Raw genomic sequence first — 60,948 nt, forward strand, 5'->3', positions numbered from 1 at the left:
AAGGTTTAGCCGATGAAGGGAATCATAAGATTCGGGAAGAAGGGCAAGTTGAGCCCAAGGCTTATAGGCCCATTTGAGGTGTTGAGACGAGCTGGGGTCCAAGAATAACCAGTTGCCATTGTTGATAAACAGGTTCACTAGTTGAGGTCCAAGAGGAGTTTTGCAGTAAAAGTCCAGTGGAGGGGCCAACCAATCAAGTAAGCAACTTGGGAGGCCGAGGAAAATATGCGGAGCAGATATCCACTCTTATTCAGCACTCCAGGTACAATTCTAAACCCGTTCGAGGACGAACGTTTGTTTAAGAGGTGGAGAATGTAATGACCAATCGGTCATTTTGACTTTTAGAACCCCGTTCACCTAAATAAAACTTCCCTAATGTGCTTTTAATAATTTATGACTTGCGGGGATGGTTGGTTCGGGATTTGGGAGTGTTCGGGTTGAAATCGGAACACTTGGCTCCTTAGTTTGGCTTTAAAAGGCCAAGTTTGACTTCGATCAATATTTTGAGAAAATGACCCCAGAATCGGGATTTGATGGTTCCAATAGTTTCGTATGATGATTTCGGACTTGGGCGTATGTTCGAATTGGGTTTTGGATAACCCGGGAGCATTTTAGCGCTTAATAGTGAAAATCAACTATTTCAAGGTTTAAAGTTCTTTAAATTTGGTTTGAATAGGTTTTGGAGTAATTGAGGTCCGTTTGAAATTCCGAGTTTGGAAATAGCTCAGTATAGTGATTTAAGACTTGCACGCAAAATTTGGTGTCATTCCGAGTAGTATAAATATATTTTGGTGCATTTGGAGTAAGTTTGAAGAATTTGAAGTTTCTAAGTTGAATCAATTTGGTTTGGAGTATGTTTCTTAGATTTAATGTTGTTTTACACATTCCGAGAGTTTGAGCGAGCCCGCTTTATGATTTCAAACCTGTTGGTATGTTCGGGCGGGGCCCCGAGTGTTAACCAGGTGAGGCTCGGATCAATTTTGGAATTTTGAAGAAGAGCTGAAGCTTCCAGCTTCTGGTATGATTGCACTTGCGCATGGGCAGCCGCAGGTGCGAGCCACCAGTCGCAGGTGCGAAGTTGAGGAGCAAGTCTGCCACCGTAGGTGCGGTACTTTTGGCGCACCTACGAACGCGCAGGTGCGAGGCATGGTGCGCATATGCGAAGCTGGTCCAAGCGAGTGAAACTCGCACCTGTGAGGAACTTCCGCAGATGCAGTCACTCCTTCGCAGGTGCAAAAAACCTGCTTGGACAGAACCTTAAAACGGACGAAGCTCAGTCCATGTTTGTCCATTTTTCCTCCATTTTCGGGCGATTTCAGAGCTTTTACGAGAGGATTTCAACTAACAACTTGGAGGTAAGTTAATTCTACACACCTTGAGTTAAATACATAAATTATGGATAGATTATAACCGGTAAATCTTAGAAATCAAGGGTTTAGATGAAAAACCTAGATTTGTATAAAAATGAGATTTTAACCACGAAAATGGTTATGGAATTGGATAGAAATTATATATTTGAGTTCTTGAGATTATGGGTAACATTTTCATCCGAAAATTTCCGGAATCCGGGCACGTTGGTCCGGGGTAAATTTTAGGATTTTTACCATTTTGGATAGGGTAATTTATTTAATAAATGAATTTCGAATTATTGAACATGTATTAATTATTTTATATAACTTTTGGATAGTTTCGGATTTTTCGACACCGAATTGAGGTTTTTACGCGACATTTTAACCGAAAAGCGGACTTTGAGACAAGGTAAGTCTCATGTTGTAACCACCCGGTCGGTCGTTTTGAGAGTTAGAGCCCCAAACCCCTATTAACTGCTTTTCCCATATCTATTTCTGTTATTGTGACCTGCCGGGATGATTGGTTTTGAGTTTCGGAGTGTTTTGGGACACTTAATCCCTAAATGAGAACTTAAGTCTTAGAATTTGGACCGTAGTCGGAAATGTGTGAAGACGGTCCCAGAATGGAATTTTTGTCAGTTCCGTTAGCTCCGTTAGGTGATTTTGGACTTAGGGGCGTGTCTGGATTGTGTTTTGGAGGTCCGTAACTTATTTAGGCTTGAATTGGCGAAAGTCGAATTTTTGGAGTTTTGGACCGGTAGTGGAAATTTTGATATCGGGGTCGAAATCCGATTCCAGAAGTTGGAGTAGGTCCGTAATGTTTAATATAACTTGTGTGAAAAATGTGGGGTCAATCGGACGTGGTTTGGTTGGTTTCGACATCGGTTGTCGAATTTAGAAGTTTCAAGTTCTTTAAGTTTGAATCGGAGGATGAATTGTGATTTTAGCGTTGTTTGATGTGGTTTGAATGCTCGACTAAGTTAGTATGGTATTTTAGGATTGGTTGGTATGCTTGGTTGAGGTCCCGAGGGCCTCGGGTGTGTTTCGAATAGTGAACGGGTGAGTTTAGCTGTTAGAAAGATCTGCTAGTGTTCAGGTATGGGTCTCTGAAGTTTGGAACGTGGACCGCGGCAGAATTCCGCAGATAGCGGTGGAATTTTGCGGAGGTGGAATAATTTCGCGGTCAGCGAAATACCCTTCACGGCCGCTGTGGGAATTCCGCAAACCGCAGAATGAGGTTCGCTGCCGCGGTGGAGTTTCGCAGACCGCGGTGAGGTTCGCAGGGGGCGGTGAGAATTTTGCGGTCAGCGAAATTGGAATCTGAGGGTGCACTATAATTACGAGATTTGGGGTTTTATTTTCATATTTGGATCTAGAGAGCTCGGGTTTTGACGATGTTTCGAGGGATTTTCAAGAAAACCAACGAGGTAAGTGATTCTAATTCAATTTTGGCTAAAATACATGATTATATCATTGATTTCATCATTTGATTCGTACTTTGGGGTGAAAATTGGAGAAAATAGTAAAAACTTCATAAAATGGGTTTGGAGAGTTGAATGTCGATTCGAAGTCGGATTTTGACAATTTTGGTATGGTTGGACTCGTGAGTGAATGGGTGTTCGTAATTTGTGATTTTTACCCGATTCTGACACGTGGGCTCGGGCCAACTTTTTAGGGCGAATTTTGAAATATTTATTGTTAAAATGTTGATTTCATTAATTAGATGAGTCTATTATGGTTGTATTTATGATTTGTAATTGCTTTTGGCTAGATTTGGGCCATTCGGAGCCGGATATTCGTGGGAAAGGCATTGTGACCAATTAGTTGAGCTTGACTCGAGGTAAATGGCTTGCCTAACCTTGTGGGGGGGGGAGGGAAATCCCCTTAAGATTTGAAACTATTGTGATATGTGAGTGTCTTGTACGTGAGGTGATGAGTACGTACACGGGCTAGTTGTGGTAAAACCCGATTTTCTTACTAAGCAGCAACATGTTTTCCTGTTATTTTGAGTTATACCATTTTAATGAGTACAAATCTATTTTCATTCTTAATTGAGTTATTCCAATATGTGTAGCTATCATGTTTAGTCTAATACAACATGTCTACGTGTCTTAATTGTTTATGTGAATTCTGTGCAGCATGCTTAGTGAATTTCCTGCTCCTTCCCTGACAGGTACCTAGCCTAAATTGTAAGAATTTCGTGATGTAGTTGTATTTCTATCGTTTGCGCTGCATATTTACTTTGGGACTACGAAACGGTATTCCGGGAGATCCCCCTGTCTTGTATATTTAAATTGGGACTACGGACGTATTTCGGGAGATCCCCCTGTATTGCATATTTACTTTGGAACTACGGACGTATTCCGGGAGATCCCTTTATACTGCATATTTACTTTGGGACTACGAACGTATTCCGGGAGATCCTCATGTACTGCATATTTACTTTGGGACTACAGACGTATTTTGAGAAATCCCCCTATACTGCATATTCATTCGGGACTACGGGACGGTATCCTGGGAGATTCCACATTGTGTATACCTTGTTCTGAGTCGAGGGTTCCCTTGACTGTTAATGTTTTTTGAAAATTTTCTTTAACTATTTACCATAAAACTTACTTATATCTTTTACTGTTTAATTTATTATATTTACTCCGGTAGGGCCTTGACCTGACCTCGTCACTACCCGACCGAGGTTAGGCTTGGCACTTACTGGGTACCATTGTGGTGTACTCATGCTACTCTCTGCACATGTTTTTTGTGTGCAGATCTAGATGCACCTTATCAGCTGTACTATCAGTAAGCCGGGACAGCTTTGGAGACTTCAAGGTATATCTGCCATGTCCGCAGACCTCGGAGTCCCCTTCTACTCTTCCTCATGTCCATTATTTTCTGTATCTTCCTTGTTAGATTCTGATGTATAGAGACACTAGACTTTTCCTTCTATAGTTTATGATTCACGATGTTCTGGGTTTTTGGGATTGTTGTGTATTTCTGAATAGTTGGTTAAATTTTTATTTTTATTTCATTAATCCGCAAAGTGTTAGGCTTACCTAGTCGTAGAGGCTAGGTGCCGTCACGACATCACACGGAGGGGAAATTGGGTCGTGACAAGTTGGTATCATAGCTCTAGGTTCACAGGTGTCGTGAGTCACAAACCGGTTTAGTAGAGTCTCGCGGACCGGTACGGAGACATCTGTACTTATCTTCGGGAGGCTATGGAACTATTAGAAAAATTTCACTACTTGATTCCTTGTCGTGCAAAAATTGTTAACTTCAAAAAAAATATTCTAAACTTTTGTATTCTATTCTCTCACAGATGGCGAGGGCACGTACAAGCAGATCTGACGAACAGGCACCCGTGCCCCCTGCTAGAGCCGCGAGAGGCCGGGGCCGGGGTAGAGGCCGAGGACGTCCACGTGGTGCAGCCAGAGCACCCGCACGAGCTATTATAGAGGAGCCCCAAGTAGCTCTAGCTGGAGGGCAAACACCAGAGGTACCTGCTTCTGCACCAGCCCTCCAGGAGACTCTAGCCCAGTTTCTGAGCATGTTCAGTACTTTAGCTCAGGCTGGATTGATTCCACTTGCTCCTGCCACATCTTAGGCCGGGGGAGGGGCACAAACTCCCATCGCCGGTACTCCAGAGCAGCGGGTTCAGGTCGATCTGGTTCCAGAGATTATACCAATACAGCTGATAGTTCCAGCTCAGCCCGAGGTTAGGGCAGCAGCTTCTGAGGCGGAGCAGCTCATACTTGAAAGGTTCAAGAAGTACCACCTACCTACTTTTAGCGGATTGGCTACAGATGATGCTCAAAGTTTTCTGGAGGAGTGTCATCTTATTCTCTGTACTATGGGCGTAGCGGAGACGAGTGGGGTTTCTTTTACTACATTCCCTCTTAGAGGAGCAGCCTATCAGTGGTGGCGTGTTTATGAGTTGAGTAGTCCGGCTGAGGCAGCTTCACTTATATGGACTCAGTTCTCGGACATGTTTTCGAGAGAGTATATCCCTTAGAGCCTCAGGGACTCATGGCGCGCGGAGTTTGAGCAGCTGCACCAGGGATCTATGACTATGTTAAAGTATGCAGTCTATTTCAGTGACTTGGCCCGACATGCACCGGCCTTGGTTTCCACAGTTTGAGAGAGAGTTCGACGGTTTATTGAGGGACTCCATCCCAACATCCGGATTAGTATGGCCAGGGAGTTGGAGATGAATATTTCTTATCAGCAGGTTGTGAGTATTGCCAGGAGATTGGAGGGCATGCTTGCCCAAGATAGAGAGGATAGGGAGACCAAGAGGTCTCGAGAAACTGGTTATTATTCTGGAGCTCGTGTCCCAGCAGCTCGCCATGGTAGGGGTTATGTGAGTCACCCCATTCATTCAGCTCTTCCAGCCGCCAGCGGTATTCTAGCTCCTTCTAGGCCCCAGGAGCCTTATTATGCACCGCCAGTATCTAGTGTGCCTCCTGCACGGGGTGTTCCTAGTGGCCAGTCCAGCAGACCTGGCCCGAGCCAGTCACAACAGCCACTCCCTCCCAAAGCTTGTTTTGCGTGTGGTGACACTCACCATGTGGTGAGAATTGCCCCAGGATTAGGAGGGGTGCACCTCCACAGACTTCACAGCCACAGCGTGCTCCACCGGGTCCTCAGGCTATGATTATAGCACCAGCTGCCACCCCACCTGCTCAGCCAGCTCGAGGTGAAGGTCGGGGAGGTAGAGGTCGCCCTAGAGGGAGAGGCCAGGCCAGATATTATGCACTTCCTTCTTGTACAGAGGTAGTTGCTTCTGATTCTGTCATTACAGGTATTGTTCCAGTTTGTCTAGAGATGTGTCAGTATTATTTGACCAAGGCTCTACATATTCTTATGTATCCTCTTATTTTGCCCCGTATTTAGGCGTATCTCGGGATTCTTTGAGTTTCCCTATTTATGTGTCTACTCCTGTGGGAGATTCTCTTCTTGTGGACCGCGTGTATTGGTCGTGTTTGATTGCTCTTAGTGATTTTGAGACCAGAGCCGATTTATTATTTCTCAGCATGGTGGACTTTGATATTATTTTGGGCATGGACTGGTTGTCGCCCTATTATGCTATTCTTGATTGTCACGCTAAGACCGTGACGCTGGCTAAGCCAGGTTTACCGCGATTAGAGTGGAGAAGTACCTTAGAGTATACTCCCAACAAAGTTATTTCTTTTCTTAAAGCTCAACAAATGGTTGAGAAGGGGTGTGACGCGTATCTAGCTTATGTGAGAGATGTCAGTATTGATACTCCTACAGTTGAGTCAGTTCCAGTAGTGAGGGACTTTCCAGATGTGTTTCTAGCTGATCTTTTGGGCATGTCGCCCGACAGAGATATTGATTTTGGCATCGATCTGATGTCGGGCACTCAGCCCATATCTATTCCTCCATATCGTATGGCTCCTCCTGAGTTAAAGGAGTTGAAGGAGCAGTTACAGGAATTGCTTAATAAGGGCTTCATTCGGCCAGTATGTCACCTTGGGGTGCTCCTGTCTTATTTGTGAAGAAGAAGGATGGTTCTATGAGGATGTGTATTAATTACTGCCGGTTGAACAAAGTCACAGTGAAGAACATGTATCCATTGCCTCGTATTGATGACTTATTTGATCAATTACAGGGTGCCAGAGTATTTTCCAAGATTGACTTACATTCAGGTTATCATCAGTTGAAGATTCAGGATCCAGATATCCCGAAGACTACTTTCAGGACCAGATATGGTCACTATGAGTTTCTTGTTATGTCCTTTGGGCTGACTAATGCCCCAGAAGCTTTTATGCACTTGATGCACAGTGTGTTCTATACTTATCTTGACTCATTCATCATCGTGTTTATTGACGACATTCTGGTATACTCCTGGAGTAGGGAAGATCATGAGCAGCACCTGGGGACTGCACTTCAGACTTTGAGATAAAAGAAGTTATATGCAAAAATTTTAAAGTGTGAGTTTTGGCTAGACTCACTAGCATTCTTGGATCATATAGTATCGAGTGAGGGGATCCAGGTGGATCCAAAAAAGATTGAAGCAGTGCAGAGTTGGCCCAGACCATCCTCAGCTACATAGATCCGGAGTTTTCTTGGTTTGGCGGGGTATTACCACCGATTTGTAGAGGGTTTCTCATCTATTGAAGCACCTATGACCAGGTTGACCCAGAAGGGTGCTCCATTCAGGTGGACAGAGGAGTGTGAGGAGAGCTTTCAGAAGCTCAAGACAGCTTTGACTACAGCCTCGGTATTGGTATTGCCTTCAGGTTCAGGGTCTTATACAGTTTATTGTGATGCGTCGCGAGTTGGCCTCGGCGCAGTGTTAATGCAGGACCGTAGGGTGATTTCCTATGTGTCCAGACAGATGAAGGTGCATGAAAAGAACTATCTTGTCCACGACCTTGAGCTAGCAGCTATTGTTTATGCCTTGAATATTTGGAGGCATTATTTGTACGGAGTTCCTTGTGAGATTTACACTGATCACCAGAGTTTGCAGCTATTGTTCAGGCAGAAGGGCCTTAATTTGCGTCAGCGGAGGTGTTTGGAGCTACTTAAAGACTATGACATCATTATATTGTACCACCCGGGGAAGGCCAATGTAGTGGCCAATGCCCTGAGTCGCCGGGCAGAGAGTTTGGGGAGTTTGGCATATCTTCCAGCAACCGAGAGGCCCTTAGCCTTGGATGTTCAGGCCTTAGCCAGCCAGTTCATGAGATTGGATATTTCATAGCCTAGCCGGGTATTAGCTTGTGTGGTTGCTCGGTCTTCTCTTTATGACCGTATCAGAGAGCGCCAGTATGATGATCCTCATCTTCTAGTTCTTCAAGATAGGGTTCGGCGAGGTGATGCCAGATATGTGACTATTGGTGATGACGGTGTGATAAGGATGCAGGGCCGGATCTGTGTGCCTACTGTAGATGGGCTTCATGAGTTGATTCTCGAGGAGGCCCACAGTTCGCGATACTCCATTCATCCCGGTGCCGCGAAGATGTCCTAGGATTTGAGATAGCACTATTGGTGGAGAAGAATGAAAAAGGATATAGTTGGGTTTGTGGCCAAGTGTTTCAACTATCAGCAAGTTAAATATGAGCATCAGAGACCGGGTGGATTACTTCAGAGGTTAGAAATCCCAGAATGGAAGTGGGAGCGGATCACCATGGACTTTGAAGTTGGACTTCCACGGACTTTGAGAAAGTTTGATGCTATTTAGGTGATCGTGGATCGGCTGACCAAGTCAGCTCATTTTATTCTAGTGCTGACCACATATTCTTCTGAGAGGTTGGTTGAGATTTATATCAGAGAGATTATCCACCTCCATGGTATTCCAGTATCCATCATTTCAGACAGCGGTACGCAGTTCACATCACAATTTTGGAGAGCAGTACAGCAGGAGTTGGGTACTAGGGTGGAGCTGAGCACAGCCTTTCACCCTCAGACTAACGGGCAGTCCGAGTGCATGATTCAGACTCTTGAGGATATGCTCTGTGCCTGTGTGATTGAGTTTGGAGGGTCATGGGACCAATACTTGCCACTTGCAGAGTTTGCTTACAACAATAGTTACCAGTCCAGCATTCAGATGGCACCGTATGAGGCTTTGTATGGTAGGCGGTGTCGGTCCCCAGTGGGATGGTTTGAGCCGGGTGAGGCCCGATTGTTGGGTACAGATTTGGTCCAGGATGCCTTGGATAAGGTGAAGGTGATTTAGGAGAGACTTCACACAGCCCAGTCCAGGCAGAAGAGTTATGCGGGCCGAAAGGTTCGTGATTTGGCATTTATGGTTGGTGAGCGGGTCTTGCTTCGGGTATCGCCTATGAAGGGCGTCATGAGATTCGGGAAGAAGGGAAAGCTGAGCTCGAGGTTCATTGGTCCTTTTGATATATTTCGGCGAGTTGGGGAGGTTGCTTATGAGCTTGCCTTGCCTCCCAACCTAGCAGGAGTTCACCCGGTATTTCACGTGTCTATGCTCCAGAAGTATCACGGTGATCCGACTCATGTATTGGATTTCACCTCAGTCCAGTTGGACAAGGATCTATCTTATGTTGAGTAGCCAGTATCCATTTTGGGCAGGCAGGTCAGAAAGCTCAGGTCAAAGAATATTGCTTCAGTACTGGTCCAGTGGAGGGGTCAGTCGGTCGAGGAGGCGACTTGGGAGACCAAGCAGGATATGCGCAGCCAGTACCCTCATCTTTTCACAGTTTCAGGTATGTCTTTATACTCGTTTGAGGACGAACAATTATTTTAATAGGGGGAGGATGTAACGACTCGGCCGGTCGTTTTGAGAGTTAGAGCCTTGAACCCCTATTAACTGCTTTCCCCATATCTATTTTTGTTATTGTGACCTGCCGGAATGATTGGTTTTAAGTTTCGGAGTGTTTTGGGACACTTAGTTCCTAAATGAGAACTTAAGTCTTAGAATTTAGACCACAGATGGAACTGTGTGAAGACGGTCCCGGAATAGAATTTTCGTCGATTCCGTTAGCTTCGTTAGGTGATTTTGGACTTATGGGCGTGTCCGGATTGTGTTTTGGAGGTCCGTAGCTTATTTAGGCTTGAACTGGCAAAAGTTAAATTTTTGGAGTTTTGGACCGGTAGTGAAAATTTTGATATCGGGGTCGTAATCCGATTCTAGAAGTTGGAGTAGGTCCGTAATGTTTAATATAACTTGTGTGCAAAATTTGGGGTCAATCGGACGTAGTTTGATTGGTTTCGGCATCGGTTGTCGAATTTAGAAGTTTCAAGTTCTTTAAGTTTGAATCGGAGGATGAATTGTGATTTTAGCGTTGTTTGATGTGGTTTGAATGCTCAACTAAGTTAGTATGGTATTTTAGGATTGGTTGGTATGCTTGGTTGAGGTCCCGAGGGCCTCGTGTGTGTTTCGAATAGTGAACGGGTGAGTTTAGCTGTTAGAAAGATCTGCTGGTGTTCAGGTATGGGTCTCTGAAGTTTGGAACGTGGACCGCGGCAGAATTTTGTGGACAGCGGTGGAATTTTGCGGAGGTGGAATTATTCCGCGGTCAGCGAAATGCCCTTCGCAGCCGCTGTGGGAATTCCGCAAATCGCATAATGAGGTTCACTGCCGTGGTGGAGTTTCCCGGACCGCGGTGAGGTTCGCGGGGGGCGGCGAGAATTTCGCGGTCAGCGAAATTGGAATCTGAGGGTGCACTATAATTACGAGATTTGGGGTTTTATTTTCATATTTTGATCTAGAGAGCTCGGGTTTTGACGATTTTTCGAGGGATTTTCAAGAAAACCAACGGGGTAAGTGATTCTAATTCAGTTTTGGCTAAAATACATGATTATATCACTAATTTCATCATTTGATTCGTACTTTGGGGTGGAAAATTGGAGAAAAAAGTAGAAACTTCATAAAATGGGTTGTGAGAGTTGAACGTCGATTCGAAGTCGGATTTTGACAATTTTGGTATGGTTGGACTCGTGAGTGAATGGGTGTTCGTAATTTGTGATTTTTACCCAATTGCGATACGTGGGCTGGGCTGACTTTTTAGGGCGAATTTTGAAATATTTTTTGTTAAAATGTTGATTTCATTAATTAGATAAGTCTATTATGGTTGTATTTATGATTTGTAATTGCTTTTGGCTAGATTTGGGCCATTCGGAGCCGGATATTCATTGGAAAGGCATTATGACCGATTAATTGAGCTTGACTCGAGGTAAATGACTTGCCTAACCTTGTGTGGGGGAAATCCCCTTAAGATTTGAAACTATTGTGATATGTGAGTGTCCTGTTCGTGAGGTGATGAGTACGTACACGGGCTAGTTGTGGTAAAACCCGATTTTCTTACTGAGCAGCAATATGTTTTCCTGTTATTTTGAGTTATACCATTTTAATGAGTACAAATCTATTTTCATTCTTAATTGAGTTATTCCAAAATATGTAGCTATCATGTTTAGTCTAATACAACATGTCTACGTGTCTTAATTGTTTATGTGAATTCTGTGCAGCATGCTTAGTGAATTTCCTTCTCCTTCCCTGACTGGTACCTAGCCTAAATTGTAAGAATTTCATGATATAGTTGTATTTTTATCGTACGCGCTGCATATTTACTTTGGGACTACGGAACGGTATTCCGGGAGATCCCCTTTGTCTTGCATTATTTAAATTGGGACTACGGATGTATTCCGGGAGATCCCCCTGTACTGCATATTTACTTTGGGACTACGGACATATTCCGGGAGATTCCCTTGTACTGCATATTTACTTTGGGACTACGGACGTATTCCAGGAGATCCCTCTGTACTGTACATTTACTTTGGGACTACGGACGTATTCTGAGAGATCCCCCTTGTACTGCATATTCATTCGGGACTACAGGACGGTATCCCGGGAGATTCCACATTGTGTATACCTTGTTCTGAGCCAAGGGTTCCCTTGACTGTTAATTCTTTTTGAAAATTTTCTTTAACTGTTTACCGTAAAACTTACTTATATCTTTTACTGTTTAATTTATTATATTTACTCCGGTAGGGCCTTGACCTGACCTCGTCACTACTCGATCAAGGTTAGGCTTGGCACTTACTAGGTACCATTGTGGTGTACTCATGCTACTCTCTGTACATGTTTTTTGTGTGCAGATCTAGGTACACCTTATCAGCTGCACTATCAGTGAGCCGGGACAGCTTTGGAGACTTCAAGGTATATCTGTCGCGTCCGCAGACCTCGGAGTCCCCTTCTACTCTTCCTCATGTCCATTATTTTCTATATCTTCCTTGTTAGATTCTGATGTATAGAGACACTAGACTTTTCCTTCTGTAGTTTGTGATTCACGATGTTCCGGTTTTTGGGGATTGTTGTGTATTTTTTAATAGTAGGTTAAATTTTTATTTTTATTTCATTAATCCGCAAAGTGTTAGGCTTACCTAGTCGTAGAGACTAGGTGCCGTAATGACGTTACACGGAGGGGAAATTGGGTCGTGACACTTGTCTAATCTTGTGAGGGGGAATTTACCCCATAGGTGATTTAAATTAATAATTGTTGCTAAATGTAGGGGCTACGTACGCACGATATGACGAGAGTCCGTACGTAGCTACTATTTATGCTAAAGTCGGATAGTTTAGGACTCAAATCATGTATTTCGTGTATAAATTGTATTCTTTACTTAGTTAAATTATTTGAAATATATTCTGAATTGTTAGGGAAATATAGTAAAACATGGAAATCTTATATACTTAATTTTCTGTTTAAATTAATTAATTGTTAAAAGAAATTGTTCATCCTCTCGAATTAATCTTTTAATAAATATACTCTCATTCCGGAGGTACATAAGAAAATGTCCTCCTTTCTTGTGGAGCGGGCCGAACACCTCGGCAGTATAGATGCATCTATGGATCGCGCCGCACTTCCCTCGGCAGTGTACACGACACTCTGGAATGGGCCGTACGACCTCGGCAGAAATCGTGCCTAATAATAATTATTATTATACGATACCTTGGCATTTCAATTGCAGCTTGTGAATTTAATTAATAGTTTGGAAATTATTGCATTTGAAGGAATTTAATTATTTCTGCTGGTTAAATAAATTATTGTTAACTCTATGAATCATGTTGATTTAGATATTCTAGTTTTATTTCAATTATTATTATTGACCCATAGTGAGTGTCAAAGTCGACCATCTCGTCTCTATCTCTTGGAGATTAGGCTTGATACTTACTGGGTACATGTTGTTTACGTACTCATGCTACACTTGCTGCACCTTTTGTGCATGACCTAATACAGGTGCTATAGTTGGACCTATCGATGCGCACCCTCGATATCCAGAGACTTAGTGGTGAGCTGCCCTTCTGAGCCATTCTGCAGCAACCAGTGCCTCTTCCTGAATTTTTATTTTGTCTATTCTATTTCAGACAATATTTGAATTTTTGTATAATCTACTAGATGCTCATACACTTGTGAAACCAGGTCTTGGCACATCCGCTAGAAAAATATTTGGATTTGAATTTTATTCTTGGTTGTTTTAATTTACTAAATTCCTGCAAGTAAGAAGAGTTTAATTACTCGGTTAATTTTAAAAGAATTGAATATGGGTTTAAATTACTAGTTGGCTTGCCTAGTTGTAGTGTTGGGAGCCATCGCGACCTATAGGTGAAATTGGGTCGTTACAGTAGCTCTCTAAATCATTCTGAAATAAATTAGGGGTAGGGGTCAGACCTGATTAGGCTCTTGACCCCTCGATTCCTGAGAAACTCGGTGATCTCAAAATTTTTCGAAACTTGGTCATAGTACGATTGGTTGCAACTATGCTACTATTGGCACCCAAACTAAAAACTACAACTGAAAATCCAACTTTAGGATCGCAATTCCATCTAGTCTCACATCAACTTTGCTCTTCTCATACTAATTAGACTTATAGCACATGAATGTACTCAATTTTACATCTACTTATTGTCACGACCCAAAATCCCACTACAAGCGTCGTGATGGCACTTAATCTCTAAGACTAGGTAAGCCGATAACAATTACAATTCAAGCCATATTTGTTTATAATCGAAACCAACAGCGGAAATAATTATAACACCTTTCCAAGACTGGTAATACTGAGTCACGAACTCTAACTAAATACATGCAATGATCTCAAAGATCGAATATACAATATTGTTCGAATAACGGTTGACAGTACAATAAAATGAAAAGACTCCAAGGGACTGCGACGACCAAGCAGCTCTACCTTGAATCCTTGTGATCAACACACTAACTCTGCCCGAGTTCGACATCTCCAATACCTGGCTCTGCACATAAATGTGCAAAAGTGTAGTATGAGTACACCACAGTTGGTACCCAGTAAGTATCAAGACTAACCTCGGTGGAGTACTGACGAGGTACAGTCAAGACACTCACTAGTCAAATAACCTGTGTAATATAGCAGTATACAATAGTACTGAAAAATAACTAGCAATGATAACAACAAAATCAACCAGTGATATAACAGCAATGCAACAAGAACATCATAATTATTGCTCAGACGAATAAGGAACACAAGTACAACCAATTAATCAAGTCCTTCAAATATAAATTCTTTCGCTTATATATTTTTCAAATAATAATCTTTAGGATATAATACTTTCCAATAAATATATTTTCAAGTAAAAGTCATCATGTACCTCATTTCACAATCATAAAAATTATGGGTCTCAGCCCACTTTCATATTTTCTATGGCACCCCGTGCCCATATTTCTATCGCAACCACACGGACAACTCACATGTCAATAATAAAATTATCATATTTTTCCCGGCACCTCTTGCCCATATTATTTTTCGTAACCGCACGGACAACTTACGTACCAAAATATCAATGTATATAAGATCCGTAGGATTAATTTATTTTCAATAAAGTAAGTTTATAATTTTTAAACCAAGTAAGAAATCATCAAACAAATGAGTTTATTTTTTTTTTGAACTCGTTTGGGTGAAGAAAATGACATTTTAATTAAAATGAAGCATCCGATGACTACTAATTTGGATGTAAAATTTATTAAATTAAAATATAATAGCAATTTCTTTTATTCGAAACAACTCAAATATCAAAAACAAATAGTAAAAACCATGAACACAAATCCTCAAAGTCTTGTACAAAGAGCCAAAGCCAACACAATAAAACAAGGAATACAAAACACATAATAAAATCAAATAATATATCACGGAATAACACAAGAATTTACATATCACAGAAAAATAACATAACCAAAGGCAAGTGCAACCATAGAAAAATATCAACAAAGGACACTCCCGAGGTGTCACGGCCCAATTTCACCTATAGGTCGTGATGGCGCCCAACACTACAGCTAGGCAAGCCAACTTAATAAATTAAGCATATATTGACAAAATTTAAAACCAAAAAAATAATAAAACCCAAATTCTACTAATGTGTGTGCCAAGACCTGGTATCATAAGTGTATGAACATCTAGTAGATTATACAAAACCTCAAACATTGTCTGAAATAAAAATAGACAGAATGAAAAATACAAGGAGAGACACTAGTAGCTGCAGAACGGATCAAAAAGAGAGCTCACCACTATGCCCCTGGATAACGTGGGTGTAAGACGATAGGTCCCCCACTAGTACTTGCCTCAGGTCCTGCACAAAAAGTGCAGCAAGTGTAGCATGAGTACGTAAACAACGTGTACCCAGTAAGTATCAAGCCTAATCTCGAAGTGGTAGAGACAAGATGGCCGACTTTGGCACTCACTATGGGTCAATAATAATAATTGAAATACAACTAGGATATTTAAGTCAGTATAATTTACAGAATTTAAAATAATTTATTTAATCAGCAGAAATAATTAAATTCCTTCAAATGCAACAATTCTCAATATATTAATTAAATTCCTTCAATTCAAATAATTTCCAATTTATCAATTAAATATCATTTACAGGAATAACAATTAATTCTTTAACAAGCAAGAATAATAAGTCATTAAATTCCAAGGATTTTTCAATTTATCAATTAGCTTCGCAAGCTGAAATAAACTATTAAAGTATCGTGTAATTATTATTATTAAGCACGATTTCTGCCAAGGACGTACGGCCCGATCTAGAGTGTCGTGTACACTGCCGAGAGACGTGCAGAGCGATCCATAGATGCATCTAATCCTGTCGAGGCGTTCGGCCCGCTCCACAAGAAAGGAGGACATTTTCTTATGTATCTTCGGAAGGAGAGTATATTTATTATAGGATAAATTCGGGAGGAAGAACAATTTCTGTTAACAATTAATTAATTTAAACAAAAAATCAAGCATATGAGATTTCCATTCTTTAATATCTTTATCTAATCTCATATGCTTGATTTTTTGTTTAAATTAATTAATTGTTAACAGAAATTGTTCTTCCTCCCGATCGCAAACATTAACCCTACGCGATCGCATCAAGTCCCACGCGATCGCGAATGCACCAGGTTTCGACTCTACGCGATCGCACCCCTCTTCACGCGATCGCGTAGAACAACGCGTGGCCCAGCTTCCTCTCAAGTTTCCCCTACGCGATCGCAAACACTGACACGCGACCGCGATACACACTGGCCAACCCTACGCGGTCGCGGACGTACCCATGCGATCGCAGTGAACAAATTCCTAGCTGCCCAAATTAACCCTACGCGATCGCGTAGAACAAATCCACCTCTGCCTAAAATACTCTACGCGATCGTAGACCAACTTACGCGATCGCGTATAAGGATACCAGAAGAAAATACCAGCAGTTATCAGCAGTGTTCCAAAGGCCAAAAATGATCCGTTAGCCGTTCGAAACTCACCCGAGCCCCTCGGGACCTCTACAAATTATGCCAACAAGTCTTGAAACATCATACGAACTTAGTCGAAACCTTAAATCACATCAAACAACGCTAAAACCACGAATCATCCTCCAGTTCAAGCTTAATGAAACTTAAAATTTCTAACTTTTTCATTCGGTACTGAAACCTATCAAATCAAGTCCGATTGACCTCAAATTTTGCACACAAGTCATAAATGACATAACTGAGCTATAAAAAATTTCAGAACTGGATTCCAACTCAGATATCAAAAAGTCAACTCCCCGGTCAAACTTCCAAACTTAAATTCCTATTTTAGTCATTTCAAGCCTAATTTAACTACGGACTTCCAAATAAAATTCCGAACACGCTCCTAAGTCCAAAATCACCATACGGAGCTGTTGGAATCGTCAAAATTCTATTTTGGGGTCGTTTTCTCAAAAATATTGACCGAAGTCAAACTTAGCACTTTAAGGCCAACTTAAGGAACCAAGTGTTCCGGTTTCAACCCAAACACTTCCAAATCCCGAACCAACCTCCCTACAAGTCATAAATCATTAAAAGCACATACAGGAAGTTCTATTTTAGGGAAGGGGGTTCTAAAAGTTAAAATGACTGGTTAGGTTATTACATTCTCCACCTCTTAAACAAACGTTCATCCTCGAACGAGTTTAGAATTATACCTGGAGTGTTGAATAGGTGTGGATATCTGCTCCGCATGTCTTCTTCATCCTCCCAAGTCGCTTCCTCGAATGGTTGGCCTATCCATTGGACCTTTACTGTAAAAATCCTCTTGGACCTCAACTGGCGAACTTGTTTATCAACAATGGCAAATGGCTCTTCTTCATAATCCAAACTCTTATCTAGCTGAACTGTGCTGAAATCCAACATATGTGATAGGTCGGCATGATACTTCTGGAGCATAGATACATGGAAAACTGGATGAACTCCCGATAAACTGGGAGGCAATGCAAGCTCATAAGCAACCTCTGCAACTCATCTCAACACCTCAAATGGTCCTATAAACCTTGGGCTCAATTTGACCTTCTTCCCGAATCTCATAATTCCCTTCATAGGCGAAACCTTCAAGAGAACTTTTTCACCTACCATAAATGATAAATCACGTGCTTTCTGATCTGCGTAACTCTTCTGTCTGGACGGTGCTATACGAAGTCTCTCCTGAATCAACTTTACCTTTTCCAAGGCATCCCTTACCAAATCAGTACCATACAACTTAGCCTCACCGGGCTCAAATGGAGCCATATAAAGCCTCAAATGGAGCCATCTCGATGTTGTATTGGTAACTGTTATTATAAGCAAACTCGGCCAAAGGCAGGAAACGATCCCACTGACCTCCAAAGTCAATCACACATGCCCTGAGCATATCCTCCAAAATATGAACTGTCCGCTCTGACTGCCTGTCAGTCTGCGGATGAAAGACTGTGCTGAGCTCTACACGGGTCCCTAATTCACTCTGTACTGCTCTCCAGAAATGTGAAGTAAATTGAGGGACTCTATCTGATATGATAGAGATTGGCACACCGTGCAACTGAACTATCTCCTGAATATAAATCTGGGCCAACCTCTATGAAGTATATGTAGTCACAATAGGAATAAAATGTGCTGACTTAGTCAACCTGTCAACAATCACCCAAACTACATCAAACTTCCTCAAGGTCCGCGGCAACCCAACTATAAAGTCCATAGTAATTCGTTCCCATTTCCACTCTGGTATAGTCATCTTCTGAAGTAGGCCACCTGGCCTCTGGTGCTCATAATTAACTTGCTGGCAATTTAGACACCTAGCTACATACTCAACAATGTCCTTTTTCATTTGTCGCCACCAATAATGCCGCCTCAAATCACGATACATCTTCGTAGCACCTGGATGAATAGAATATCGAGAACTGTGTGCCTCCTCTAGGATCTTTTTCCTCAGTCTATCCATATTAGGAACACATAGACGATCCTGGAGTCGCAGAACACCATCCGCTCCAATAGTAACTTCCTTGGCACCACCTCGTAGTACCGTTTCTCGAAGCACCATCAAGTGTGGATCATCATACTGGCGAGCCTTGATCTGCTCAAATAGTGAAGACTAAGCTACGACACATGCAAGAACTCAGCTGGGATCTGAAATATCCAGCCGCACAAGTCTGTTGGCCAAGGACTGGATATCCAAAGCTAATGGCCTCTCTTCTACTGAAATGAAAGCCAAACTACCCATACTCTCCGCCTTTCTACTCAAGGCATCTGCAACTACATTTGCTTTACCTGGATGATATTGGATAGTAATATCATAATCTTTTAGTAATTCCATCCATTTGCGCTGCCTCAAATTTAGGTCCCTCTGCTTGAACAAATGCTGCAAACTGTGATGATCAGTATAAACTTCACAGGACACCCCATAAAGATAATGCCTCCAAATCTTAAGGGCGTGAACAATCGCAGTTAACTCCAAATCATGTACCGGATAATTCCTTTCGTAGGGCTTCAACTGACGTGAAGCATATGCAATAACTTGCCTTTCCTGTATCAATACACAACCCAAGCCGATGCGTGAAGCGTCACAATACACTGTATACATTCCCGAACCGGAAGGTAACACTAAGACTGGTGCTGTAGTCAATGCTGTCTTGAGCTTCTGAAAGCTTGACTCACAATCATCGGACCATCAAAATTGAACACCCTTCTGGGTTAATTTGGTCAAAGGTGCTGCAATAGATGAAAAACCTTCCACAAACTGACGATAATAACCTGCTAAACCTAGAAAACTCCTTATCTCAGTCGCTGAAGTGGGACGATGCCAATTCTGAACTGCCTCAATCCTTTTAGGATCAACTTTAATACCTTCGCCCGATACAATATGTCCCAAAAATGCTACAGACTCTAGCCAAAACTCACATTTAGAGAACTTAGCATATAGCTTTTGTTCCCACAATGTCTGAAGCACTACTCTCATATGCTGCTCATGTTCCTCCTTGCTGTGCGAGTAGATCAAAATGTCATCAATGAAGACAATGACAAACTAATCAATATATGGCCTGAATACCCTGTTCATCAGATCCATAAACACTGTCGGGGCATTAGTTAAACCGAAAGACATTACCAGAAACTCATAATGACCATATATAGTATGGAAAGCAGTTTTCGGAACATCTGAATCTCGAATCTTCAACTGATGATACTCTGACCTCAAGTCGATCATAGAGAACACCCTAGCACCCTGCAACTGGTCAAATAGGTCATCAATACGCAACAACGGGTACTTGTTCTTAATAGTAACTTTGTTCAATTGGCGATAGTCAATATACATTCGCATTGTGCCATCTTTCTTATTCACAAATAATACTGGTACACCCCAAGGCGATACACTCGGTCTGACGAACCCTTTGGCTAGTAACTCTTTAAGTTGTTCTTTCAACTCTTTTAATTCTTTCGGAGCCATGCGATACGGTGGAATAGATATAGGCTGAGTATCTGGAGCCAAGTCAATACAAAAATCAATATCACGATCAGGTGGCATACCTGGAAGATATGAAGGAAATACATCGGAGAACTCCCAAACTACTGGCACTGAATCAATAGTCGGAGTCTCTGCAGTAGTATCCCGAACATATGCTAGATAGGCCAAACAACCCTTCTCAACTATGTGTTGAGCCTTTATAAAAGAAATAACTCGATTAAATGAACTAACCGACGAACCCTTCCACTCCAGCCTAGGCAAAGATGGAATAGCCAAGGTAACAGTTTTGGCATGATAATCTAGAATAGCATGATATGGAGATAACCAGTCCATACCCAGAATAATTTCAAAATCGATCATATCGAGCAATAATTGATCTGCTCTAGTTTCATAACCACAGAATGTAATAATACAAGACCGGTAGATCCGGTTCACAATAACAGAATCGCCTACAGTAGTGGACACATAAACAGGAGTACTCAAGGACTCATGAGAAACACCCGGGAATGGAGCAAATAGAGATGACACATATGAATACGTGGATCCTGGATCAAATAATACTGAGGCATCTTTGCCACAAATAGAAATAATACCTATAATCACAGTATCTGAGGCCTCTGTATCAGGTCTAGCCGGAAAAGCATAGAACCGAGCTGCAGCGCCAACTGGCTGACCTCCACCTCTAGGACGGCCCCTACCCACCTGTCCTCTACCTCTTGGTGGTCGGACTACTGGTGGAGCAACTGGTCTGGTAAGCATAGGCTACTAACCATGATGTACTGGTCTACCCCGAAGCCTGGGGCAAAACCTTTGTATATGACTGGGATCCCCGCACTCGTAACAACTCTTCGGTGCGATGGGCTACTGACTAAATGTCTGGCCCTGGGGGACTGAATGCCCACTGGGAGGACCCTGAATAGCTGGTGGGCGGTAGGAACTCTCTGGTATAGCACTGAGATAAGGTCGCACCGAAGCACCTCAAGGAGGTGGTGGTGCTAGAAATAGGGGTCTACTGGATTGCCCCCTCACGAACTGACCTCTGCCCCCAGACGGAGCACCTCTGAACTCTCCAGAGTACCTGAACCGCTTATCTCTCATAATCTTCTCTCGGCTCCGCTGACGCTCACCTTCAATCCTCCGGGCTATCTCCATAACTCGCTCATAAGAAGTACCCATCTGAACCTCTCGAGCCATAGCGGCCTGAATACCAGTATGTAAATCGGCTACAAACCTTTGCACTCTCTCCGCCTCAGTAGGGAGTATCATAAGTGCATGGCAAGATAATTCAGAAAACCTCGCCTCATAATCAGTCACTGACATCTGACCCTGCTGGAGCTGCTCAAACTGAAATCGCAACTCTTCCCTCTGGGAGGGTGGAATATACCTGTCTAGGAAGATACGGGTGAACCTATCCCAAGTCATGGGAGGAGAATCTGCTGGTCTGCCAAGAGCATAAGACTGCCACCACCTACGGGCTCTGCCCTCTAGCTGAAAAGTAGTAAAGTCTACCCCATGAGACTCTAATATCCTCATGTTGTGAAGTTTGTCCCTGCAACGATCAATGAAGTCCTGTGGATCCTCATGTCGCTCACCCACAAAGACAGGAGGATGTAGTCTAGTCCATCGGTCTAATAGCTTCTGAGGATCGGCGGCTACAGCTGGCCTGGGCTCAGGTGTAGCTGCTGCCACTGGCTGGGTTCCTCCCATGGGTAGTGCACCCTGGGTCTGATATACAGCAGCTGCATGTCCATGAGCCTGCGCGGTAGGGGTCTGTGCTCCCCCGCCCGCCTGAGATGTGGCTGGGTTTGTCGGAAATAAACCGGCCTGAGTCATATTGTCCATGAACCGCAGCATACGACCTATGGCATCCTAAAATCCCGGTGCAGATGTGAAATCCACTGGAGCTGGCTCTGGCTCTGCCTCAGGCACCTCACCCTGCTCCTCAATAATGGGATTCTCTGCTGGACCCACTGGCGGCATAAGTGGAATAGTCCTGGGACGTCCTCGCCCTCTACCACGGGCTGGAGCCCTCCTTCGGCCTCGGCCTCTGCCTCGGCCTCTAGCAACTGGGGGAGTAGCTCTTCCTTGGTCTGGAACCTCATTCGAGCGCGTTCTCACCATCTGAGAGAAAATAAGAGAAGGATATTTAGAACTACATCAATTGCACGATGGAATATGAAGAAAGTAAATTTCCTAACACCCTATAGCCTCTCGAAGATAAGTACAAATGTCTCTGTACCGATCCGCAAGACTCTATTAGGCCTGCTCATAACTTGTGAGACTTACGTGAACCTAGTGCTCTGATACCATGTTGTCACGACCCAATTTTACCTATAGGTCATGATAGCGCCCAACACTACAGCTAGGCAAGCCAACTTAATAAATTAAGCATATATTGACAAAATTTAAAACCAAGAAAATAATAAAACCCAAATTCTACCAATGTGTGTGCCAAGACCTGGTGTCACAAGTGTATGAGCATCTAGTAGATTATACAAAACCTCAAACACTGTCTGAAATAAAAATAGACAGAATGAAAAATACAAGTAGAGACACTAGTAGCTGCAGAACGGATCAGAAAGGCAGCTCACCACTATGCCCCTGGATAACGTGGGTGTAAGACGATAGGTCCTCCACTAGTACTTGCCTCAGATCCTGCACAAAAAATGCAGCAAGTATAGTATGTGTACGTAAACAACGTGTACCCAGTAAGTATCAAGCCTAATCTCAAAGTGGTAGAGACGAGATGGTCGACTTTGACACTCATTATGGGTCAATAATAATAATTGAAATACAACTAGGATATTTAAGTCAGCATGATTTACATAATTTAAAATAATTTATTTAATCAGCGGAAATAATCAAATTCCTTCAAATGCAACAAAATAATATTTCACAATTTAACACTTTGCCTCAAATATCATTTACGACCTTTATAACTCAATACCAATTGCAACAACATGAACTGGAAAGTAATTCATCAAGGAACAACGCCTTCTTAAATCCAAATTTTTGGAAAATAGATAAATGCCTCCTTTTAAACTTACATAATAAATTATTTGCAAATAAATAATCAATAATGAAATTATCTCCAGGAAATATCAACTCAACAAAAACACGGGTTTCACATAAAAATAAAAGTGGCAATCACACTAAATTATCATATAAAAACAAATTCAACAAGTAAGAATTTATGCATGACAAATAAAGGATTTACTATGTTCCAACAATTTTTTAATTTAATACATAAGGGCATCTACGAATTTCAACCAATATAATTTGTATATATAAACCAAGTACGTACTCGTCACCTCGCGTACATGGTTTCAATTACACAATTTTCACATAAGACTCAATGCCTAAGGGGTAATTCCCCCACTCAAGGTTAGGCAAGATACTTACCTTTTTGAAGTTATGCTGATATTCCAAAATAGCCATCTTGCTTGAATAAATCCTTCGAATAGCTCAAATCTATTCAAATTAATTCAATTCAGTCAATACTAATTATAGGAATTAATTCCATATGAAAATACTAATTTTCCAACAAAATCCGAAATTTAACTCAAAAATCGCTCGTAGGGCCCACGTCTCGGAATCTGACGAAACTAACAAAATCCGACAACCCATTCAATTATGAGTCCACCCATACCAATTTTATCAAATTCCGATAAATACTCGACCTCCAAATCTAAAATTTTCGTTCTTGAAAAGTTTTGCAAAAATCTTGATTTCTTCCATTTAAATCCGAAATAAATGATAAATATAACTATAGAATCATGAAGTATAATCACTTTCGTATATAGAACACTTACCCGAATCCATATGGTGAAAATTGCCTCAAAAATCGCTTCAATCCGAGCTCCATAGCTCCAAATATATTAAAAATAGTTGAAACCTCGAAATATAGCTACTGCCCAGGTATTTACTCTTCGCGATCGCGAAGAAGAAAATTTTTCCGCCCCAAAATTGCTCTTCGCGATCGCGGAAAACCAATCGCGATCGTGAAGAACAAACTCCACAACTCTTCCAGACAGCCTCTAGTATAATGGTCATAACTTTTTGTACAACATTCCAAATTGCAAATGGTTTAACTTTCTGAAAACTAGACACTAAGGGCTATAACTTGAATTTGTTGTTCATCTCCCAATTCCTTATAGATTTCAAGATATAAGCTTTCAAAGTTAGCCATGTGCAACAGAGATTTCCAAACTCTTCCCAGACAACCTATAGTGTATCCACTATAACGTTTTGCACACAACTCTAAATGACAAATGGTTTACCTTTTTAAAAACTAGACATCAAGGGCTACAACTTTAATTTATAGATCATCTTCAAATTCCTTATAGATTGCGAGATATAAGCTTCCAAAGTCGGGTCAGTGCAGTAGAGATTTTGTTCTACGCGATCGCGAAAGAGCTTCCGCGATCGCGATTCACAAGGCCCCAAACTGTTGTTTTCTCTTCGTGAACGTGACCAAATGTTCACGATCGCGATGTACACCTTTGTAGGCAGAAACCAGCAATTAAAATGGCCTAGAAATGGTCTGAAACCACCCCGAAACTCGCCCGAGCCCCTCGAGACCTCAACCAAATATACCAACAAGTCCTAAAACATCATATGAACTTAGTCGAAGCCTCGAATCATCTCAAACAATGCTAAAACCACGAATCGCACCTCAATTCAAGCCTAATGAACTTTGAACTTTCAAATTCTATATCTTGTGCCGAAATACATCAAATCAATCCGGAATGACTTTAAATTTTGCACACAAGTCATAAATAACATAACGAAGCTATTCCAATTTCTAGAATTGGATTCCGACCTCGATACCAAAAAGTCAATCCCCTGGTCAAACTTTCCAAAAATTCAACTTTCGGCATTTCAAGCCTAATTCCACTACGGACCTCCAAATAATTTTCCAGACACGCTCCTAAGTCCAAAATCACCATACGGAGCTATTAGAATCATCAAAATTAAATTCCGAGGTCGTTTACACATAAGTCAATAGCCGATCAACTTTTCCAACTTAAGTTTTCAATTATGAGACTAAGTGTCTCATTTCACTCTGAAATCCTTCCGGATCCGAACTAACTAACCTGATAAGTCATAAATCAATTGTAAGGCATAAATTGAGCAGTAAATTGGGGAACGGAGTTATAATACTCAAAACGACCGGTCTGGTCGTTACATTCTCCTCCACTTAAACATGTGTTCGTCCTCGAACATGCCAAGAACTATTCCGATGACATTAGATTACTGGCTGCATTATTTCACACATACTCACGGGTGCTTCTACGTCACCGTAAATTTAACAGGGGTCCAACATCATCTCAGTGGAGATTATTTCTTTTATTCACACTTATAAGCCTTTAAGCCAATTCCTTACACTCCAAATAAATTTCAAATTCCTTACATCAACACACGGTATTAGTCCCAACCGGCTGTAGCAATTCGTGCCTACGCACACATCACACGCACCAAAATCGCGATTCACAAGGCCCCAAACATCTGTGGTCATAATAGTTGTTTATAATTAATTTCAGCATCCTCAATTAATCTTATATTCACCAAAATCTCATTTTAACTTCTCGTAACACTGACAGAAACACGCGAGGAATGAATACCTCGTAATTATTTACCTGAATTAACAAGTTACATTTAACGCCACCCAGACACTCACCTCGTAGGTTAAAACTCAATAATTACAGCACAATTATGGCTAAATATGCACAGAAAGATATACAAGAATTATCAAATAAGCCCCTCAGGCATGACCCCCTATTAATACTATAGTACAAATTTAAATTTCAAAAAGGGAGAATTTAAACTCATAAAAAATTTCACCACAAGGACCTCGTCCTTATACAACTTTCACAGCGGCTTGTAGCCCGGTTTAAATATTTCACATCATATAAAAATACGAGGATCTCGTCCTCAACTCCGAATCACAAGTATTTTGCACATTGTGCCAACTGAAATTTTCAATTTCCTTTCTTTCTTCTTTTCAATATATTTCGTAAACAGTTTCATAACACATAATGAATCCTCATCCCGATAGGGCATATAATTCATAAAATTGAAACCAATTATTTCGAAATCACATCAAAACCCACTGTAGAGAGTATTAGAAAGTCACTTTTGGACTTATAGTCCTTAATGGTGTACAAAATAAAAATGATAGACACTGGCTAACACCATCAAATCTCCCAACAGGGATAAACACATAAATAGGTTTCAAAATTACGAAGCTCACCCATAAGTTGAGCATAATAGGAGGACTCGCCTCAATACTCAGAACCGAATCAAACTAAGGAAAATATTCCTTTATAACAAATCAGGATCGTACCTGTAATGACACCATCTGATGTAGAAGCCTCAGCCATACCATATCAATTATATCAACAGGTCGGGCCTCCCCCTCTAGGAGGGCCTCTACCCGCATGTCCTCTATCCCTAACTGACTGTGCATGTGGGGTAGTAACTGGAATAGAGCTTGTAGCCTGAGTATTCTGATGAAATCTGCCTCTCCCAAGTATGGGACAATCTTTCATGATGTGCCTAGTATCACCACATTGATAACAAACCCTCTGCAGGTTCGGTTGCTCATACTGAGTCTATGCCAGATAACTGGAATAACCATTATAGGAACCATGTATCGGTGGTGCATTAAAAGAACTTACTGGAGAACTCCGAGTATTCTGAAATTGTTTCCATGACCCTGTTGATAGTGAAATGTAGAATTATTAAGGATACGGGAATACCGCAAGTCCTATCATTATCCCATACAAATCTCAGCTCTTAATCATATACAAGTTTCGGAGAACCTTTCAATACCACATAAATACATCTCAGGCCAAAACTGATATAACACATGACCCCACAATCTGATCGTTGATAGTGGACTCCCCTCACTAGGCACGAAGCCATAGGACATATTTCGTTGATCCACAATACTAACCTTCATTGCTCGTACGACACCAGTCATAAGACACCTCAAGCCATTTATTTGGCGCATGTCATCCTCGTGACAGTTAAACTCGCTTCCTCCAGTGTCTTGGCTGCTAGTATGTACCCTTCACTAAATAGAAATCTCATACAAACCATATAGTCTCTAATACCACCAACTATCTTCAGATCTACATTCATCTCATGACCCTACCACGATTGTGATGATTAGGAAACTAATTAAATCTTCTTAAGATCGTACTTATCAACCAGGTATCAGAACCTCCTGCACCCCCATGTGCACAATTGAATGATCTCTCAATACTTCCGCATCCTCGATCTAGACGATACGTGGTAACAATAGTTGAGCAACCCTGGCTCCCTTATAACCTCTTTGTAGTATCACGAACCGTTGGCGTATAGTTGATACAGAGTGCGCAATTTCATACACGAGTGGATGCAAAAGAATATAAGATAAATGTTTCAAGCTAAATAAATGTCGCACGATAAGGAATGAAAGAAGTAGAGATTTTCCTACTAGCTCTGTAGCCTCTCAAAGATAAGTACAGACATCTCTGTACCGATCCACAAGATTCTACTAAACTCGTTTGTGACTCGTAGAACCTATGAACCTAGAGCTCTGATACCAACTTGTCACGACCCAAAATCCCATCACAGGCATGGTGATGGCACTTAATCTCTAAGACTAGGTAAGCCGATTACAATTAAAATTCAAGCCATTTTTTTTATAATCGAAACCAACAGCAGAAATAATTATAACACCTTCCCAAGACTGGTAATACTGAGTCACGAACTCTAACTGAATATATGGAATGATCTCAAAGATCGAATATACAATACTGTTCGAATAAGAGTTGACAGTACAATAAAATGAAAAAACTCCAAGGGACTGCGACGACCAAGCAGCTCTACCTTGAATCCTTGCGATCAACACACTAACTCTGCCCGAGTCCGATATCTCCAATACCTGTCTCTGCACAAAAATGTGCAGAAGTGTAGTATGAGTACACCATAGTCGGTACCTAGTAAGTATCAAGACTAACCTCGGTGGAGTAGTGACGAGGTACAATCAAGACACTCACTAGTCAAATAACATGTGTAATATAGCAGTATACAATAGTACTGGAAAATAACTAGCAATGATAACAACAAAATCAACCAGTGATATAACAGCAATGCAACAAGAATATCATAATTATTGCTCAGGCGAATAAGAAACACAAGTACAACCAATTAATCAAGTCCTACAAATATAAATTCTTTCGCCTATATGATTTTCAAATAATAATTTTCATGATATAATACTTTCCAATAAATATATTTTCAAGTAAAAGTCATCATGTGACACCTCATTTCACAATCATAAAAATTACGGGTCTCAGCCCACTTTCATATTTTTTATGGCACCCCGTGCCCATATTTCTATCACAACCGCACGAACAACTCACGTGTCAATAATAAAATTATCATATTTTTCCCGGCACCTCTTGCCCATATTATTTTTCGTAACCGCACGGACAATTCACGTACCAAAATATCAATGTATATAAGATCCGTAGGATCAATTTATTTTCAATAAAGTAAGTTTATAATTTTTAAACCAAGTAAGAAATCATCAAAGAAATGAGTTTTTTTTTTTGAACTCGTTTGGGTGAAGAAAATGACATTCCAATTAAAATGAAGCATCCGATGACCACTAATTTGGATGTAAAATTTATTAAATTAAAACATAATAGCAATTTCTTTTATTCGAAACAACTCAAATATCAAAAATAATAGTAAAAACCATAAACACAAATCCTCAAAGTCTTGTACAAAGAACCAAAGCCAACACAATACAACAAGAAATACAAAACACATAATAAAATCAAATAATACATCACGGAAGAACACAAGAATTTACATATCACGGAAAAATAACATAACCAAAGGCAAGTGCAACCATAAAAAAAATATCAACAAAGGGCACTCCCGAGATACCGCCTCGTAGTCCCAAATCATAAATAAATTTCAACAACAACAATGCCCCCAGGCCATCATAAGTCATCACAAATCAATCCCCGCCATAGCCCATCTTGTCTCATCACGTGCGTAATAATAAAGTAAATGCCCGCCTTGTCTCTCCGCACACGCATAATAATATTCCCACCTTGTCTCGCCACATGCGCAAACCCACATATATAGCCTGCCTTGTCATGCCGCATGTGCATATATCAATAGTAACAATAGCACGGCAGAAACCTCGTGCAAACACCCGAATAATCCTCCCAATAATATCAAGTGCCAATATTACAACATCTCATAAATTGCACCTCAAGTGCTCAAATATTACAGCATATCACAAATTGCACATCGAGTGCTCAAATATCAAAACATATCGTAAATTGCACCTCAAGTGCTCAAATATTTCAACTTGCCACGGAAATCAATAATACATCATTTTCCACAATAAGGAGCCCATTGCTCGATCATAATGTGCATAAAAATCTTAACAAAAATATCCGGGAGCGAACAACTCAACAAAATAATATTTCACAATTTAACACTTTGCCTCAAATATCATTTACGGCCTTTATAACTCAATACCGATTGCAACAACATGAACTGAAAAGTAATTCATCAAGGTACAACACCTTTTTAAATCCAAATTTTTGGCAAATAGATTAATGCCTTCTTTTAAACTTACATAATAAATTATTTGCAAATAAATAATCCATAATGAAATTATCTCCAGGAAATATCAACTCAATAAAAATACGGGATTCATATAAAAATAAAAGTGGCATTCACACCAAATTATCATATAAAAATAAATTCAATAAACAAGGATTTATGCATGACAAATAAAGGATTTACTATGTTCCAACAATTTTTTAATTTAATACATAAGGGCGTCTACGAATTTCAACCAATATAATTTGCACATATAAACCAAGTACGTACTCGTCACCCTGCGTACATGGTTTCAATTACATAATTTCCACATAAGACTCAATGCCTAAGGGGTAATTCCCCCATTCAAGGTTAGACAAGATACTTGCATTTTTGAAGTTATGCTGATATTCCAAAATAGCCGTCTTGCTTGAATAAATCCTCCGGATAGCTCACATCTATTCAAATTAATTCAATTCAATCAATACTAATTATAGAAATTAATTCCATATGAAAATACTAATTTTCCAACAAAATTTGAAATTTAACTCAAAAATCGCTAGTGGGACCCACGTCTCGGAATCCGACGAAACTCACAAAATCCGATAACACATTCAATTATGAGTCCACCCATACCAATTTTATCAAATTCCGATAACAACTCGACCTCCAAATCTAAAAGTCAACCCCCCGGTCAAACTTCCCAAAAGTTCAACTTTCGACATTTCAAGCCTAATTCCACTACGGACCTCCAAATAATTTTTCGGACACGCTTCTAAGTCCAAAATCACCATACGGAGCTATTGGAATCATCAGAATTAAATTTCGAGGTCGTTTACACATAAATCAATATCCGATCAACTTTTTCAACTTAAGTTTTCAATTATGAGACTAAGTGTCTCATTTCACTCCGAAATCTTTCCGGACCCGAACCAACTAATCCGATAAGTCATAAATCAATTGTAAGGCATAAATTGAGCAGTAAATCGGAGAATGGGGTTATAATACTCAAAACGACCGGCCGGGTCGTTACACGTATCTTAAAACGCTTACTCTATAGGGTGTTTCTCTATATCTCAAGCTTTCGTTTGAAACAAGAAACTATACCAAACATAACTTAATATAAAAACAGAAAGAAGAAAATCTTATCGCTTTTGGTTTAACGACGAATAATTATTCCCTTAAACTCACTAATAATGCAATTTTCATTTTTCTTCCTTTTCCGTTCGTTCCCTTTCCTAGTTAGCAAACAAAGCATCAGTTTTCATGAAATCCGTGAAGCAAAGACTAACGAGTTAGGAAAAAGTAGCCAAATGGGATAAAGACATAGTTTAGGTCATTTACTGCTCCTTTTTTTCTGCCTCTATTGTATTTGGTCGTGTTTTTGTCACTGTTGAATCGAGACGTAAAAATGGCTAAGTACTTGGGCAAGTCCTACCTGTATTAGTACATTTAAATAAAAGCTTTTAATAACCCAAAAAAAAGAAAGAAAACAGTACAGATATTCCATCAAGAAAAGGATATTCTAAAATATTTAATACTAAAATTTTTAAACTTTAAAAAAATCTTGCAACTTGCAAGAACAAGATAAACAATAAACTAAGAGATATCTCTCAATTAAATAAATAACGCCATGTAGAGATGTGGGAACGGAAAATGGAGGAGGTACGTACTATTAAAAACTACTACCTTATATAGGTCGTTTACGCCAAATTAATTTTTTACCTTTTGAGAAAAAAAAATATGACAAGTTTTTGAAAAAAGAAGAAAAGGGGGTTGTTCTTTAACAACAACTACAACAAATTTAGTATCCGCATTCATGCAAGGTTCAAAGAAGAACTGTATTCCTACCGTGTGATGTAGACAGTCTAATTTAATGGAAGCATTAGTGACTATTTCTACGGATCGAATCTATAATCTATAAGTGATGAGAGGTGGGTAAGTTAGGTACTTCTTGAAGTATGTCTTTTTCGAGGGTGACACATATCCACGATTGCAGAGCAATTGGTCCATGCACATATATCCAGAAGTATCCAATATCCAAGAATTATACAACGAAATAGGATAAGATTTTGTATTGGAATATTGATAAATTGACTTGATTTTAAAGTAGCCATCAACAATAAATTAGAAGAGTATCATATGTGAACAAGTATAGGAAAAAATTAAAATTAACATCATTGAAATTGGCTAGTATAGGAATAATATGATTGAGAAGAAGATAGAGTAGTGGGCTGTTATTTGTCTATATTATTTGGCAAATTTAGTGCCAAGAAAATGTATAAACTTTTTAAATATATAATCGCTAGTATACACGCAATTGTAAAACACAAAATTCAAGAGAATTCAAAAAAACAAAACTCGCTTATATTTAAGAAATTATAATCTATATCTATATTATATTAAAAGTACGAAAGCACTTAGCGAAATATCGTTCGCCTTTTTTACCTTTTAAAAATAGAGTTTACATTGGATAATATTTTCCTAATATGTAGGAATACTCATTTAATTATTTTTCTAATATTCAAGACTACAAAATCAACTACATTTTATATATTATATTCTTCCTTATTTGGACTACGTAGAAAATCTTAATATTTAAAACTTAAAAATATTAATATTTTATTTTATATAAATCTTTACACTTAATAAATTATATATGAATAGTAAGAAAAGGAAAGAATTAAAAAGACTAACAAAAGAGGATGTAACCACTTGGTATTTAGAATTTTACCTTTTGGACAAATACCGAAAATTAAATCAAAAATGAAAGAGGATGTACCACGTTCTTGGAAGATAACAGAGTAACTTTTGTTATGTTTTGATTTAGGTAAAACTCTTTTACATACTAAAATACTTAAAAATATATATGACTATTTCATTAACAATATTATTCTACATTGTATCTTTATTTTCAAAAGTTTTAAATTGACTATTATAATTATTTGAAATGTTGAGCAAGAATCAATAATACACTCAGATATTATCAATTATTGTACCAAGATAATTTATGACATCTACAAAAAAAATTAAATAATAATAAATTTAGTTGAAATAGTGGATTTTGTTATACACCATATTTTTTTTATATGTGGAAGTACGCCATAAATAAATTGATATAAGATCGAAAATGAGATGTTACATTCCGCATTTTCGTACGTTAAAGTTTCGTCGTAAGCTAATCGACGTAAGTTCGGGAATGAAATTATTTTGAGATTATAAGCATTATGCTATTTCAAACAAGTGATGAGTAAATTCGTGAAGGTGAGAGGGTAAGCAAATCAAAGAAAATTAATTTTCGTCAAAGTGACATGTTGGGATAAAATACGGTCCGAGCTAAAATACCCGGTATTTATGGACTAGTACCATAAAAGGTACCACATGACCATGATAGTAAGGTGTATAAGGTATGTTAAAAGCGGATAGTATTTTAAGTAATTTGAGATAATTCTTAATTATGTGAGTAATTGATTAATTATTAGATTAGTGAGCGAAAACAAAGTTGATTAAGGAATCTTGGATAAGCCTAAGGTGCCCAAACGTGGCAGCAAATGAAAGTGACTCACAAATAAAAAATGTGACTCTTTTGCTAAGTGATAAGGTGTAACATTTAAAGGTTTGGTCATCAAAAGTGTGGGGCCACACCCACTAATACAAAATTCACAGAAATGAAGATACTTCATCTTCAAAGTTACGGATGAACTTCAGCAAGAAAGGTTATACAATATTATGATCAAAATTAGACAACGTTCAGCAAAGATTCAACCAAATTTCATATCATATTAGCAACGTGAGTTGCTTCAATATTTCCTTCAAAACGTGAGATTGGCACCTTAAGAACATATATCAATTTAAAGAGAGATTTGGCATGTTAAGAGAGATACATATATCAGTTTCAAACCAGATTTCATGGCATCTTAAGAACGTGAGATTTGGCAAATTCTAAGGGAGTACGGTGCAATCTTTCTCAAGAATATCATACGAATTTTCCCTACCTCGGTCTGCCATTACATGTTTCGTCGCAAAAGACGTGTGTTAGAGGAATTATCAAGAGAATCGGTCCAGGTATGTTAAGGCTATCCTTTCTTTTTTTTGGCATGATCCAAATGATACAAACGAAACGAGCAAAATACGCAACTTTCATAAATGACTCTATTCATAGAAATACTAGGGGTGTCTATATTCTTGATTACCCGTGTGAATTATTATTATATCTTTTGTTCATGGGTCTTAGAAAAATACGTATTTGATAAAGTTTGTCCGAAAGGTATATTGATTTTATGATATTCGAGAAATCTTATTAACGTATTTCTTACGCATTTCATGCATTTATACATGTACATTGACCCATGACCAGAAGGCGTTATATACGCGTATATTATATGTATATGAGATATGGAAAAAGGTTACGGCGTTATATACGCACCACCACTTGATCAGCTGGTATACGTTGATGATTTGCCCACAGTGGCCGAAATGATATGATGGGATGCCCTCAGAGGCTTGATGATGTTAGGAACGCATATACATATGCATGGTATGACATTTATACGCATATGCATGACATTATAAAAAATAAAATGATTCACAGAGCTATGCAAACGTACATGTTGAGTCTTTTACTCCATACTTCTATCATGTCTATTATTTACTGATTTTCATTCCTTACATACTCGGTACATTAATTGTACTGACGTCCTTTTTGCCTGGGGACGCTGCGTTTCATGCCCGCAGGTCTCGATAGATAGGTCGAGAGTCCTCCAAGTAGGCGATCAGCTCAGCGAAATATGTTGGTGCACTCCATTTGCTCTAAGTTGCTTGTTTGGTCAGTATGATTTAGATGTGTATTATTTGGTATGGCGGGGCTCTATCCCGACCTTTATGACAATTATGTATTCTTAGAGGCTTTGTAGACAGATGTCATGTACGTAAAAGATTGTATGGCCTTGTCGGCCTATGTTCAGCGTACGAGTGGTTATTTTGGTCTTATAGGCCCATATGTCTTATGTATAAGTTGGTATTACATGTTGTATTCTACCTATCTCACGGCAGCCTCTCTGTCTCAGTTTTCTATGATAGTATGATACGAAAAGATACGTTATGTTGGTACTCGGTTGAGTAAGGTACCGGGTGCCCATCGCGGCCCATCGGTTTGGGTTGTGACAAAAGTGGTATCAGAGCAGTTCTGTCCTAGGGAGTCTACAAGTCGTATCTAGTAGAGTCTTGTGTATTGGTGTGTTGTGCACCACACTTATAAGCAAGAGATTATAGGGCATTTAGGACTGTCACTCTTTCTTCTTACTCTAGATCGTGTGGTAGAGCTCAGTTGTAAGAACTCAATTTCCTAAACTCTATCTTATTCATAATACGACGATACCTACATCCAGAAAGACGGTTGGTAAGAGATATAGTTGTGGAAGAGTTGAGTCAGAGGAACTTGATTTTTCATGATGCTTATGATGAGTAAATATGAGGTCTTCGGTAGATCATGTGTGTACTAAGATGTGTAAAACTTCTTAATAAGGATCCCTAAGGCAAAAATGTCTATCCACTCTAATGGTAAAAAGGAATAAGAGAATTGAAAGGTAGATATAAGTTTTAGCAAGTAAAAGAAGCAAGATTAAAAAGGGTACGAGCTACCGAGCTAATGAAGATTTTTGCAGAGGAATATAAGCCTTTTGGTTTACCTTCAACAATAACAGAGGTATGTACAATTGGCCACACCCATCTCATTTATGCCATATGGAGGCTAACAGAAGTAGTATAAGAGAAGGCAGGATATCAGGATCTAGCTGGGGTTAGGGTAACCCAAAATAGTAGATGGATTATTAGCGTTAGATGACATTTCCGAAGGATATTGCAAATAAGCTAATAGATCTCCTTGTGAGATGCCCAGATGGTGCACTTTAAAATAGTACAACCAGATATGAGTACTACAAAGATAGGCACTAGAAGTCTGGAAGGGATAAATATTATCTTAGTATAACTCTCGTCCCTAGTAGAGTGAAAATGTTATGCGACCCGAAGAGCCAGTGGATGGGGAAAGGGGAGCTAAAATCAAAATAATGTCTTGTTAAAGTTTTCTGAATAAAGTGATAGACATAAATGTTAGCGAAAAATAAGAAAAGAGTTAATGAAGCATTATGAGTAAGATATAATACATGGATGACAACGGTAGATCAAAAGATGGAAGTATTACAGAGTCTATAGTCAAGTGAAGGAAAAGACGAGAGGTGACAGGCCTTGAGACAACAAAAGAGTATAGGCCATAAAGTCATATCCTCATTTCAAGAAATAAGTTCGTGACTCTAACGCGACTACCAGAAGGAAAGGTTAGACTCCAGAGTAATAGAAATCAGTATGGGCTGATGAACAAGATAAACTAAACATGAACTAGGGACTGAGTAATAGTCGGCACCATGAGAATTTCAGAGATTGCGTTCCGGCGATAATAGAGTGGACGACAGAAGAATAATCTTTAAAGGTCATTCAGGAAGACGCTTTCCTAAAGCAAGCAATATGAGAAAAGTTAAGCTTAAGGGACTATGTGTGCCAGTTACACTAAGTGTCACCATCACGAGTAAGGGTCATCGATGATGTGAAAAGACGCCAAAGATAAAGAGGTAAAGCATCTATAGGTAGATCGTCATAGCTCCAACTCTTAGTACTTCCATAAATAGGGAAATATAGAGTGATATGGCATTAAGTCAGAATTAAGTGATTATAGAATGGTAAAGGAAGAGTGCGATAAAAAAATGAAAAAGGGATGAGATTGCACTTATTCAAAGCCTACAGAGATACTACGATTCCAGAACATTATGCAAACACGACGTCAAGGAAAGGAAGTAAGGGTCCCTGCCCGAGATATTATTGATAGATAAGGAGCCAGTGCGAGACGTAAGTTAAGACAAAGGAAAATTACCCAAGAAAGATTACGCGAAATATTGATATGAGAATGGGCCAAAGAATAGTTAGCAGTTGATTCAGGAAGAGCCTAGTTATGGCGAGACAAGAGGATACAGACAAATCAGCAGATCGTGGAAGATAAACATAGTGAACCCCAACATAGTGAATCCAGTCTCGCAGATAATGATATCTTGATCCTTGAGAAATATTCAGATAGGAGTTGGGGTAGTTAAACGTACCGTATGAGTATTACGGAAATAAAAGAGAATGCCACTGGGAAGACGGCCAAAATATCAGTTCAGAAGCAAACCCTACAAGCACAAAGGCGTGGAGGTAAGTAACTACGGATAATTATAGGCGAGGAAGGACATCAAAAATTTTATTGGGTATGCGATGTAATAAGCTCACAGCTTTACAAGAATCAGAGGGTCTTCCCTAAGTACTACAACAAAAGACTAGCTGAGAAAATAAGGAAGAAGGCTTCAACCTAAGCACAGTGACCTAAAGAGGAAATGGTCTTGTAACAACAGTCTCACAACAATATTGTATGCACCCCATAAGAAAGTGGCACCTATCGTGGCTAATGAGCGGGATATGAAACCAAAAGTAATATTCGAGACCATATGAGTTGCACAAAATTCCGGTATGCGTGGGAATTAAGATAAGCTAAGTATGCACGCAACAAGTGGCAGAACGACCAGGAGAAGTAATAGCTTACGTTTAAAGAAAGCTGAGAAGGAACAAAAGGAATTATTCGATCAATGATCCAAAGTTAGTTACGTTATGAACGCACTTAAGATTTCGGAGTATTATCCATGCAGCATATATGTTGACAATCATACAGCCGTAGAAAACTCCGAAATAAGTTAAAAGAAAAAAATTAAGTCCAGGTAATAGACAAAGGATTGAATTGTTAAATGATGGTATCACGGATATTCCAGAGCGTCCATGAAAGGCTAAAGTAATAACTAATACCATGAGCCGCAGATTGGAAGATAGCTTAAGCCTAAAGGCTTATCAGAAGGAAGAAGAAAGTAAAGAGTTACATCAACGAAGTAAATCAGGAGTCTGATTATTGGACCCAGAAAATTATAGACCTCGTGATTGAGAATATTGCAGGATCACTCTTAATATCAGAGGTACATGAGAGATAGTACAACAACCATATTCTATAACGACTCAACAAGACAGCCAGTTAGAAGAGTACCAGCCTCATAAGAAGTCAGTATGAAGCTCTCACCGGATTGTGCATGCACCAGAGGTGCAAGTATTATAATAAAGCTTCAAGTTGAGGATGTGAATTATACTTGTGTGCAAGGAAGGTTATGAAAGAGAGAGAAGAATATGAGGCGATATTTTAAGGTAAGTAAGGTAAAGGTGAACAACGTACGAGATACTCAAATGCAGAAGGTTGTAAATAGTCCATACTTCGGATAGAAGGCTAGAAGCACGGGGATTCAGTATCCAGGAATAATAGCGGCATTGTCAGTAGCATATCTTCCAGCCTATGGTTTCTAGGTACCGAGAGATCTAACCAAGAGAGCAAAGAAAAGTTAGAGACGATGTGATGTCTCGCTTGATGCTCCAGAATACCATAAGGAAATCTATGGTGCAAGAAAGTTGAAGGAAGGTTGCGAATAGTATAAATAGATACGTATAGGTCGCAAGTTAAAGTATAGTAAAGCGACAAAGTTTTATGATAGGAGTAAGGATGAGAAAGGGCGAGTGAGAAAGTGACGAGAATGGATAAGTCCTCGGGATTAAGCCCATGAAAACAAGAGAGCTAATGATTTTTCTAAGTTATAGAAAGTTCAGTATAGCCTAAATGAACTCAAAGGGATCTAAGACTAATAGCATCTAGAAGAAATGGAATGTTGCCCCGGTAGTGGAATGAGGATGTGATTGTGCTATATAAAGGATGACGTTTGGGCCTTCGATTGAGTAATGACTTGAAGAGGATTTCATGAATTGTACGGGATTAAAATACCCATGTAAGGTGAGTCATACTGGTATGCTACAAAATACGGTTATGAAAGTATATTATCGCCCCTAGGTGGATCAATCTAATTACTCCAGATATCCCCGATGAGACGTGAGCCCTAGCGGCAGTGTTACATAAGAGATCAAGTTATCAATGGTATATAATAGATCAACATTAAGGTGAATCAACAATAGATGGGTAAAAGTTCAACAGTATGAGGTGAGATCAGGCCGTCATACTTAAGATGAATAGTAATAAGGAAGCATTAAAGAACTTAGATTTATATATATGGGATAAGCAATGAGAGTAAACTGAGTTTGGTAGCAGACCTCAGTAACAATAAATCAAGGCAAGATTTATGGTATATTATGACCTACTTAAATGTAGTAAAGGCATGCGGATAGATAACCGGGCCTATGAAATAAGATATAGCGATATTCGTAAGATCAACAAAGTACCAAGCTAAGAACTTCAGTATACCTATAGATGCCCAGACGGACATCTTATCAAGCTATGTATATGTTTACAAAGTGAGGCCTAGAGATGGGCTAAAAGCTGGAGGAAAAGGGAGAGAAGAGTCGCATAGGCGCACTTACAAGGTCAGAGTTGTACAGGCTACATGATAGAAGGTAGCAACAGTTACGAGATTGGAAGGATTCCGACCATAAGTCGTGGTGTGAGAAAGAGGCCTAAAGGGGGGAATGTCCTGGCCTTTGGAATTATTCACAGAACAGTTGCCTAGATAGCAAGGACAGTACTAAAGTATTCAGAAGACATAAGTCATGAAAATAATAAGTGCATCAGTCAACATTCGAGGACGAATGATCCAAAGGGGGGAATGATGTTACACACCATATTTTTTTTGTACGTGGAAGTACGTCATAAATAAATCGATATAAGCTCATAAATGAGATGTTATATTCCGCATTTTCGTACGTTAAAGTTTCGTCGTAAGCTAATCGACGTAAGTTCGGGAATGAGATTATTTTGAGATTATAAGCATTATGCTATTTCAAACAAGTGATGAGTAAATTCGTGAAGGTGACAGGGTAAGCAAATCAAAGAAAATAAATTTTCGTCAAAGTGATATGTTGGGATAAAATATGGTCCGAGTTAAAATACCCGGTATTTATGGACTAGTGACATACAAGATACCACATGATCATGATAGTAAGGTGTATAAGGTATGTTAAAAGCGGGTAGTATTTTAAGTAATTTGAGATAATTCTTAAGTATATGAGTAATTGGTTAATTATTAGATTAGTGAGCGAAAACAAAGTTGATTAAGGAATCTTGGATAAGCCTAAGGTGCCCAAACGTGGCAGCAAATGAAAGTGACTCACAAATAAAAAAATGTGACTCTTTTGCTAAATGATAAGGTGACACATTTAAAGGCTTGGTCATCAAAAGTGTGGGGCCACACCCACCAATACAAAATTCACAAAAATGAATATACTTCATCTTCAAAGTTACGGAGGAACTTCAGCAAGAAAGGTTATACAATATTATGATCAAAATTAGACAACGTTCAGCAAAGATTCAACCAAATTTCATATCATCTTAGCAACGTGAGTTACTTCAATATTTCCTTCAAAACGTGAGATTGGCACCTTAAGAACATATATCAATTTAAAGAGAGATTTGGCATGTTAAGAGAGATACATATATCAGTTTCAAACAAGATTTCATGGCGTCTTAAGAACGTGAGATTTGGCAAATTCTAAGGGAGTACGGTGTAATCTTTCTCAAGAATATCATACGGATTTTCCCTACCTCAATCCGCCGTTACGTGTTTCATCGCAAAATACGTGTGTTAGAGGAATTGTCAAGAGAATCGGTTCAGGTATGTTAAGACTATCTTTTCTTTCTTTTTGGCATGATCCAAATGATACAAACGAAATGAGTAAAATACGCAACTTTCATAAATGACTCTATTCATAGAAATACTAGGGGTGTCTATATTCTTAATTACCCGTGTGAATTATTATTATATCTTCTGTTCATGGGTCTTAGAAAAATACATATTTGATAAAATTTGTCCGAAAGGCATATTGATTTTATGATATTCGAGAAATCTTATTAACGTATTTCTTATGCATTTCATGCATTTATACATGTACATTGACCCATGGCCAGAAGGCGTTATATACGCGTATATTATATGTATATGAGATATGGAAAAAGGTTACGGCGTTATATACTCACCACCACTTGATCAGCTGGTATACGTTGATGATTTGCCCACAGTGGCCGAAATAATATGATGGGATGTCCTCAAAGGCTTGATGATGTTATGAACGCATATACCTATGCATGGTATGACATTTATACGCATATGCATGACATTATAAAAAATGAAATGATTCACAGAGCTATGCAGACGTACATGTCGAGTCTTTTACTCCATGTTTCTATCATGTCTGTTATTTACTAATTTCTATTCCTTACATACTCGGTACATTATTTGTACTGACGTCCTTTTTATCTGGGGACGCTGTGTTTCATGCCCGCATGTCTCGATAGGCAGGTCGAGAGTCCTCCAAGTAGGCGATCAGCTCAGCGAAATATGTTGGTGCACTCCATTTGCTTCGGAGTTGCTTGTTTGGTCGGTATGATTTAGATGTGTATTGTTTGGTATGGCAGGGCTCTGTCCCGACCTTTATGACAATTATGTATTCTTAGAGGCTCATAGATAGATGCCATGTACGTAAAAGATTGTATGGCCTTGTCGGCCTATGTTCAGTATACGAGTGGTTATTTTGGTCTTATAGGCTCATATGTCTTATGTATAAGTTGGTATTACATGTTGTATTCTACCTATCTCACGGCAGCCTCTCCGACTCAGTTATCTATGATAATATGATACGAAAAGATACGTTATGTTGGTATTCAGATGAGTAAGGTACCGGGTGCCCGTCGCGGCCCATCGATTTGGGTCGTGACAGATTTCTTGGCTAAAAATATAATTATGATTTCTAAAAGGACAATCGAATTTTAAAATTCATTTATGGTATATAGTGATTGTCAAATCTGTGAGATCTTACAAAATTTTGCTTTTGTTTTTATTTTTCTTCTTCTTTTGGAGCATGACTTGCATGGACGATTTCCCACTCATTTGATTTTCTTACAATTTGACAAAAGAATTTTTATTCGATAAAATATAATTATAATAATATTTAAAATTTGATATGAGCTAATATTAAGAATTCAAATCAATAAAACATAACTTTTATTCATTTATTGCTGAAAATTAATAATTAAGTATTTGGAACAGCTAATTAGCAAAAAATCAAATTTATTCTTTTTGAAAATTATCATGCAAGTAAAACTATCTTCAGGTTGATAATAATCTTGGCTTAAATAGATATATTTCAATAAAAAAGACTAGCGATGATGAAACATATTAGAAAATAAAATCGAGTCAATTATAATATAGTGTTAAAAATTAACTTGGTTAAAAGTCATACTAGAAGAAATAAGAATGAAACAATAAGCACTCAAAATGAGTTGACATTTATTATTATTTTTATTTTTCATCTATTCCAACAATTGGCTCTCTGTGGTTTTTTTATACGTAATAAGTTTTTGGTTGTAAAATACACATTCAGTATTAGTCATTTTTAGATTTTACATTACTTAATTATCTATTTTTTAACCTAAAAACTATATGACCTAGCTGTTCATTCCAATAGTTCTAAAAGAAAGATATAATTTTTTTAATTAGTGTTAATTTGATGACTGTTTGAATAATTATAATAAAAATATATAACGATTTCGATCATTTTAGGTTTAATATTATATCACAAAAATGACTACAATTTTTGTTAGCTTACCCCAAAGGATATGCCCTTCAAATTAATATAAAATACATGTGCTCAAAACTTTTACGTGTGAACCATTTTATTCTAAAAACTATATGACGAACCTCTTTTATATATATATATATATATATATATATATATATATATATATATATATATTAATGACCCTTTGAAGAATCATAAAAAAAAAAAACCAAAATTTAATTACCAAAAACAGATGTATCAATCATTTTTAGATTTAATATCATATTACATAAATGACTACAATTTTCGTAAGATTTTTTCAAAAGATATGTCCTTCAAATTAAGATGAAATATGTGTTCTCCAAACTAATTATTTTCAAATATAACGACAAATGGAGTTAATCAATATTAGAATTATTTAAATTCTAATTCCACTTTGATACATCAAATACACTTTCAAATCTAATTCTAAGTCATTCTCTGGAGTAAGTATATCATGGATGAGCCATCTTTCAATTGTATTTTACTAGCTTACTTTATTAATCTTTTTGAATGTCTTTTCTCATTTATAGGGCACTTTGATTTTGTGTTCATCTAAAATTTGTGGATTAATAGTTGTTTTCTATATGTGTGAAGTTCTATCCGCTATTTATGTTTTCAATGACTATGTGTACTACTGAAACTGAAAAGAAAACGTGCTAGCTTTATTTATTAGAACCTGGCATAAATTTTAAGTTGAATTATTAACTGATGATTGAGGATTTTCATGAAGCATTTTTTTCTTAATTGAGTTAGTTATACGTACAATATCAATATTAATAATCATTGTCAGGAACTTATACTTTTATTTCAGAACTCAAACGCTCATTGAGATAGGATACACGTGTAATGCGCGTACCCTGAATGATTTTTTTATTATACTGAACGTAAAAAAATTATTGGATAAAAATTATAATTACATTTAAATATTTAAAACTTGGGATGAGCTAATATTAAGATTTGAATCAACAGAAAATATTATCTTTAACGTTAAGAACAATCCTAATTAACAAAAAAAAAATCTTTAATTTAACTAATTGGCGAGAAATCCAAATCATTCTTTTCAAAATTTATAATAAAATCGATTATAATATAGTAGTAAGATTCAAACGGTTAAAAATGCAAACATTAAAAACAATAAGGATGAAACATTAGAAGACAAAATATATTCTAAGTTAGTTGCCATTAATTAATTTCTTTCTTTTGGTATTCATTCAAATAAATGACAAACTCCCTATACTTTTCTATGTACAAAGTTACTTATTTTAAAAATATTAACTTAATGCACACATTTTAAAACTTAGCATTTGATAACTTGATTTACATATTCTTCGTATGTATATATTTTACTGATTGACGCTAAGCACACGTGCAACGCACGTACAATAAATCTAGTACACGTAAAAAGAGTATTCACCTATATTACAATACAATTTCTAACAAAGATGATTTAATTGAACCCCTTCATTAAATATGGTTTCGGCACTTTTTTCACAATGCAATACATATAATTTTCGTATATACATCTACCACCTAACTTAAAATATTTAATCCGGTGTAAATACGGGTATGGACAATTTTTTTCTTCACATATGCGGCTTTATAGTGGCAGTGGCGGCTACTATGGATGAAAGGTGGATGCACATTGGTCAAAGTAGGTTTAGGTTCTTAAGGTTGGAATTTTATACCACATAACAATTAAGATTCCTTAATTAGGATAGACAAAAAATTATTTTTAAAGAAAGATCTACATGTCCAAGTATGGAACGTACATAATCATATGACTAAAATAATGGTAAGAAAATATTCTAAAATTGGAATAATATAATATTCCTTCCTTACACAATATTGGCATTCAATAATTACAAGATATACTTCTTTAATAGTCCAACTCCTCACATCTCTGAGTCTCTTTCATCCAAATTGACATAATACTATTGCAGCACACCTTGACCTAGTCATGCAGCCGCGCAACACTTATTATTCTATAGTACTTATTATTTTTAATTTTCTGCAGAATTATTATTTTATTTTATTTTATTTTATTATTTGTATGCTAAAAATATACAATGACAATTGGTCAATTCATAAAAAATATTCCGGTGCACAAGCATACCGCGTTCCGAGAAGGGCCGCATCCAATGAGATGGCATACCTTAATGCAAGTATCACTGGCTTATTCCGCTGCTAAACAACTTCATATCTTAGGGTAATATATATATATATATGGTGCAAGTGACCAACTTGTAACTGCATTATAGAGTATTTGTGAGAGATTTGTGGAGCTCTGTTTTCTCTGTTTTTATTTTCAAGAATCAGAGTTACACTCTGCAGCAATGGTAGCAATAGTTAAGTATGGAATAATTGGTGTTGGGATGATGGGAAGAGAACATTTAATCAATCTTTATCATCTCAAAAGTGAAGGAGTTGCTGTTGTTTGCATAGCAGACCCATATGTCCCTTCTCAAAAGTATGCCCAAAAGTTAGCAGAATCGTTTAACTGGCCTCTCCAGGTATGAATTAAATCACCCTGTCACTTTTATGTTTTCTTATTACTTTGGTTTTATAACATTGGTTTCCCAATTAACTTTGACAACTAAATTTTTTATTTCATTATGTACCTGATTGATCGTCATGTAACTGCCTAACCTGATTTTCACGTACTTCATTGATCGCTAGGCTACATGCTTATAGCCTAAAGGCACTTTCAGCCTGTTCAAAGGCACTTTCAAGATTTTAGATTAATTGGGGCAGAGTACAACTGCACTCACTACATGTTGCTAACAATGAATTTGGACATAGTTTAAATGTATATTTTAAAAAATTTAGGTAGTTCTAGCCGAAAGCAATGGGTACATTTACACCAACTGCAAAAAAGGTGGATCCATATCTGGCGGAATTTCATAAGATTGTTATAATTGTTACACTATCATTAATTCATGTGTCTAGAAACAATGAATGGTCTGGCTTTTCAATTTGTTAGAAGTTTCGAAAGTAAACAAAAAAATTAAAAATTAAAAAACGGTTACATTCTTAACTCTTATGGAGTTTTAAAAATCCTTACTGTTTTTTCTCAACTTTTAGGATTACTTCTTCCCAGTTTTGTTGCTGCTGGAATTCAATGTCCGCATATGACAAATTGCTTTTCACTTTTATTCTCTAAATCACTTATAATTTTTGTGTTGTAAGCCCTTCAAGTTCTGAAATATATGAATGGAAACCTCACCTTGGTAAAAGTGATATGTCTTTCTTTTGCTGCCGGAAGGAAGAAGGATATACATATAACATATCCTTGAATTTGAGCTTGGAATGTGGTTAACTAACTATGAGTAGAAAAGTCTTGAGTAACAGTACTAGATGCTTGATAATTTGAAAAGTTTCCCTTGTCTTTCGCTAAACTTATAAGCTGGTCAAACTGGCTTATAAGCTGGTCAAATTGACTTATAAATACCTTTTGGCTTATCTACGCGTTTGGTAAACATACAAAATGCTTATAAGCTAAAATAAGTCATAAGTCATAAGTTGGTCACCCCCAACTTGTGATTTTTCAGCTTATAAGCACTTTTAGTTTGGTCAGGGCTTTTACTAGTTTATCCTTAATAATATTTTTTAATTTACAAAATATTTTCCCAAAATAAATTTTCTAACTCTCTTTCGTTGTTTATCCTTTTCTTTACAAAGAAACTTTTTAATTTATAATCATTTGTAAAGTTTTTAAGAGTATTTTAGTCATTTTACCAAAATAACAGCTAATCAACGATTTTCTACCAAACATATCAACTGTTTATTATCAGTTTCAGCACGTCTATCCATACACGTAAGTGCTTATTTAAAAAATCAGTTTCAACACTTAAAAATATTTTTCTAACACCTCAAGCGTATCAGCTATTTACAATCAACAAATCCAAGCGGGCTCAAAATCTAAAACTTGGCCAAGCATTAAGCTTTTCTTGTTCTAAATTTTGCTATGAATCATGGTCCATGAAAGACTTTGTAAGCATCAGTTGCAAAAGCATAATATAGGGACGACATACATTGTTTTTTCATGCTCTCTTACTCCCCCCCCCCCCCCCTATTTATTTTTATTTTATGATAAGTAACATTTTGATCTTGTGGTTCGGCCCTTACTCAGACCCCGCGCATAACAGGAGCTTAGTTCACCGGGCTGCCTTTTTTTTTCTTAACATGTTGATTGTGATATGTCGTTGCATATACAGGTTTTTGCAGGGCACAAGCAGATGTTAGAAAGTGGGCTCTGTGATGTGGTGGTAGTTTCAACTCCAAACATGACTCACTATGAGATTCTAATGGATATCATCAATCATCCAAAACCCCATCATGTATTGGTGGAGAAGCCTTTGTGTACAAATGTTTCAGACTGCCAAAAGGTCAGTAGTATCTCAAATACCTCTCATTCCAAGAGAAACAGAAAAGAAAAGCTTCAAAATATACACTTACATATTGCACGGGTAGCGGCAGCTAAACTTCTTTAGAGTTTCTAGGCCACTTGTTTTCAGCTATGAAATCTTCAATTTTTCCCTCTATTATACTCTGAAATGGTTTTGAAATATGGATCAGGTCATAACTGCTGCCAAAAGGAGATCTGATATGTTGGTACAAGTTGGGCTAGAGTACAGATATATGCCACCTGTTGCAAAACTGATAGACATTGTTAAAGAAGGAGCTTTAGGACAAGTGAAGATGGTGGCAATTCGAGAACATCGGTTTCCCTTTCTAGTTAAGGTGGTTATTCAGCTAACAACTTGTACTTCCATTGTAGTGACAAATGCTAATGACTTGTTCTTCTTATAGGTCGATAATTGGAATAGGTTCAACTGCAACACTGGGGGTACTCTAGTAGAGAAATGCTGTCATTTCTTTGATCTAATGAGGCTTTTCATTGGAGCTAATCCTGTTCGTGTTATGGCTTCTGGAGCAATGGATTTGAATCACAAAGATGAAGTATATGATGGACGGGTAATTTACTTTTTTTGCTACAGAAGTTCGATTAGATACAAATAATCTCTAGCAATAGCATTTCAAAGAGCGCAAAAGCCAACATTTAGCAGCCATCTATCTAAAACATAGAAAGAAAACTTGGCTAATTTTTCATGATTCATAATTTCAAAACTACCTTTTATTGGTCCTATTTCGTCTGGAAATACTGGAATTGTGGAGCTAGCTGATCACTACCAGGTAGTTTAGGGTTGACGACTGGCTATATCCACATAAGTTTTTGAACAATTCAAGATAAAGCAGAGTAAGCATGCTTAATTAAATATGGTTTTGGGAGATGTTAGTCTTGTGTGACATGGTTTAACTACTTCTGTTTTCGATATTCAGGCGCCTGATATAATTGACAATGCTTATGTTATTGTGGAATTCGACAATGGTTGCCGCGGCATGCTTGACCTCTGTATGTTTGCTGAGGGAAGTAAAAATGAGCAAGAAATATCTGTAGTAGGTGATATTGGAAAGGTAAATCTCCTACCCTCTTTTTCCCCTTTCTCTTCTTGCACAAATGAAGGGGAGCCTTGACGTAACTGGTAAAGTTGTTGCCATGTGAAGTTTGAGTCGTGAAAACAGTCTCTTGCAGAAATGCAGGGTAAGAACCGGACCCCGCGCATAGCGGGAGCTTAGTGCACCGGATTCCGCTTTTCTTCTTACACAGATATTGTAATAAACTCCCACTTATGAATGTCTTGCCAAGTTTGCTCTTAACTTACCCTCCTCCTTTGATGTTCTTTCTCAAATTTATCAGGGCGAAGCACTTGTGCCTGAGGGCATTGTGCGTTGGGGTACACGAGCTGAAGGAAGAAATGGTGTACAAACCTTACTAGCTGAAGATAAGCGAATAAAGTAATTCATTTGGTTTATCTTGAGCTATTAAGTCTTTGTTATCGCTATAATTTCCTCATGTTTTCAATTCGATTTTCTTTGACAGATATGATGGGCTACATCATGGTTCAAGCTACTTAGAGCACCTCTACTTTTTGTCAGCAGTAAGAGCAAGAGGAGAACAAGCTCCTGCTGTTGGTTTACATGATGGTTTGGTTTCAGTAGCTATTGGAGTTGCTGCACAGCTTTCGATTAAGATAGGTCGAGCTGTTACTATTGAGGAAGTCATGAATGAAAAGCTTCAATCTACTAAGTCTTAATATCCAGCCTTCAAAATTAAGAATGTAGTAATAGAACAAAAAACAAGGGTAGATAGTGATTGATCTATTCTCGACTTGTCTAGTATTCATCTTATTATTATTGAATCATTTTAGAAAGTAGAAAAACTTATAGTACACCCTGATGCATTTGATCAATCTGGTTCTTTCTTTATTTGCTTGAGAGCTAATGGATAAGTTAATCATACAAGAAAATAAAAAAGGAAGACCGTGCGGAATCGAGGAAAATTTGAAGAAACTAACGAGCTTATCACTAAATAGATTCAAGTCAGTGCAAATTCTACCATCACCACAAGTTTTCTCTGGCTCGTTGCTGGAGAAGCGACATACGGGAAATAAAATAAAAGTAAGATGTAATTCTTCTATTTGAAACTTAAAAACAATCCATGAGAAGAGAATTACATGTATAGTTTAGAAGTTCACTTTCATGATTCATAATGAGATATTGCCTGGTAAGAAGCATCTGAATTTCGCTGGATCAAGACTCCAAATACATTTGGGGTAGACTATTAAGTTGGACACCTACAAGACAAGCCCATTTATGTTGTTCAAGCCCAAGAGCCCATTAAACTCGGATATTCACATAGAGATCAAGATGCGGCGGAATACTTTTTGACAATCAAATATTTCAAGAAGACCTACAACATTCTTTAATAGAGACATCCTTTTTTGAAGATAAATTCATCCCCATGGAGGACTGCATTATCCTACGTTCGAGAAACACACAGCTCTAGCCCTCGAATCACGAAGATAATTACGAGAGAAAAATCAAGGGAGAAATAGAATTGTACTCACAATTAATTAATGAAATTACTTTTCTCATATTTTATGATTACAGTTTATTTTTCATATCTTGAAAAATTGGTAGCAAACTTGCCTATTTACAACAAAATTAAAAAGATATCATATTATCTGAAAAAATAAATTTATAAAAGATAAATTGCCAATTTTAAATGCCATGATACTTGGGAGAGTCTAATGGAATGGTTGGAAACCTGCGCAATAACCAATTAAACCGTCTGAACAAATGGGCGAACGAATAAGCTAACAGTTCGAACCATGCTATCTGAATGAGGAGTGTTACGTGTCCTTTTGACATCCAAAAGACCAAAACCCATTATATTGTTATGATTCTGAAAACTTGTCTATATTTGTTAACTCGTTCATGTTGTTGGTATTGACAACTAGATGATTCTGCAACTCCACGTCAAATTTGAGAAAGATGCTAGAGAGACCAAAATCAAGGTCAGCCCAACCAATGTTAGAATCAGAAGCATCACCCCAGGTGAAACAGTAAGTATACTGCCATCTGCCAGATCATGTATTGCTATAACATTCTGCTCACTTCAGTTTGTAGGACACTTTTCTCCTCCGGCCTCCCACTGTCTCATCTGAGGTTGAACATCTTCTACTAAACCAGGTTCTAACTTTACAGTATGCAGTTACAGTATGGAACGCTAATGCTCATGTATTCAATATTATAATAAAATTGGAAATAACAGGTCAGTGTCCCACTTTTGCTGCCCACAAGACATTGTTTTGGACTTTTGTTGTCTCCTAAACTATATAAGCATAACTCCAATGATAAGTATCCCTGCTTTGGACTTGAGAAGTCACTGAGCATTGGACTAAATCTCTGGACATTGGACATATATATGCATCAGATTCATCACTGCCATTAAAGAACGGGATTTTCTTTTTTGATAAGGTAAGCAAATTGCATTAGAAAAGGCATCAAGAAGATGCAGAAGTACAAGAGGAATCAAAAGCTAGCTTCAGTATAACTACATGAAGCTAACAGATCAACAACAACAACAACAACAACAACAATAAACCCAGTGTATTTCCATAAGTGGGTCTTGGGAGGGTAGTGTGTACGCGGACCTTACCCCTACCCTACAAAGGTAGAGAGGAAGCTATCCGATCAAAAATATTGAAAACAACAAAAAACTAGCTCCAAGCTAGTATCAGGGAGCTAACAGTATCCAAAAAAATATGAGTGAATACCCTAAAACTCCCCTAAACTATCACGTTTTTGTCAGATGCTTAAACTATCCGGTGTCCCCAAAACCCCCTTAACTATATCCCCCTATATATTACAAACTCCCTCGTCGATTTTTTAATGAAATATGTAAGGTAACTCGCCAAAAGGCGCGTGGGAGATGAAATTATACATAAAAATGCCCGCAATTGCCCGTGTCTAATGGTTAATTACTGTTACCCTCTTTAAAAAAATTAATTTTTCTATTTCCCCTTTATTTTCTTTATATTCTAGCCTTCCTCTTCATTTTTTTATCTTTTTTCCTCTTTTCTTCTTATGGTTTCATCTTAAAAAAATTCTTCTCTTGTTTCTTCTAAAATTATCTTTCTTTTTCATTTAGGTCTTCCTTTCAACACTATTTAGTCCGCCGAAAGATCATAATTTTTATCAAACCCTTACTGAAATTTTACCGAACCCTATTTTTTTCCCCAAATCTTGTATTAAACTAAAATTCCCGGTGAAATTGAAGGTTAATGGGAAAAATTCAATGTTTAATCAAAGTTTAATAGCGAAAATCACGATTGAGACATGGTGTAGCCATTATCGGAGGAGATGGAAGAGAATTTTTTTTTTTACAAATGACCATGTGTTTATCCCTTTACCCTCTTTCTTTGATTTTTTTAACCCCCCAAACATTTACCCATTTAATTAATTTTTATTATTAGTTAAAATTCTTAATTAAATTGATATTTAGATTAGGCTGAGTAAATAGAAAGGTGTCTCACACGCACCACTAAAAAATCGACGAGGGATTTTTAATATAAAGGGGTATATAGTTAAGGGGGGGTTTGGGGACACCGGGTAGTTTAAGAAGGTAACTGACAAAAATATGATCGTTTAGGGGGATTCACTCAAAAAAAAACTATCAACACTGTTTACAGGGGCATGAAAATTCCAACTGAATAAACAAAGTAAGCATTTCGCTTCCAGAACGGGAATTTAACAACAAAAGGAAAAGTGTTTTGTCATCAACTTCTTAGATTGCTTCAACTAAATGAGAATCTTTCAGTTTTTGTAGGTAAATAAGGGTTCACAATATACAGATACAACAGAGCAGCATTTATGCAAATAAGAAATTTAACTATGTCTAGAAAATGAATTCCCCTGATACAAACAGCAATGCAACAGAAAAATTACCTAAGAATGAGTCCTCGGTCTAGCCCTCTGGTATTCCATCACAATCCTTTGCATTCTTGTGCTGCAACATGAACTCCTGAAACTTCTCTGCTTTCTGTTTCATATCTAAAATCATCTCCTCGGTGGCATCAATTATTTGTTTTGGCAAATGAACCTCCAAATAATCAAACCACTCTCCAAGTGTCATTTTCTCTAAATCCACCTCCTTCTCCTCTTGGACCTCACTCATACTTACACCAGCATTACTAACCGAAACCTCGCAACTCTCCCTTCCCAATTTCACTACCACCTCATCAATCACATTTCTTTCTACTCCCTCACCGGCATTGTTCTCTACTGCTTCTTCACGATCTTTTTGGTTTCTTTCCAACCTCTCCATCACCCCCTCTTCCTCCAAACACTCCCTTCTTGCGGCACTTCCCTTCCCTTTCTCAAGTTGCTTCAATTCCATGTTTTCACCTGCATTTTCCTGAATATTTTCTGCATCTTTTTCCTTCCTTGAACTCTTAGTCCTCCTTACATACACTATCTTCTCTTTCCCAACATCAATTGCTACAGAATTCTTAGCTTCCTCCACAGCATCATCCACATTTTTAACACTCACCACTTTCCTAGAACCCCTAGTCCTCCTCGGACTCGGTTTCCTCTCTTGCTTTGCATCAACTACAGCAAGACTCTTAGTTTCCTCGACACCATCATCCACATTTTTAACACTCTCAACTTTCCTAGAACCCCTCGTTCTCCTCGTACACCGTTTACTCTCTTGCTCTACATCAACCACGGCAAGCCTCTGACTTTTCTCCACACCATCATCCACATCTTTGACACTCTCCACTTTCTTAGAACCCCTTGTCCTCTTCGTACACCATTTAGTCTCTCTTTCAACATCAACTAAAGCAAGATTCTCAGTTTCCTCCGCATCATCATCCCCATCTTTAACACTCTCCACTTTCCTACTCCGTGTACCCCGTTTTGTCTCTCTTTCAACATCAACTACAGTAAAATTCTCAGTTTCCATCACGCTATCAACCATATTTTTCACACTCTCCTCTTTCTTAGAACCCCTAGTCCTCCTCGGATTCGCTTTCCTCCCTTTCTCAACTTCAATTACAGTTAAATTCTCATTTTCGGCACTCTTAGAACTCCTCGTTGTTCTTTTGGAACCCACACCCACATTCTCAATTCCACCATTTCCAAACCCTAATTGGGGGCAATTTTCATATAAAACCCCTAATTCCTTACGCCTAGGGTTTCGCCGGGTATTTTTACACTTCATCTCAGCTTCTTCAACTGAATCAACTTTCATTGCTTCAATTTTGACTTCGATGGAGGTTAATTCGCCGATTTTTATTTTATCACCGTCGGTAAGTTTAGCGGGGCGAGATGGATCGACAGCTAAAGTGTTAAGAAATGTACCGTTGGAGGAACCGAGATCCTCGATCACCCATGAACCGGATTGGAAGTGGATACGGAGGTGTTTGGAGGAGATTCCAGGGTCTTTGATAGGGAGTGTGTTGCCGCGTACGACCCGGCCGATTTGGATCTTGTATCCGGGTTTATAGTCCAGTTTTTGCCTAGAAAGAGGACCCTTTTCCATTATTAGGTGGAGCAGTGGTCCTTCTGGTTGTTCCATTTTTCTTTGCTACGGAGGGTAGAGGGAAGAGGAGAGGCTTTGGTAGTGAGTTGCAGAACCGTAGGATTTCAAATTCTACTTTAGAGGGAAGAGAAAATTGGGGTGAAAAAAATTAAGAGAAAACAGAAAATTGGAACAAAAAATTATTAGTACTGTATGGTTTAACAGAAAAAGAAAAAGAAAAACTTATTTTGTACTTTAATCCTTGAAATATCGAAAAATGTCAAGTTTGGTCCTTATTAAATCTGATTAAGTGTATTCAACCTTCAATTAATAGTAATGTGCACTTTCCAGCTGCTTGTGAATCTTTATAAATTTAACGAATTGTTAATTGTTATACCATTTAATTACCCATATGTTATGTGAAGTTTATACCGTTAATTCACAATTCAAGGTAATACATTCTAAAAATAGTCTAAGTGCGATGTATTTCTATATAAAGGGACCATAATACAAAACCTAATTAATTCAAAGGTTAAATGTGTTTAGTCATGTATTATACGAAAAAGGGTTAAATATATCCCTTTATTATTGAATATTGTTTTAAATTACTCGCTGTTATATTATTCGATCAAATATATCCCTACCGTCTAACTATTGATCAAATATATACTTCATTTGACGGAGGGGCCACACGGAGGGCTTCTCAGCTATCTTATGCCCCAACCCATTGCCCATGCTCAATACCCGATACCCAAAACTCATAACCCGAACTTTTCCAACAACTAAATAACTGAACAAATTCATTTGCTCAAAAATTCCAAAAATAAAAATATGCTCCTTGTTTTTTGACGTTCTTAATAAACAAATTAGAATTTCTTTTCTAAAAATGCAAATCTGAGTTCAAATTTCTGAAAATCGTTTAATGTTATTGTCGAATATCATTATTGGGAGCTGAAATCCGTGATTGAACATTATTGGAAAAAAAAAAAAAAAAAAAAGAGTTTTGACCGCCATTGACTCAGCTTTGAGTTTGGTTCAAAACTTTAGATCTGAAGTTTTAAAATCAAAATCGACTGGGTAAGTTTTAAATTTGTTGTAAAAGCTTGATAGAACCTGAATCCAAAATCTGAGTGCATTTGGATCTGATTTGACAAGATCTTGATCAAAATGTTTTGAGGCCTAATTTGTGGAGAAGATGTGTCGGGTTTCTTTACCTCATCTCTTATTGCTTAAATTGTTTGTTGGATCTTATTCGTATCATTGTACAGAAGTTGCGGGTAAAATCTGAGTACATTTTGTGAAGTTTTGATTAAGTTAGATCGAACAAATTAGAGTTGATTCCGCGAAGAAGACAAGATGAGCTTCCTTGAATTAATCACTGAGCTTTGTTCGAATTTTTGTTGAAAGTCTTTGGTTACAAATTGAGATCGATTGGAGAAGCTTATGTTGAGTTCAGATTAAAATTTTGAAGCAATGGTTCCAAAAATTTGTTGCCTTCGAAGAACCCATAACACTCCGTTCATGCTAACTATAACATTATTACCTTGTTGAATATATGTATACTTAACAAATTCATAACCTTTACTCGGTCCACTTAAAAAGGTCCTTTGTAACTTTAGCCACACAATGGTACCAAAAAAGAGAGAACAAATTGATAATCATCTTCATCATCAAGAGCATGTGGCAAGTGATTGATGTACACAATTGAACCTAACCCAGAGAAAGAGAGTTTAATTTTTAAGTGTTGAGAAGGATCGGGTTATGGGTTATGAATTTTGGTACCGGGTATTGAGCATGGGCAACGGATTGGGGCATAAAATGGATCAGAAGCCTTCCATGTGGCATCTCAGTCAAATTAAGGGTATATTTGATCAATAGTTAGACGGTATGAGTATATTCGATCGAATAGTATAACGGAGGATAACTTTAAACAATATTCAATAGTAGAGAGATATATTTCGCTCTTTACCGTATATTATAAGGATCAACATAAGAATTGACTAATAACTGAAGTACTAAAAGTACTAGTAATTTAAAAACAATGTCTATATCATATACACTTTTATCAAGTAATCGTGGCTAATTACTACTCCATATATTTTCATCTTAATCTATTTTATAACCATGATAAATAAATTAATATAGTTTGATGTGAACTGAATAAGTAATTAATATATTTTTTGTAATCTTAATGGAGTACTATGAAAAAAGCATTCTATTGAAGTAAGTAAAATTGATGTGATGAGCCAAAAGTTGTTCCATTTTGTAAATTTCAAATATCCTCGTTGTTTAGATATGATATAAAGTTGATAATAAATAGACCAACTCTCAAATTTAAGGGACCATATAGATTGAACTTGTTAAATTTCAAAGAAATACCTTATAGCTCAATTGTACCAAAGGCATACATATTCGATAAACTTAAAAGATTATATGTGCATTTATAAGATATGAAGTTGAAGTTAAAAAAAAGTTCATGAAAGTTATTTATGTTTGTACGTAAATGTTACTTTTTCAAAATCTTTGTAAAAATAAAGGTGTTCAAGTCGAACTAAAATTTGTAAAACCTGAACTTCGTAAACCCTTGTTTTTATAACTTTAACCAAATAATACTAAAAAAAAATGAACCAAATGCTACCTTCATATATGTGTTTTGCATAATTTTCACACAAAAATTATATACTAGTGAAAATTTTCAGCCAAAATTGTACATTTCGAAATTAATTCTTTGCAAATATCATAAAATTTCAACTTTATTTCAAGAAACCACGTCCAAATACATTTTTTGTTCAACTTCAAATAATATATTATTTTTAAAATTTTTAACCAAATAATATCCAACCACTTCCTTGAAAATCAAATTCAAGTCATTAATTTCATTTTGGAATTTAAGTAATATATCACTTGAAATACTTTTAATAATTATTTTCATGATCATGTCCTGCATTTGTTTAGATTTTTTTTTCTTTTTTGAAAAATTTTCAGAAAAATATACAGCCGCTACCTTTTGGGTGTGCATACTCGTTATGTAATAGCTCGCAAATTATATAGGAGACGTAATAGCTTGACAAGTCTTGTGTGTCGAGCAAAAGCAAAATCGGTTTCAGGTCTCTCATTTAGGTAAAAGAAATTCTAATTACCACAAAAGAGGGGGCAAGAAGTGTAATTAACTCAAAAGAGATAAAAGGGCAAAATCCCCTCCCGATCAAATCTTCAGTAGTAGTCTAGAACCTCCATAGAAGTTCGATCCGATCGATTTTAGCTCCAGAAACCCCAATCAACAATGCCCGTAAGTCCATTTCTTCCGATTCCTTTAACAGCGAGTTTAATGTTTTTTTTTTTTTTTTTTTTTTGTGATTGCAATTTAATTTTGGTGCAGATGACAGTAGTGGAAGTGGAAGCGCCGAGCCCAATGAGGTACATGATGGGAGCAGCTGTAATGATGATCGGCGTCGTATTGCCGCTTGCTTATATGATGTTTAGGAACAAACGCGTTCCTTCCTCTTCTTCGTATGCTAAACAGACGTAGGTATCTCCCTTTCTCTTATTTCTTTTAGTTAATTTTTCTGATCCTCTGTTATCCGTATTTCTGTTTTTTTCATGGTTTGTAATGTTATATAAGCACATAAACGAAATTTGTGTATATGGATAAATAACATGATATGATATGTACTCTTAGATTTTTTTTTCTGTTCTAGAGAATCCTAATTTTACTTGAAAAGACAAATTATTTCTATTGGCAGAGAATTTATATGAAGACCCTGGTTAGCTTGGAATTGTGGTGGCGTTAATTGATTGAAATGAGTATGAATGTTCATTTTTCAAATATATTGTTTTTTGTTTGTTTTTCACCCGGTGTCTAATAGCCCCTTTGGGGCCGACTAATCTGGTTTACGTTGGGAGTCCAACTTAGAGTTAGGGGTTAAAGTGCTTGCTAACAAAGGAGATTCCGGGGTTCGAACCACACACCTCTGGTTAAGGATAGAATTGCCCTACCACAATCTTTGGTGATTCTTTCAAATACACACCGACAAAGATGCTATTTTACTTAATCAATATGAGGGGAAAGAATTGTGTTTTGATGATGTTCTTTTGGCATATATGGTGTTTGAATTAGGTGATTCTTACATGAAAATATGGCCTTTAATTTTCAGTAACAAGGTTCTTATATAGAACGTGGAGGCATACCGAAAACAAGTCTTTGAAAAGGAGAAGGAGAAGCAAGAGGATGGCAGCTCAGCAACTCTTGTAGATGCATTGTACTTCTAATTTGGTTCCAGATTCGTTGAACTTATGTAGTTTATTTTTTCTTATTCAATTAAGAACAGATGAAAGGAAAAGGATAGTTTATATAGTTTTTCAGTGTTTAGTCCGTGTTTTCCTCTCAATTATACAGTTAAGCTTCCTAACCACGGATCAAATAGAAAGGAAACCTAGTGCCCCTGTATTCTTATTATCCCCTTTATTGTGAATTGTTATCCTGATTTCTATTGCCTAGTATGCAAACTATAATATCAGCAATCCCTTGAGTTTTGTTGGGCTTAACCAGAATTATATTTTGTTGCTCCAGTTTTACGGTATAAGCCTGCGTTGATATATCTGATGTGCCTACATGACCATGAAGATGCATACATTCCCAAGTTATGGGATGTTCGCTAAAGCGTGGTACTGCCAAGTTGCAGTAAATTTTTCCATTTGTCCTCTCTTTTTCAGTAGTTAGCATCTGTAGTTTCTTGGTTGTTCTTTTTTAGCAGAAGATGTTCATTAGGCAGTGTGATCTGCATCTTGGGCATTGCATTTCTAACTAATGGGACTTATGGTGTATGCTTGATTGCTAGTTCACTTAGCTTTTACTGATAAGTGTCCCGTGGCCTCTTGTGATTCTGATGATTTCTAAGAAATAGGATTTACAACATAGGTCTCATAGCTTATTTACTTAGCTTTGCTAATATTTTCTTCATTCTTTTTGTGATTTTGATGTATTTATTTTCCTCATTCCTCTTGTGATTTTGATGTATTTCAGTTACAGAAAGATTGTTAGCTTTGCTGGTAAGTTCCTCATCTCCTCACATGATTGTGATGATATTTTAATGGGAAAAGGGTCAAAAATGCCTCTGAACTATGAGAAATTGAACAGCTTTACTCTCCATTAAAAGTTGGTCTCGAATATATCCATGTCGCTAGCAAAGTGACTCAAATTTGCTATTTTGGTCTAACATGCCTCATTTCTTATGTGTTTGGTTAGTGTCGCCCTTATATTATGTGTCTGATTCAATTTTCCCTCCTACTCCACCACCACGGCACCACCACCAAACACCTCTCCACTGGTTTGCCCTACATAATCTTATTTTGAATGAATCACTAGCTCGGTAATATGCATTTTTCATGTTAGTGATTTTTCAACTCTTAATATATAGTGATAGTTTCTATAATTGGCTTTTTTAGCAAAAGTATGTCAAATATTATCTTATAAATTGTTTTAGAGGGTTGCGAAATGATTTCCTAATTGTATTAGTTTTTACACATGGTCATTGCTTCTTATAATTTAGCTTGCTAATATGTCGAGTTGGTTCCAAAAAGAAAAGTTGATATGATTTAATATTTTCTTAGCTTTATATTTGCTTATCTTGATTACAGTCTATGTAACTGCATTTAGTTTGAAAATATAGTCACTAAACTTAAATGTCTGAAACAAGCAACATATTAGTTATGCAGATCATGTTAGTAAATTTTCTCACTTGGCATTGTAATGTAGTTTCATGAACGATTAATTTTTAATTTTTTGCCAAAAGTACACTCACCAGTCTTTTAGAGTATTTTTATTTTTTATAGCAATTATTCTAGTAAAACCTTTAAGTATATGATATACGAGTGGTGGAGGATGGATGCTTAATTAGGGACACATCAAAGTGATAAAGAGTTGGTAGTGGTGTAGTAGGAGGCAAAATTGACTAATACGCATATGTAGGGGTAAATTTGTTTCACTTTAGTTTAGTTAGGACATGCGGCATATTAGTTGGCTAGAAATGCTAATTAAAAATAAAAACATAAAGAAAATAAGGTCTATTAATCCAAAAGGGCAATTTTGAGCCAGTTTGCTAACGAATTAACGATATAGATATATTCAGAGACCAACTTTTAAATGAGGGTAAAATTGTTCAATTTCGCATATTTCAGGAGCATTTTTTTTAAAATCTTTTTTCTATTTTAATTGTGTTCACGTCCCAGCAAAATTTTGATTTTACCACAACCTTGAGTAACTTTAATAGACTACTGAGTTTTGTGGATATAGTTGCAGGAAAAAGTATGGTTGACATTATGCTTGGTGTTCCATTAGTCATGTTATTGGCTAACGGAAAGTTATATTTCGTAAATGAATTGGTAAAACAATTGGTGAACTGTAATGTCTTTAGCATAGAAGTTAATAACTTTGATAGCTAGTTCATTATTTTGGTTGCTTAAATTGCTATTATCAATACAAGAGATGCAAAGCCTCTACAGTTTGTTCCTAAGTGATTATGTTGTCCAAGAGCGCTTCTGGGAGGTATGTCACTCGAACTAGAGGTAGAAAAGCTAAAGTATGATCTTCTATCTCATCTTCTCGTTGTGAAAATAAAAACAAAAAAGAAGAAATAGAAGGACAACAAAAAAACTTACAGCAAAAAGCAAGTTTTGAAAAACTACAAGCAAAATTGAGATGGCGTCGCAACAAATATCGTCACACACTAAATACTAGTAGAAAAGTTATATGGACCTACACCAAATATATATATACACATTGGATTTGAACTGGTACTCAAGTCCATGTACCATAAGTTGTGACAATAAATTAGGGACATTGCTACAATTTATTTTTGCCAAAAAATACTCTAGAGGTAAAAGTAAGTTGGGGGACAGATTGCTCATGGTTCCCGTTAAAAAGGTTCTGTGACCTAGTTTGCACTTGATCCAAGCTAATATAGCCCTGGTTGTGCAGAGAATATTTCAAGAAAGAGTTGTTAGACGCAAGAAAGCTGAATTCAATATATTGAAATAGGAGAGAAGGGAACGAATGACCAGATTATTCAAGTAAAGAAACAAAACATGAACACTAGGAGGAAGTAGATATTCTTTTTGCGTTCCGAGAAAAAAAATAAATCAATATAATACCATAACGTATGGAGAGGATACACAATCTTACGTAGTAGCGACGATTGTGCCCTCTTCTCGTTCATAGTTGTTTCACATTCCCTACGCCTTTCATATCCCATTTGATGTACTCAATATTATTGGCGAGCTCACGCCTTCACCGATCAACCTATAACACTCGCTCCTTTCCCGTTTCAAGTGCATCGATCTTCTTGCCTAAAAATACATAATCTATAAATGATTAATTGAGACCACTAATCACTAATTAAGCAAAGTTTATTGAGCAAGTATTCTTACAGTGGAATCATTACGGGCATCCCATCATTATCGTCATCCAAAATTTGAACAATCAAACACAGGTGTAGTATGTCACCTTAATTTTTTTCAAAAATGAAAAACATAGCTAGCATAACAAAGTGGGATTTAACAGCAGTTGCTACAAGACTTAAAAAAACTTGGATTACATATTCTAAATTTTTTTGTTTGAACTAT

The 60,948-nt window shown here is 37.7% G+C and overlaps 3 protein-coding genes and 1 long non-coding RNA gene across 6 annotated transcripts; 3 read left to right on the top strand and 1 right to left on the bottom strand.

The window, feature by feature from the left end:
* The first annotated feature begins 33,358 nt into the window (after nt 1-33,358).
* LOC138896954 (uncharacterized) lies at nt 33,359-40,542 on the top strand. Its single transcript, XR_011410591.1, has 2 exons — nt 33,359-33,752; nt 34,422-40,542. It is a non-coding gene; the product is annotated as an uncharacterized lncRNA (long non-coding RNA).
* Nucleotides 40,543-44,635: 4,093 nt separating this feature from the next.
* Nucleotides 44,636-48,691, top strand: LOC104099557 (uncharacterized). Its single transcript, XM_009606590.4, has 7 exons — nt 44,636-44,911; nt 46,616-46,786; nt 46,977-47,141; nt 47,211-47,375; nt 47,742-47,876; nt 48,160-48,257; nt 48,343-48,691. The coding sequence occupies exons 1-7, from the start codon at nt 44,735-44,737 to the stop codon at nt 48,554-48,556; spliced, it is 1,125 nt and encodes a 374-aa protein (XP_009604885.1). The 5' UTR covers nt 44,636-44,734; the 3' UTR covers nt 48,557-48,691.
* Nucleotides 48,692-49,835: 1,144 nt separating this feature from the next.
* LOC104099556 (FHA domain-containing protein At4g14490-like) lies at nt 49,836-53,491 on the bottom strand. 2 transcript variants are annotated; one of them, XM_009606589.4, is made up of 2 exons: nt 51,753-53,491; nt 49,836-50,210 (listed from the first exon to the last, which is right to left on the bottom strand). In XM_009606589.4, exon 1 carries the CDS (start codon nt 53,383-53,385, stop codon nt 51,772-51,774), a length of 1,614 nt encoding a protein of 537 aa, XP_009604884.1. In that variant the 5' UTR covers nt 53,386-53,491; the 3' UTR covers nt 49,836-50,210; nt 51,753-51,771. The 2 variants fall into 2 exon arrangements, with proteins under 2 accessions (XP_009604884.1, XP_033512849.1); XM_033656958.2 differs by having other exon boundaries at nt 49,836-50,246.
* Nucleotides 53,492-56,474: 2,983 nt separating this feature from the next.
* Nucleotides 56,475-57,861, top strand: LOC104099555 (uncharacterized). Of its 2 annotated transcripts, none has more exons than XM_009606587.4 (3): nt 56,475-56,617; nt 56,708-56,853; nt 57,483-57,861. In XM_009606587.4, exons 1-3 carry the CDS (start codon nt 56,612-56,614, stop codon nt 57,499-57,501), a joined length of 171 nt encoding a protein of 56 aa, XP_009604882.1. In that variant the 5' UTR covers nt 56,475-56,611; the 3' UTR covers nt 57,502-57,861. The 2 variants fall into 2 exon arrangements, with proteins under 2 accessions (XP_009604882.1, XP_009604883.1); XM_009606588.4 differs by having other exon boundaries at nt 56,708-56,857; nt 57,483-57,536.
* Nucleotides 57,862-60,948: the final 3,087 nt, after the last annotated feature.

The sequence above is a fragment of the Nicotiana tomentosiformis genome, chromosome 8 (assembly GCF_000390325.3).
Source record: "Nicotiana tomentosiformis chromosome 8, ASM39032v3, whole genome shotgun sequence".
NCBI classification, from domain to species: domain Eukaryota; kingdom Viridiplantae; phylum Streptophyta; class Magnoliopsida; order Solanales; family Solanaceae; genus Nicotiana; species Nicotiana tomentosiformis.

Coding starts and splice junctions, on each gene's coding strand:
- LOC104099557 (XM_009606590.4), top strand. CDS start 44,735: ATGGTAGCAATAGTTAAGTATGGAATAATTGGTGTTGGGATGATGGGA. Junction 46,787..46,976: donor ATGTTTCAGACTGCCAAAAG/GTCAGTAGTATC, acceptor AATATGGATCAG/GTCATAACTGCTGCCAAAAG. Junction 48,258..48,342: donor GCTGAAGATAAGCGAATAAA/GTAATTCATTTG, acceptor TTTCTTTGACAG/ATATGATGGGCTACATCATG.
- LOC104099556 (XM_009606589.4), bottom strand. CDS start 53,385: ATGGAACAACCAGAAGGACCACTGCTCCACCTAATAATGGAAAAGGGT.